We start from the raw sequence: 72089 nt of genomic DNA, 5'->3' as shown, positions 1-72089 counted from the left end.
TTTCGCATGATAAAAATCAAAAGAATGTAATTTACATCACAGAACGTAGTTGTTACATTCTTTGCAGAGCATGAAAAGGCCCTTGTTTCATTTCTTTTCTTCAGTATTTATTTGTGTAGTGATGCCAGCATCCATTCCATCGTTTTTCTTGTTGTTTCGATTTGTTGTGATGTGGTGTGCTTACATCTACAGTCACAAATCGAGGAAATAAATTTGTTGGACCTTCTTTAGATGCTCCTAGATGTGAGAATACTCACACACGAATGAGGTTACTTAAAAAACCGATTTTCAACCAATTGTTACATTTTGCTCAGAAATCTTTGACCCTTCCCGTATTGGATTAACGAGAAAGATAGACAATCAGAATAGTTCCGAGCTGCATCAGTGATTTATGTAGCTAATATGAGACTGCCACAGTACTGCTGAATAAGTTGCAGTAAGAGACATCACAAGTGAAACTTGGTGCTTCACACAGGGCCATACTCACTAAATTCCAAGAACTCATGAGTCAAAACCAGTTAAAAAAACGTGTTAGCTCCAAAATATAATTTGCTTAGTGATCACAACACAAAATTAGAGGAACTTAATGTTTTTTCTGAGAGCTGCCAAGAAACTTTTTCCTCATATACCATCTATAAATGGTTTGTCATACTGATAGACTGTGTATCTTCTACCATACATCATACAACTGCTTGTAGAGCACAGATATGTTTGTAGATGATTGAAAATACCCTTGGTCAAAGATATATTCAGATATCCTATGTAAAGGTCTTGTCATGGTCTCCAGTAGTAAACTCCTGCCACATTACCTCACTTCGCTTATAGTTACCGTTGTACATGTCAATGATCGATTGTTTCATCACAAATACTATTTTCTGATCTCTTGGGAGCAGTTTCGTAAGCACAATGGATCGAGATAACACTTAGTTTATTATATAATGTGGTAGATGGTAAAACTGAATCACAGTAATAACATCATGCCACTAGATTCAAGTAAATCTTCAATGTTGGATGAAATTCCCTTTGTGCAAATTACTGTTCAATATTCTTCTCAGAGCCGGCCGCGGTGGTCTAGCGGTTCTAGGCGCTCAGTCCGGAACCGCGCGACTGCTACGGTCGCAGGTTCGAATCCTGCCTCGGGCATGGATGTGTGTGATGTCCTTAGGTTAGTTAGGTTTAAGTGGTTCTAAGTTCTAGGGGACTGATGACCACAGATGTTAAGTCCCATAGTGCTCAGAGCCATTTGAACCATTTATTCTTCTCAGACACAACCATAAATTTCGGTTCACTACTTGGCGTACTGTCACTGGGAGCTTGGGAACGATCATACCTGGAGACTTCACATTAATGACTGTCGCACTGATGTACACTCAAAAACATGTGAATGGAAAATTCATTGTAGAGTCAAGTGATGCTTAACCATGAATTGCTGCAACTCTCAGAGGTTGTATTTGTATTAGTATCAGTCGAGACGCAGCAACGGTGACCTCATGATTACTTTTGGTATTAACGGAATATCAGTTGCAGAAAGAAGATATGATTGATAGAAGTTTATACATAAGTACCTACAGGTTATCAGGACATGACTCCTAGAAGCTATGAAAAAACAAACACGTATTAATGGTTTTCCATGCTCATGTCACAAATGCTCAACATGGGTAGCACGTGTGACGTGGCAAACGACAGTGAGGTGTGCCGTAAATTGAATTTTCAGACATGAAGTGCGTGGCAAGGTGTGACAAAAGACCAGTTTGTAAATCTGTTCAATACGTTGTGTACCTGCAAGAGAAAAATAGTTGGATGTAACAATACGGAGAGGAAAATATCTCTACATGTCCTGACACGCCTACCCCTACTGCCATTATGTCTCGGCGCATATTTATTATCCAAAGTGAGAGATTTTCTGCCCAAACATACGTGTCATTTTTCTCTATGTTTTGCAATTCATGTGCAGTTTTCTTCTGAAACCCTGGAGGTACTAACGATTAACAGTGTATATGGGAGTATTCTCCAAATAAATGTGTGTCAGACTTGAGATATGACGCTGTTCTCACCCACTCCAGATTACATGGTCATGCCATTATGAACCATGGATAAAACTTTGAAGTACTTGACGCTTTTTACTGATTCCAATGGGTGATCTTCTGGTGTATAGCAAAATGATGTCGGATAATTTCTTCGATCTGTGTTTAATACATCACCTGACATTTATTTATGATATGATCAGCTGCTGTTCTTTGACCCAGGTACTGATTATATGCAACTCTAAAGCTACCACATCATTGAACACGTGTGTCTGTTGTGAATGGCCTCATGTGGCGACAAACCATCTGACAGGCCATTTACATATAGGATGTAACTAAACAATACCGATAAACTTCGAGGAATTGTTGAACGTGTATTGAGCTACAAATTGATGATAGTAACCACTCTCTTGAACGCTCATCGAACGACACTACACAGCATCAAAGCTGCAGCGACCAGTAACGCCTGCTTCTAGGCCACCCATTCAACAGTTAACATAAGGCATGGCCTAGCTACAGGCGTTGGCCACTATAGTTTCGGTGCTCACACTATCGTCACTGGATGACATTTCCAGGATAACTACCATCCTCAGTTTTTTTCCTCAGACACCTTCTACAACCCCTGTAGTTTATAGATACCGTTTTGCTACACCTTGTAGATTGACAGTAGCAGCAACCCTAACACACTGCGTTGAGTTGCTACATTGCTTCTGAAGATGCCTCTACATTAAGAGAGACATCCTGAGATACGTTTGCTCGGAAATATTCAGTCCTATCACGTATGTACTCCAATGTGTCACACGACCGTGGTTTGTTTACTAATCTATGATATGACGCCATACAGAAGGCTCTCCGGACGTCGAGACACACGGCATCAATCTGTGCTCCTGTCCCGCCTCGGTAGCTGCGCGGTCAGCGCGGCGGGTTGCTAACTGAAGAGGCCGGATTCGATTTCCGGCCGGGTCGGATACTTTCTCCGCTTGGGACTGGGTGTTGTACTATCCTTACGTTAGCGTCTTCATAACTGACATTACATTGTGGAGACAGCTGTACGGGTACATCCCTGAAGTCGATAAAGTGAAAAAAAAAAAAAAAAAGGAAATGGCTCCTGGGCCCCCTAGTGACAAACCCATCTGGCACAGATACTTTTTGTCTGTCGGGCGATTTCGGTTGTTCTTCGTGTCAGTGTTGAGAGTCCTACCGCGATCTTTGTTCTTGCTTCTCACCCGGGCGTATCCGGCGCTAGCAGCTAATATGACTTGCGGAACCCTTTTTTTACATGAAATGTGCTGTTTTTGAAGTTATTCGGAGTGCAAGACATATGTCTATTGCTTAATGCTGTTGGTTCAACTGTGTAACTTACACTATCCTTTGTCGGCCTTCTTGATGAATCACTTTCCGCAGACATGATTCTTCCGTTTTATGCTATTGTAGTTAACAAGCTTAGCGTGAAACGTCCTTCCACATGCATAAGTTCTGTACATAAATATCGTAGCTTTGAACCTCTGGGTCTCGGTAAGGGATGATGACATCGAGAAAAGCTTCAAGGTTCCCGAGAACGTCATCTTAAGGGGAGACGGAAGGCAATTTTTATCACTATTCTGCCAATAGTATCTCACCCTTTGAATCGGCACGTTTTTCAAAAGAACTGAAAGTATTTACTGAATGTGTATAACATACATGCCTGCATTTATAAGTAAAATGAACAAAGTAAATCTTATGAAGAAAATTATTTTTTTATTGTTAATTAATAAAATTTCACTTTTTAATACGTTAATTACTATAAAACAATCTCTGTTGGATTGGTGGTTCTCAATTTACTTGTATTAACTTATTACCAACCACAGTTCAGATTGACCAAATTCATATTTCTAATCACATCAGTTTAGAAAATAATGGTACCTGACAGTAAAAAAATCTAGTTTTGAGAAAACTCAATTTAAAGTTCGGTACGCTATTTTAGTATAGTTATTGATGAGAATTACCTAACGCTAATATTTTCCTGCACCATACCGAGCATCATCTGAATCACACTGATCTTATTTTTTTCTTTTCGTCCCTCTTTCTTTATGTCTAGCTTCTTTTGTGCATTTTAAATGATCAGTTTCTGTTTTGCGGATTCTCTCTTACTACATTCACACCAAGAATTTTGTATTATTTCCACTATATTTTATCCTCAATACTTAAACAACATCCAGTTTTCTTGTTACACCGTCACTGAAGCATAAAATAGAGTTATAATATGAAGAAATACTGTGTTCGGTAACCAGATCCAAATGACAGAATTGAGAGATTCATGTAAATTTCGCGTTTTCCCATGAAGGCATTTCCTCAACAAAGTATCTTCACAAAGATCATGAACATTAGTTTAACGTCATTCATTACTGCTGCAGGTAAAGAACGTTTCTGGTCATATACTGAAATTGTCCTGTAGTTGCACAAAGTGTCGCTATCATTCGGGCAAAGGCAGTGCTGAAGAATACCATTTGTGGAAAGCTTCTGGAGAAACCACATTCAGCTTTTTCCGTGTTTTCTAAATTTCCAGTATTTCTTCTTATGGCCGAGCCATAATTTTCTCCGGCGTCCTTTACCACCTATATTCTTCCCATGTTCCAGTACTATTGTTGACTTTTCTTTTAGTAATCTTCTTCAACCTGAATCCAATTCTCTTCCGGACATGCCCAATGCATTCTAATTTAGAAATTGTGACATTAGGACCATAGGGCTTCTATGCACATAGCCAGTAATAATCCTTGCTATCACCGTCCCATGAATACTGTGTATATCTGACATATCTGTTTGCTACTGAATGATTAAAAATCCTGAGAACTCCTGCTACTTCCATCCCACCACCCGGATCAGTATAATTCGTCTGACATTTACGTTCATCCTCTTTCTCAGTTTCACTACCAAACGTTTTACGGTACTTTCTTAAAATCTCAGTACTTGCGTGTATCAAAAGATGTAACATCACTTAGTCGTGTGATTAGGGCCTCCCGTCGGCTAGACCGTTCGCCGGTTGCAAATCTTTCAAACTGACGCCACTTCGGCGACCTGCGCGTCGATGGGGATGAAATTATGATGATTGGGACAACACAACACCCAGTCTCTGAGCGGAAAAAATCTCCGACCCATCCGGGAATCGAATCCCGGCCCTTAGTATTGACAGTCTGTCGCGCTGACCACTCAGCTACCGGGGGCGGACACATCATTCAGTGAAGTGTGGCCACGGTTCTGCCAGCTGACATCGAAACTTGCACAAATATCATCAATTTCGCTGTATCACGTTCCTTCAGTGCTTCTGCAACTGCTTCCTTCATTGAGACGTACAAATTTCAGTAATAGCTCTTCCAATAATTTCATTATAAGTCATAAATTTTTCGGGTGGATTAGGCATGTCAAGTAAAGCACATAAGAATTTTCCTACCTCCATTCCTTTACCAGTAGATCTGAGACCATAAACTAGCCTTATGTTATTCTCATACAGATTATGATTTCCTATTTCTAATGTCATTGTTGTAGCATGTGCACCTAATTTTGTACTATCCAAAGCCAGGTTTGACACTATCTCTTTGCGAAGACAATGATTCTCTCCCAAAGATACGTCACGACGACATATTATGCACACATTTCTTTTTTTTTAATGAAATCACATAGCATGCTAAGTTTCACCACAATATTTCTAAACTAGTGTTCATCTCCACAAGATGACGGGGAGGAAACTCCTTGAAGACACTACAGTCTCTTTCTTGAGAGGCTGATTACGTCTAATATTCTTGGTTCCTTTGACCCACTAATCTCATTTACCTTTACCTATTTATTTGCTCTGAATTTGAATTTAGGCGAGAATTTCTTTATTCGCGGTGTTTTTATGAAAACGTGGTATACCAGAGAAAATATAAATCAATACTTACTTCAGTCTCAACAGACTTCATTGAATACAACCAATGGCGCTCGAAAATAATAACATACACGATCGCAACGATGAGTATCGATAGTAGATACAGGGTAGGAAACCTTTATACGATAAAACGGTAGTAGCAGGTAATAACGCAGAAGGAATAAAAGAAACCTGATCATTAGCTCTGCATGGAGCACAAAAGGAGGCATGGCGTTTAAATGCCAGATTGCACAGAGCGTCAGGGAAACCATCATAACTGACGAAAAAATTGTCGTATTTGTATGAAACAAAAAATTTTACGCAGGAGATAGCGAGCGTTTCAAATACGCACAAATCTAAAAATCTATTTTTTGAGTCCGTTTGCCTTTTGTCCCCTCTTAAAAACATATGGTCAAAATTTCGACAATTTGCCATGAATAGAAATTATGGAAGTGGGCATTCCCACAAGTGGTACTTTAGGTACGAAAAAATCATTGCTTTTCAGGTATATCTTCATAATGGTTACAGATTTTCGAAAATTAGAATATGGCGTTTCTACATGAACGTCTAAAGAACGTACTGTCAACATTTAAGCCATTAGCTCTTGTTATCTATTTAGATCATTGCAGCCCACGGCGAGGAAGACGGGTGCAATCTGTTTTTATTGTTTTCTGCACAATTATAGTAAATTTGACCTTCTTTATCTCGGAAACGGATAACTACATTGGGAAAAGTTTCGAAGTTTCGCGAGGATATCATCTTAAAAACGTATAGTAAAAGTTTCGTTGATTTGGCATGAACAGAAATTATAGAAGTGGCCAACCCCACAAAAGATTCGTTTGGTACCCAAAAATCATGGTTTTTCGAGGTTTTCTCAGGAATTGCTCTTGGAGGAATGGTGCTTTTATAAGCCACCTACGCTCCACCCTAGATCACACGTAATGCGAAAAAATCAACTGATTTGCTCAATTTGCCTGGTCCGTAAGAAGAGCGTAAATTTTCAGATTTAGACCCTGTATTCTTAATATGGGCATACAAACGGCCGCTAGGCAAAGAGCTATCCAAACACTTAACCCCTTATATCTGACACCAATAGGATCCGAGGTATGGCCCACTGATATGTCGCATTTTTGTGCGCGGCTTCATCGAACATGCTGGTACCGTGCATTGTACTACACAGACAGATGTATACAGGTAGAACAGAGTGTACAGAGTGACTTCTGGAGGAGCTCCATGTCCAGAAACCTGGAAACTTTAAATCCGTTACTCAACAATCTACAGAAAACAGGAAGCGTTAAAGCGTCGATGATGTGTAAGGAAGCGAACGCTGAAAACATACGCTACCGCCGACTTACTGGCTTGCGCGACGTATTACAATACACCATACATCAAGACATATTTACTTCATGATTTGATTTATTTATTTATTTGCTTGTTTACAGCACGTACCCTTCTCCGTACAAATAGTAAAACGCCGATAGCCCATGATATTACGTAGTATGATTACTATGAAAAATATATAAATAACGTTTAGATTTGTTTAACAATGGTCCTATGCTTATGCAAGAAATACTACTTGTCACAAATAGATAAAAAGGGTTTACAAACAGATCCCCAGAAACAAAAGCAGCGAAGGACATGTAAGACGAATGATTGGTTGACACGGTCTTCATAAAATACTGTGTAACTTCATACGTTTCTGTTCATTTAACACGAAACACAGATCGTTTAACACTATAAAATTTAGATTTTTGGACGATGAAACATTGGTGTTTTCAGATATTATGACGCCATCCAGATTTATTGACTTCCTTTTCAGTAAACCGAACAAAGTGAATAACGGGTGCTTACGCTGCTGCAGTACCGCCTAGCCTTGGGTAAAACCATTCGATCGTAGGTATACCGAAGTCGGTGAACTGTGTCTAAATCAGTGAATCTAGTATCAAAGCTGATTCGTATATTACTTTACCCGGATTGGTATAAAAATCGTGACGAAAACTAACCATTATTTGGCATGAACCACAGACTGAATTTCTTACGGCCGTTGACGAGAAACCAGATTCGAACAAGGAAACCTGCGAAGATTCTGCCATTGCTAACTCCACTCTGTCGGCGATGATTAAAAGCAGAAATAAAATTACTGTACTGGGTCCTGTATGTTTCAGCTAGAGAGAAAACGTATGAGAACAGCTGAAATCGAACTTGTAGAGATTGTGGTACTTGTTCAGTTCAAGTAAGGTAGGTTTCAGAATATTTCAATGTAAGGACCTTCATTGTCAGAAACAGCCAATAAACTTGGAAAACTAATGGGAACTGAAATAAATGATGACTAACTGACAACCTCAGCTGCTGACAGGTGTTGTTATTATACCTCGATATGGACAGTTGAAAATGTGTGCCCCGACCGGGACTCGAACCTGGGACCTCCTGCTTACATGGCAGGGGATAAGTCCCTGCAGTCGCGCTATTCATCTGTGTCCTCGGTGGCTCAGATGGATAGAGCGTCTGCCATGTAAGCAGGAGGTCCCAGGTTCGAGTCCCGGTCGGGGCACACATTTTCAACTGTCCATATCGAGGTATAATAACAACACCTGTCAGCAGCTGAGGTTGTCAGTTAGTCATCATTTATTTCAGGGAAAAGCTGCACGGTCATCAACAATAACTGTTCTTTCGAGAACAAGTTACTGTCTTTGTATATATAGTTAAAGGCTACCCAGCCATTGACCTTTATCTGTGCTAATGCGCACAGGTTGCCCAAACTCTTACGGGAATCGCCAACGCGTGCGCGAGTAATGAGTGGAGGGGCAAATGTCTATAAGGTACAATACATATGTAGAATTGTGGACAGTTGGGAATGTGAGTCTCACGGGAAGCGTGCAAGGGATAAGTCCCTGCAGTCGCGCTATTCATCTGTGTCCTCGGTGGCTCAGATGGATAGAGCGTCTGCCATGTAAGCAGGAGGTCCCAGGTTCGAGTCCCGGTCGGGGCACACATTTTCAACTGTCCATATCGAGGTATAATAACAACACCTGTCAGCAGCTGAGGTTGTCAGTTAGTCATCATTTATTTCAGGGAAAAGCTGCACGGTCATCAACAATAACTGTTCTTTCGAGAACAAGTTACTGTCGTTGTATATAATGGGAACTGAATTGTCCCGAAATACCGAGTGATCGATAAGTTTCAAAAAACAATATAGCATGAAATATGTTTTGAGCACTGGAAATACTAGGTTATTTTATCACTGTTTGCCAAATAATGCCATACCCTTTAAGGTTCAATAGTGTTAATAGAGATAAAGAATTGCGGCGTCCGCAGAATGTATTGGGAGGGGACCAGAAGGTTTCTAAAAGTGAATTACGATTCTATAGTACCTCTAACACCACAATATACTTTTTACTGCTACTTTATTCCAAATTAATAAATTGTGGAATTATAATAACTCTCTATTTTCCACCAGTGCGTTAGATCCTAATCCGAGTAGCTTAACTGATAGATTTTACCGCCAACTATGAAACGGCACCTCGGTTGTTAGAATGTGACGCGTTATTAATTTCACAAATGCTTGTGTACTTTCCTGTTTTTCACTCGGAATATCTCTTAATATAAGGGCGCGCTGAAAAATAATAACTCCAAACTTTTTATGTGAAAACTCTTAAACGGTTTTGCATAAATCAAATGGTATTAACATTCTGCATCTTCATTCATTATCTCTACATGTTTGCAGCCGTCTGCAGCTAGAGGTCTCCGAATTGCCACGTGGCTGTATGTAACGTAACTATGTCGATTCGTGAGAAACAGTGTGCTGTAATCGAGTTTCGAAAGGGAAGAGTTTGTCTCTACATGGGGCGCCCTCTCCTTCACCCTCACAATGTCAGACCACATACGAGTGCTGTGACATCTGGAACAAACCGACACGTTGGGACGACTGTGAAGGATCACCCTTCGTATAATCCCGACATAGCCGCATCCGATTTTCGTCTCTTGCCAAAAGTTAAAGAACACGATCGAGCACATTACATTGATAATAACGAAGGGGCGCAACGGAGGTGAGGTTGTGCCTCCGACAACAGAGTCAAACATTCTACAGTGACTGTGTGAACAAACTGGTCTGTCATTGGGAGAAAGGTGTTCGTCGGCACGGTCACCATGTTGAGAAATTATTATGTAGACAAGAAGAATAAAGATATAGAATGTTAATAACTGTTGTTATCTTTGAATTTTCGTATAAGAAATTCGGAGGCATTGCTTTTCAGCAAGCACTCTCACAACTGTGTCATGAGGAACTGCATACGCTGTATGTAATGTAGTTAATTATTCAGTTTCCCTGTTTACGTTCTTTACAATCCGCCGAATTAAAAATCTTATTCTGACAGCATCGCAAAACTTCGAACGGTACGTACGGAATGGCTGTAACTACTACGTCTGACAACAGCACCACCGTCAGAGGAGTAAGCAATGGAAGAAATAGAATTAAGAAGAATTTCGCGTCTACAGGAAGACAGGCGACACAATACAGTACTGAACGATCTGGCAAAAGTGTCCGCTCCCGGCGCGAACTAGTGATCCGGGAACAAAGCCAACGTCGTTGTGAGTAAAGCACTGTGTAAACACCATGGACGTAAGCCAGATAGGCAGTGCTCGAAGCAGAGTCTATATCTACAAGTAAATAGCAGCTAGGTGAGATTTGGAGATTTGACAGACCTGGTGCGGCGTGCCAAACAAGACTAGAGTTGCGATAGCTCTCTTAGCTCGACACTGCTATCGGAGCACCCCACGTGACTCTGTGATCGTGTTTCTGGTGGCATCAGACAGACGCTGACTGTAATACCTCGGATCTACTGTCGATATCCTCCGCTGGTGGGGTTATTAGGCTTGTTACAAGAAAAATTGCAAATGTCTCAAGCACTATGTATCTGAACCCACACTTTTTGCCACTACTACTGCAATTACGAATACGGGATACTCTTCAATACACATCAGTTAAGAATACAGTAGTTTCTTTAAAATATATCATATTTGTTGCATAAGAATGAAAAAGGTATCTCTATGGTAAGGCAGTCGCATTGTGGGGGACGGCGGTTCGAACTGCCGTCCGCTGATTTTCTTCCTTCTCCCTGCCCAATTTGAGCTTGTTCTACGTCTCTAATAGCCTTGTCACTGACGGGAAGTTAATTCCTAATTTTTCTTCTTCCCTTCCACATTGATAATGTTGATATTAGTTAAATATAACTGCTCATTCAAGTGTCCCTCATGTATAACTCTGGTAATGTGGATAGCAATTTTATCGCCCTGGGTACCGTACACTAATGCAACGCTTTCCTGTACGGCTGACGTGTACTGGTGTCCCATCGAGTGTATATTACATGCTTTTGTGTACAGTCGATAGCACATTTTGAACCAAGTGTCTAATAGTTTTTGTAGATCCATCATGCCGATGTGGATGCGGGACTGCGGTTGATCGATAACTCGAAAAAAAAGAAAAACGGATATCAGAAGCTGTTATTCTTCCTAAAAATGAGATTATTTAAGCAACCAGTTTCGATGCTTCATTAGCGACATCTTTAGGACCCTATGCGAAAAAGGATTGGAGACATCCAACTATTTTAGCGGAGATGTCCGAGCAGTCTGTAGTAATACGTCGTTGCATATCATCGGGTGTAGTTGGTATGTCCTTATAGCCAGCGTCTTTCAGCATTCTCAACAGAAAGAAGTCTACAGGTGTCAAACCGGATTAGGAGCCGGCCAAGATACAGGTCTTCTGTGGGCTGTCGAATGGTCTGGAAACAATTTGTGAAGACATGCTGTAGTACTTCGTGCACTGCGGGCTGGACAGCCATCATTTTGGTACCACAGGTTCCTCCTACTCTGCAGAGCAACTTCTTCTAGCATCCGTGGAAGAAGGGAAGATGATCGGTCAGGAGGCTGCGATACCTGTGCGTCTATGAGCTGATTGTTTGCTATCCCACACCAAATCCTTACACTCATGGACGCTGATGTTGTATCTGACGAGCCAACTGGCATTTTCAACAGGCCAATAGTACATATTTCCGTGGTTTACCTCACCGTGATAGGATAAATGTTGCTCCATCACTAAACGAGGTACATAATGCATTTGGAGTAGCCTGTCTTAATGCCCATGTACAGAAGTTAATACAATTCTCGTAATCGTTTCCATACAGCTCTTGATGCAGAGAGATGCTATAGGGATGGACTCTACGTCGATGGAGAATGCGTAGGGCGCTTACCTGACTCATGCCACTTCCTCAAGCAATTAAGCGGTAGCTAGCGAGCGGATCAACCGCAACAGCAGCAAGAACATTAATTTACCCTCTTCAGTTGTCACTTGTTTCCTTTCATTATGTTGCCTGGATGCTACACTACGAGTTTAACGTAAGTAGTCGAAGAGGTTGATAAATAATTGCCGAGATGTCTGATAAGGGGGGTAGTACGTCAAACGGGACGACTTGGAGCACGAGAGACAGCACCGGAATTTTTAATTTCCACTGTCTATAATTTTAAAAATAAATTCATAAAACTTTATCAGAATGACCATAAAGGATTCAGGATCTACACTTATAGTGGTGGAAGATAAAAAATATAACAAAATTATTTTTTTACATTTGTATTTCAAATTTTTTCACTTACCATTGGCTGCATTTGTTGCTTTAGGTACACTTTTCTTCATAAGCAAGGGAGATTCTTCGATGAATTTTGCACGGCACACAAAACGTACTTACAAGTATATGAAACTCTAGAATTTTCCAAATGTATTAAAAACTGTGCTAAAAATTGAGGTAATTAACTATAAAATTTGAATTTTTTCGAAACATGAAGTTTAAAATGTAGAAGCGCATTCATTTTTTCATAAATTAAATAATTTCTAGAGTTTCATACACCTGTAAGTATGGTTTGTATGCTGTGCAATTTTCATCGAAGAATCTCTCTTACTTATGAAGAAACGTGTACCTATAGCAACAAACGCAGTCAATAGAAGCGAAAAAATGATGAACTTTAACATGTAAAAAAAATTATTTTGTTATTTTTTGAACTTCCACTGCTATGATTGTGAATTCTGAATCCTTCGTGGTTATGCTGACGAAGTTTTATGAATTTATTCGTAAAAGTATAGACAGTGGAAATTAAAATGTCCTGTTGTGTCTCTCCTGCTCCAAGACGGCCCGTTTGACGTCCTACCCCCCTTAAGATACTTTGCTGCAAACACCGTACATGAACGAAATGCATTCTTCCCAAACTCTCCATACGCCATGAGCAAGTCGACCTTTCTGCATCAGTAAATCCGAGTCTGTGACTAACAATCCATTGTGTGAAAATAGCACATCAATAGCACTTTCCATTTCCGCAATATTTATGGTGCAAGTTTTAGGTGATCCATCATGTCGATGTGGATGCGGGACTGGATATTGTGGATTTTTATGTGTTCGATATGTACACTCCAGACGTTCAACTCTGAAGATCTGTGTTTCGCATAGAGGTCTGAAAATGACGTCAATGAGGCGTTTAAAAAATAAGTTTACTAGGGAAAATTGTGGCTGTTGGTATCATTTTCCTACGAGCAAAAGTGCGGAAAGTTATTGTTCAGGAGGAAAGCTATTGTTCAGGAGCCACTGGAAGAAAGAGATAGCAAATAACGTGGGACTCGCCTAATCTGACCTTGGAAAGACAATCCTCTAAACTAGCAGACTGATCATGCGGTAGGAGTATCTGCGCTGGGTGATGGTGGTACGCGAGCAAACGGCCTCATGGTAACATACACCATGCTGTAGCGTGAGATACGTGCAACGTACTAACCATCGCTCCAGTGCTGGTTTCTGGATTTGTGGAAACGTAGTCCGTAGTACATTCTGCTCAGTGTTTAAACGTTGGCTGCCAACATCATGTTAACTTGTGCGTATAATATCAGTTTCACGCACACGACTGTGAACTGCAGTGAGTACACGGGCATCCGGTAAATGTCGAGTCCATCGATGATGCACAGCGAATGCATTACACGTCATCCCACGACACGTGAGACTCTCGGTGCAGCCACGGGATGCGTAAATTAGGCAGGATATCAGTTCACCCGAGATACATTAATATTTAGAAGGATGCCTAGCTCCCAGGAAAACGTCTATTCTCTTTCCAGCTACAACAATCTGATTTCCGTATTGACAGCCGTTTTTTAGGAACACAGATATTTTAATTTATTTTGCAGGCCGCTTCCTAGCAGAATGTGTAAATTTGCATCCACGCAGATTTGTTGTTGTTATTGTTGTATTTTTCACTCGGAGGGATGAGTTCACGCAGCTTCCTATGTTATTCTACATGCCTCATCACCACTGCATAACTATTGCAATACACTTCCAATTCAGCCCGCCTGCTGCAACTGAACCTTGCCGCCTCTCTGCAGTTTTTGTCCGCCACCGTTCCCACCATTACTAATCTAACTATCCTTTGATGTTTAAGTATGTATCAACAGATGTCTCGCTTTAGTCAAGCTGGGCCAAAATTTTCATTCTTCCACGATTCGATTTATTTACTCCGTCATTAGTTACCTACCGAAGTAATCTTCATCATTTTTCTGTACCTCCACATTTTAAAAGTTTTCGCTTCCTCATTCTCAATACTGTTTATTATCTGCGTTTTACGTTCGTATAAGGCTACATTTTAAACTCATACTTAAATAAAGAAAACCTCGTAACACCAAAAATTTCTCTTTTGCACAAGTTGTTTTTTTTTTTCAATTACAATTCTTAATTTCATATCTCATTTATTGACGTAATGTTTATCCATCGTTCGTTAATTATTCCCGAAACAGCAAAGCTCGTTATCTACTTTCTGCATTATTTTCCAATTTCCTTATAATAATCAGTTCGCCTATATTCGATTACCCTTGTTTTAATTTTGTTGATGTCCATCTTAGAATATTTTTTTTCAAAACAGTCTACATTCGGTTAACCGATGTTGCAAGTCCTTTGCCATCATCGATAGAACTATAATCTCATGAGCAAAAAGCAAATTATGTTTGTTCCCTGAACATTAATCACCTTCCCTGACCCCTAATTGTTTACCTTCACCGCTTCCTCTAGGTATACACTGATTAACGTGGGAAATACACTACAACCAAGCCTCACTTCCATCTCTACCACTGATTTCCTAAACATGTTCTTCAAGCCTGCTGGTAAGACTAGGGTAAATTTGCAGAGATAATAGTAGAAATCCCAGCTAAGGCACTGTCTTGAGTCATAAAATAGCGATGAGGCGCATGTCAGAGCAGCACCTCTGGTAGGGTGGGAAGGAGAGAAGTAAAAACTAGTTTCAAGATCGGCTATGATTGAAACGAACATTCAGTTCTAGAATGATACTAAACAATATAATTCTAACCTACTTTATCCGCACAAACAACTCATGGTTGAAAAGTTTCGAGAATCGCCAGGAATTTGACTCCCACACAATTTTATGTCAGTCAGCGAAAAAATCAGCTATCATTATTGCATCAAAATACTCGAGGACTGAGGAGTAACGTCCGTTACTTATTTGTATATGTGAATTTAGTCGACAAACCCAGTTAATATAGTCTTTCTCTCTCGACACCGTTTGCTTACCGGTACGGAAAAGAGTTACAAAAATGAGGACAGCATTTCATTTATGTAGAGTAGAAACGCGCAAGTATTCATAGAACCGACCTAGGAGGCTTTGTCTCTGTAGGCACTGTTATTCAGAAGGAAGTGGAGACAGAAACATAAAAAATGATGCTGCATTTTTCACCAACCCAATCGGGACTGACAGAGACACGAAATTAAATTTTCTCAGTTAGAGAAGCAACAAGGTCACATGGAGACACATTTACAAAACAGGAGTTTTATCACAAATAGAATGTTCGCGAGCTTCCAGTCTCATATCTTGATTTATAAATCGAACTAAACTTTACATTGTATCGCAACTGTAAAAACTGGAGGTTCGATGTTGTCAGTGGATTTCATTGAGCTTTTGGGACAATTGCTTGCTGTGGAAATCTTTGGCCAAAAACTCTCTTTTGGTAGAAATTATCACAATTTCTTCTCTTCGTTTAAAAACAATAACTACATTGAAAGAACACTTCCAGATCTCCAGGTGTCGTTTTATGTACATTTTATGCTAAACTGTGCCATAAAAATCATGCAAAATTCCTAAAGTTGTTGAAAATGATTAATTTTGTTAGAAGTTCGCTTAACAGCATTTAATTCGGTTCATGAGAGTGACGCGTTACGCTTAGTCACAGCTGAAGGCATGACTTAACGGTGTCAGTTGAAGCGAACGTTCCGCTGTCTGGGTGCTAACAAACGGAATGACTCGTCGGCATCCGCAGTTCGATAATTGCCGGAGGCTGCGAACTCGTCCGCACACAACAGGCGGAGCGATGACTCCGCAACGCAGGGCCCAGCTCTCGCAAGTGCTGAAGTGAGCCTATTGTCTTAATGAGCTGTTGACTCTCCACTTACAATGCTTCCCTAGTTAATCGTGGCCGCACACTCCGTGACATCTGCGTCTATTTGAGGAGCACTCGACGGGCTGAGTAGTGCAGCCGTCTCACGTCCGAGTGTCGCTGCACCTGGGTAGCGGTCGTTTCGTGTTTTCACCTACTGTCTGCAAGGGTGTTACGCCATGGACGGGCGATGTTTAACAGTGTCTTCCAGAACGACGTTTTCACTCTAATTTGAAGCGTACTGTGTAGTGAAACTTCCAAAAAGACTGAACCTGTCTGCTGGATCGGGTATCAACTTAGTAGTTACACCGCAACTCAAAGACTTTAGAAAGACTCTTCGGAATAAGGACCATCACACCTCAGCGGTGGTAAAGATAGCAGTGAATGAAAAATTATTCGTTAGGTGTATGGGGGCCAGTATACAGTTTTAATGTGGCAGAAAGTTTCAAAAAAATAACAAGTTTTCAAGAGAAAATAAGTGATATTTACCCTGTGAGCTCTGAAACAGTGCTGCAGCAGCTACAATAAAGCACAGTACGATGCTAGAACGTCGGTTCACTTTCTAAGAACAATATTATGACGTATAATCTCGTGGCAAAAGTAAGTTACCCCAGCAAGAGAAGACAAACTGTTAAAAAGTGTAAATAATTATAATTTTTGATATATCGTCTGAATGATACCGACGAAGAAGAGATAGGAGAGGTAAAATATCGATATTTTTTGCGTATCAGGTATTCAACATAGTTAAAGAAAAAAAAACTGTGCTAAGTCTGCAACAGGAACCTGTTATTACTTCAGTTTTCTGAGTGAGTAGTCTGTCAGTCTTGATTTGCACGCAAGTTTTATAAAGTACATTTTATCTGTTCTTTTTATTTTTAACTAATACTTTATGAACTGGTTATTTGATTGAAATATATTAATATAGATGTCAGGTAGAAAATAGTTGTTCAAATCTGAAAAATAGTGTTAGGATATATGCATAATTTGATCTGTTTTAAACTACTGCTTGCTATCTTAGTTCAATGGACGTTCAGACGAATGACGTTAAGGAGTCATGTCAGTTGAGATAAAAACGAAAATTATCAGTTCAAGGAGCCGTTCACAATTGAAAAGTTTTAGTTAAAACTACGGCGTGCACACATTTTATTCAATATGTAAATGTCACTACAGATATTCAGATTTATGTTATGACATGCCTGCCGTCATTGACGATGATGTGGCGCCAACGAATAGCGAAATTCTGAATGGCCCGCTGAACTATCGGAACATCGATTCTGTGAATGACTTCCTGACTCGCTGTTCTCACCTCAGTAATGGTTTTAGGGTTATTGCTGTACAATTCGTCTTTAATATAGCCCCACAAAAAGGATTCGCATGTGTTCACATCCGAAGAATATGGCGGCCAATCGAGATCCATGCCAATAGTCTCTGGGTACCCCAGAACCAAAATGCGGTCCCAAAAGTGCTCCTCCAAGACATCAGACACTCTTCTGCTTCGATGGGGTCGAACTCCGTCTTGCATGAACCGCATCCTGTTGAATAAGGGTGACTGTGGATAATGGGGATGAAATCATCTTCCAAAACCTTCAGGTGCCATCAAGGAATATCGCACATATTATTCCGTGTCTGGACACTGCAAACCACACAGTCAACTGTTGAGGATGAAGAGACTTCTCGATCGCAAAATGCGAATTCTCAGTCCCAAAAGTGCGCCAATTTTGCTTATGACGAAGCCATACAAATAAAAATGGGCTTCGTCGCTAAACCATGCTCAAGCGCATACTAATTCCCATCGTGCCCCACGCCAAACATGCAGCTTGAAAGTCCTAACGCAAACCGTTCAGAAGTTATATTGATTTTATTTCATGTTGTTGTGGTCTTCAGTCCAGAGACTGATTTGATGCAGCTCTCCATGCTACTCTTTCCTGTGGAAGCTTCTTCATCTCCCAGTACCTACTGCAACCTACATCCTTCTGAATCTGCTTAGTGTAATCATCTCTTGGTCTCCCTCTACGATTTTTACCCTCCACGCTGCCCTCCAATACTAAATTGCTGCTTCCTTGATGCCTCAGAACATGTCCTACCAACCGATACCTTCTTCTAGCCGGCTCTATTTAGTACCTCCTTATTAGTTATGTGATCTACCCATCTAACCTTCAGCATTCTTCTGTAGCAGCACATTTCGAAAGCTTCTATTCTCTTCTTGTCCAAATTATTTATCGTCCATGTTTCACTTCCATACATGGCTACACTCCATACAAATATTTTCAGAAACGACTTCCTGGCCCTTAAATCTATACTCAATGTTAACAAATTTCTTTTCTTTAGAAACGCTTTCCTTGCCATTGACAGTCTACATTTTATATCCTCTCTACTTCGACCATCATCAGCTATTTTGCTCCCCAAATAGCTAAACTCGTCTCATTTCCTAATCTGATTCCCTCAGCATCACCAGACTTAATTTCGTATAGTTCATTAATTGTCACCCTATACTTCCTATTCAATGAACATTTAGTTATTAGATACGAAATACTTTTCTTGGGAACATGTGCACAAAATATAAACACAGTTTTCAAACTACCAAATCAATCTATAAGAATTATAACCAAAAATCGTATTCGAGCTCATTGTAAAAATCTGTTCAAAACACTGGAGATTTTAACTTTACCATGTGAATACGTTTACCAGTCATTTGTGCTCACCAACAATAACATTGATAATTACTGCACATACATTTCTCCATGACAAAGGTACTAGAACCCTTATGATCTTGTACTTACCAACAAGAATAACCATAAAATTCAAACCTGCATTTCGTACCAAGGAATAAAATTGTCCAAAGAAATTAAAGAGATTTCTAAAACAAACGTATTAATTATAAATGCAGTTAAAATACTAATTAAGAATAGGCTCTATACATTTGAGGTAGTTAAACAATTAGAGTACTGGGTGTGGTAAAAATGTATCACATATCGATAATAACAACAACGATAATAAGACGTATTGTTTCACATATCACCTTTACACAATGTTTTCTCCTATCCTTTTTCTACTTGAAAAACTTAATCCCAAAATCTGTACATCGTGTAATACTACCACCTTCTACCGTGTCTGAGCTCATCATCGTGATGTCAGATGGTGGTGTGCCCAGTGTTGTGTTTGAAACAATATATGTAGTGTGCGTAGTATCTCGAGTGACGGGCGGTGAGAAATGAATGCACACTATAGCACTAACCTTTTACATTATTAAATAACTTTTTTGTAAAACAATATTGTACTCTAGGGATAAACCGAATGAGGTAGGTTATAAACAGAGTGGCCTTGTATTCGGGAGGGTGGAGGCTCCGTTCTTCATCCTGTTATCTAGATTTATGTTTTCTGTGGTTTCCCCGTATTACTAAGGCAAATTCCGGTATGGTTGCTATGAGAAGGCTACGGCCTACTACCTGTCCAATGCTTCTCAAACTAAATCTATATGCAGATGCCTGTATACATGAATTACGTTGTTTTTATTGTTCTTAAACTGTAATATGGAGACATGTCAAATATCTTCGTAGTAGCGATCTACCGATGAATAAAACTGCTACTTCTATTACTAGCACTAATGCTGAACTGGAGTACCAGGTACATTCTTGACATTCTCCCATACTTCTTAAATGTCAGTTCCGAGATTGCTAGCTGAAAGGATTGACAACGCATATGGTAAACTGAACCCAAATATAATCACACGCCCGCTCAGCGATTGGTCGTCGGGTGCAGCGTAGCTACAGCACATGTTGAGGTGCCACTGGAAAGAGAATATTGTTATGTATCAGTTATGAATGACGAATGAGGCTCACGAAGAAGCACTGAACTTCTTCAGTGTTTTCACGAATCACTGTGTTAAGTAACCAGCTCGTGTAGTTCTCGGTTCAAATCTCATTGGACAGTTGCTCCCTTTGTTCCTTCAATGTGATCATGCGGTCTTGTCGTTCCTACGCGCCATGAATATGTGTGCAGTTGCTACGTGCTCCTTGGTAAATACAGGCGCGGAAAATCGGATTGTTTTAAATGCCATCAGGAAACTTTTAGAAAAGGAAAAACCGTCACTATCGATAAGGCATATTTAAAAAATAACATCTGAGTCTGTCACAGAGTGATGTACTTCGGGCAAGTGAGAGACTGTTTGTTTACTCTTAGGACATGTATCTTTGACTTGTTGTATTGTATGTTCTGTGACTATGTAATAAAGTGTTGTCAGAGTGCTAATCGCTGCGCTACTGTGATTCACGACAGAGTCTGCCACATCTTCGAATGAATTCATTTCGTGGGAAGAAAAATAGCTCACTGGTAAACTATCTACTGCCGAAAAATGGCAAAACAAAATTTCAGCGATCGAGGTCATTAGAGCTGGAGCTCAAGCTCGAATTGATTCGGATTGTTTCGGAGGAACCACCGGCATTTTCCTGGATCGATTTAGGGAAATCACAGAAAAGCCAAATCAGGATGACCGGACGCGGGTTTTTACGGTCGCACTCCCCAATGCGAGTCCAGTGTGATAAACACTGCGCCACCTAACTCGGTTACAAGGGTATGATAATGACAGTTGCGTCTGGTAGGAAAATGTGACGATTTTGTGAAAAGTGGTCAACAGTGCTTGCCTTGGAATTAAAAACTTTACGGATACTGTTATAGATCGGCTCTTCATCTCTGAAGCAGATCAAAGTCCCAGTTATGAACAGGAGTAGTCGAATTTTACAAATGAAGGATCTGAGAGATTACCAGGCGACTGACTGACTGTATGTATTGCCTCCTGTGGTTTCAATACTGGATTATACCATGAAATCTCGATAATATAGTTTCATAAAGCAAATTTGCCGCCGTAAAAAATGATTCAAATGATTCTGGGCATCTGAGGTCATCACTCCCCTAGAACTTACAACTACTTAAACCTAAATAACCTAAGAACATAACACACATCCATGCTCGAGGTAGGATTCGAACCTGCGACCGTAGCGGTCGCGCGGTTCCAGACTGAAGCGCCTAGAACCGCTCGGGACGCCGGAGAAACATCCCATGCTAGCGACACGTTTTTCCGCTGCTCGCTCGGTCTCGTAAGTTCCGCTTGATACCTTCTGAAGCTTATTACGGAATATTAGATTATATTATTTCACCAATTATACAGGAAATATGCGTTCTGTTGTTCGGCTGTTGCTACACATTAATGCTACAGCCTACAGCTGTAGCGTAATCCTCACCTGTTGCAGGCACCAGTATTGTGGAGAGCAGCTCGGCTGCATGCTTAATGCGCCTGTAGGGCGATGTACTCGTTTCGTAGCTGCAGTGCAAACGTACCGTAATAATCGTACACCACTGTATTCGACAGGGCGTGATTTCCGTTCCGTGGGAAACAGACACTAATGAGCTAACAACAAACGTGAATGCAATTTTTCCTTCTGTGTTAAATTTACGAGTAACAGATAACAGTGAAAGTTTTTATTTCTGTCAGAGGGTCGCAGAAAGGAACAACGGTGCCCTCATTATCTTGGCTGTTTGCAGTGAGAGAGATATGCAATGTGATCATATTCCTGAAGCATATTTTACTGCGCCTATTTCAGTCTCTGATTCTGACGATGACGCCTCTTCTGAAAGCACAGTGAGCCATCTATAACACTGGTGAACTTCTCTTCCTGATGCATTTTAATCTAAATCCGACAGCGGCGGTACTGCCCTGGCCCGCGCTAATTGCTACTGCCAGGCATGCAGCGGTACTGAGACAGCTGTACTGCTGTATATTCTTCTTGTTTTACTGTCCCAGTTAATTCATATCGATAAAACAAGTATCTGATTAGACTAATTTGGGAGCGCTGTATCGAATTCCTATGTAAAAATTATTTTGTTGCTAATGGGAAACAAACCGACGCTTTCTGTAGAAACTGGGCGTTGCATGAAGACGTGACGAGCAATAATTGTTTGGACTTCCTCCAGCTACACAATGGAAAAACCAAATTGGAAATATCTGCCGAAACACCAGAGAAAATGCGCCTAACGGTTCTTAGCGGAGAGACTCGGTACGTGGGGAAAAGTTATCCATTAGTATATGTATCGACAATATAATAGCCGGCCAGGGTGGCCGAGCGGTTCTAGGCGCTACAGTCTGGAACCGCTCGACCACTACGGTCGCAGGTTCAAGTCCTGCCTCGGGCATGGGTGTGTGTGATGTCCTTAGGTTAGTTAGGTTAAGTAGTTCTAAGTTCTAGGGGACTGATGACCTTAGCAGTTAAGTCCCATAGTGCTCAGAGCAATTTGAACCATTTTGACAATATAATATGAATAGATAAATAATAATATTATTTCACAAATATCGATATTTTCCACACCTAATGGAAGTTGATAAATCCTTACCCCACGGGGTTTCGCAGCTATCATTGAATATATGGAAAGATGACAGTCTGATTTATTAAGTCATCATCGTTTCGGTGCATAAAGGTTTTTCAATATTACTAGTTTCGGCGAATGGTTGCCATCTTCAGACATGCTTAACCCACTAAAAGCCTTAGTACAGGTGTGTAAACGAATACATATAGGCACTCTGCGCGTCAATGAATGTGACTCATATCGTCACTTGACAAAAAGACTCAAATGTGAGCATCTCCCAGTGTTATTTTATAGGGATATAGAAGAGACTGAGTGCAGGAAAATTTCGGGACAGGTGAGGGGAGGGTTAACAGGAGTAGGGGAAAAATCGTGGTCAAAGCAGGCGGATAATAGTGTACTCTATAATTGCTTGTTTTCTGTAGTCAGTCATGTTAATCTGATATTTTAGAAAATAAACATGAGCAAGAACACGAAAGATTAGAGTTATAAAACTTTGAAAATTTCTAACGTGTTTGAAAACACTGAAAAATAAAATACTTACTCACGTATTAGCGACAGTCGTATCTCAAAATCATAAAAAAGTATTTAAACTTTTCTACGATTAATTTAATATTCAAAGCAAATTTGTTAAAATGGATTGTACAAAACCAAATTCTCATGTGAAACGACTTACTTGCGTAAAAATAAAAGACTGACAAAATCATTTTGAAGTACATTTTCTATGAATATGTGTCATTAACGAAAAACATTAAACAGAAAAGTGTCATTGAAAATAAATTGCAAACGTTATCTACTTCATATAAAGAATACAAACAATTGTAATAAAAAGTTAGAATGAAATTATAATTTAATGAAATGACATTAGGCTTAAGATGCGACAGTCGATATACTTTCATTCGCATATATTAAATGACTCATGCTGTTCAAAGTGCCTGACTATATTTGTTTATGTGTTTGTAAGAAGCATTTTAGTGGATTAGGCATATATAAATACGGCAACTGCTTGCCGAAACCGGTAATGGGAATATTTTTACTCGTCTAAACGACCATGACGTAATAAATTATCATGCAAACATTTACAAAAAATGTTTCAAATGGCTCTGAGCACTATGGGACTTAACTGCTTTGCTCATCAGTCCCCTAGAACTTAGAACTACTTAAACCTAACTAACCTAAGGACAGCACACACATCCATGCCCGAAGCAGGATTCGAACCTGCGACCGTAGCGGTCGCGCGGTTCCAGACTGTAGCGCCTAGAACCGCTCTGCCAATCCGGCCGGCAAACATTTACAAAACTCTCATATTTCCAGTTGGCAGTATCTCAGTTTTTAGACAGGCAATCTTTCTGTTTGTTTGTTGCGGCATGTGATCGATGTCTCCTTTATAGTAAAGCTCTTTTCTGGATTCCGAGGGGTAAGAAAACTCCGAGACGGCTACTTAATGGAAGGTGGGCGGATGGCACTACGAAACATGTAGGAGCGACGTGGATGCGTAATGCATGGGAAGTGCAGTGAAGTATTTTATCCAAGGAGGGGGTACCATACGGCTAAATATGATCAAGATGATGATAATTTACATGGTGTTAGCTTCATTTACAAAAATGCTCTTATGTAACTCTGAAGTCATGGATTTGTAATGGTCTCATCTTTTTGTTGACTACTACGCTGACATCAATGTTGCAGAATGGCCTCTTCTACCCCGAGAATGGTGTCTGCGGGAAGCTTCGGGGGTCGAGTGCGGAGTTAAAATGGTGGCACAATAAAAGATTCTTTACTGTTCAATGGTTCTCATGCAGTAGGTCGACTTCTACGGCCTAGATGCTGACCATGGATAACAGCAATGAGTGGGCCCACTGACGCAGCGGAATGATCAGACAGTGTACCAGACGCGAAGCGGCCTTCTTGATGCGAGACTGTGACTGCTTCGTAACACAACGAGCTTACAACAGTGCTGGCCTACTCAGCTCAAGGCCCAAAGCGGTTGCCAGGTGGGTGAAGACGCCCCGAGTCGATCCCACAAGGGCTCTCTATGGTTGGCTGGAGAGTCAGGAGATGATAAATAATGAGATGCCAGATCGGAGGCAGGGATCACCAGCTCTAGGTGGCGGCTTATAGACCAACGGGTTGATCTAGTTGATGGTGCTGTGTGTTGAGGCTGCAGATGCTTGGCTACACATCTCACTGATAACTGACGTAGAGACTTTACAGACAAATGCACGTCGTCGATGGAATGAAGCTGCTGACTAGACTGGGACATATACCAGGAGCGTGAGATAAGAAACGCAACACTTTCTCTTCTCAAAGGGGTTGGTTTTATTCAGTATTTCAAACGGCACATTATTCCCCACTCTTCTGGGTACAAAATCCTATTTCTCAACGTAATATCAGTTAAGGGCTACGGCATTACGCAACCTTACAGTGACGGCCTGTATACCCGCATGGTAAGGGTTCAAATGGCTCTGAGCACTATGGGACTCAACTGCTGAGGTCATTAGTCCCCTAGAACTTAGAACTAGTTAAACCTAACTAACCTAAGGACATCACAAACATCCATGCCCGAGGCAGGATTCGAACCTGCGACCGTAGCGCCGCATGGTAAGACTCTACTGGTCGACGTTGTAGTCAAAGTCTTCCTGCATTAAATCCTTCCCATCATCCACGTACTGCTTCCCGAGGAATGCATCCTTCGTTGGGCCAAACAGATGGAAGTCGGAAGCTGCGAGACCCGGGCTATAGGATAGATAAGGACCTTTGAGCACCGCAACTGGTGGAGAGAGTGTCAGCACTACGTGTAGAGACGTCCAGTTGTGCAGCGAGGTGTTTGGTTGTGATCCGTCGATCACCATGTAGGACAGTGTCCGCACGTTCCGACTGCAGGAGTCACAGCTGGGTGCCTCTGACCGGCAAGCGGGAGATCGGACAGGTTAGCGCGACCTTGTTCCGATGATGACAGGCGTCTCGCATAACGACTCACTCTGCTTTTGGTCACTAGCAGATCTCCGTAGACAATCTGCAAGTGCCTATGAATATATTTTGTGCCAAACGAAATTCATTGTAGCTCTCAGAATGGAACGCACCTCCGTTACAAACATCGTTTTGAAGGCAACGTTTAGCACCGACACCTAAACGAACTTCATAATACTGTACAGGCGAAGCGAGAATAGTCCTCAGTGTCCCACATCAATTTCCTCATTTTTTGTACCAAGATTGGCAGTCTGAAATAATGTCTAACTTTACTTATGGAATGGCCCTCTTTCTGGCCGTGTGTTCTGAAAGTGGCCGAGTTCCTATCACATAATTACCTGCGAAACGTTGCTTTTGCTATAGCATGCAGCAATCCATCCCATTGCTGCAACAGACCTCTGCGTGCAGGAGTGTCATGCCTGCATTACTGCAATGCCCAAGTGCAAAACTACGCTGGCCCGCATACACCTTACCTTGCTCCTGTGATCTTCCTGAGACAGGATGCTACAACAGTTTATATTACTAAAGCTCTGTCCCGGAACCCAGAACCCCAGACCAGTTACAGTATAGTGGATGTTTCTTGTAAACGTTGAACGAACATTAAAATTAAAATTCTGTCGTAATGTACTCATTAAGAGGTATAATCCAATGTTAAAAGTTTAAACAGGAAGATAAATATTACAGTTAGGACCTGTGCATTAGTGTTGAGGCGGAGGTATAATCCAACGTTAAAAGTTTAAACAGAAAGACAAATATTACAGTGAGGGCCTGTGTATTTGTGTTGAGGCAGCGTAACTGATGCAAACGCACGGACTTCATGGATCCAGCACTTGAGAATGGGAGAACCTAGGGGCTTCTTAAGAAATGTACATATACAGGGTGATCAAAAAGTCAGTATAAATTTGAAAACTGAATAAATCATGGAATAATGTAGATAGAGAGGTAAAAATTGACACACATGCTTGGAATGACATAGGGTTTTATTAGAACTAAAAAAATACAAAAGTTCAAAAAATGTCCGACAGATGGGGCTTCATCTGATCAGAATAGCAGTAATTAGCATAAGAAAGTAAGACAAAGCAAAGAGTATGTTCTTTACAGGAAATGCTCAATATGTCCACCGTCATTCCTCAACAATAGCTGTAGTTGAGGAATAATGTTGTGAGGAGCACTGTAAAGCACGTCTGGAGTTATGGTGAGGCACTGGCGTCGGATGTTGTCTTTCAGCATCCCTAGAGATGTCGGTCGATCACGATACACTTGCGACTTCAGGTAACCCCAAAGCCAATAATCGCACGGACTGAGGTCTGGGGACCTGGGAGGCCAAGCATGACGAAAGTGGCGGCTGAGCACACGATCATCACCAAACGACTCGCGGAAGAGATCTTTCACGCGTCTAACAATGCTTTGTTTTTTTTTTGTTCTAATAAAACCACATGACATTCCAAGCATGTGTGTCAATTTTTACCTCTCTATCTACATTATTCCGTGGTTTATTAAGTTTTCAAATTTATACTGACTTTTTGATCACCCGGTACTTTCAAACCGTTACTAATCATTGACTTGGTGACACCCCGCCGCACCTCCCCCCCATATCCACCCCCCCCCCCCATCCACCAACACCACTACACAGTGCCAAAAGAAAAATGTTCATCACTTGCTACATTTTCACCGTTCACGTGAACTTCAGCATCAGGTATAACGCTATAATTTAGTACTTATTAACTACTATCTGTATTCGCAACAGAATTTGCAGGTAGTATCCACATATACCAATGAAAGTACTTACAAAATTATATCATTGTACGGCACATAACTCAGGAGATGTGACGCCATAAACATTTAGTTCCTTCACAAAGGGAAACCCAGGAGTATTTCCCCAATTTAATTCTCATGTCATTGATGTTGAGAAACAGCTGCAATAGTTCAAACCTAACAAAGACCGATGGAATGGCTATCAGGTTCTATACCCAATTAGCAGCTGAATTAGTCCCTCTATTAACTATAATCTATCGTAGGTTCCTCAAAGAAAAAGTCCTGCCCAGTAGCTAGAGGAAACAACAGGTCATACGTGTCTACAAGAAGGGCAACAGGAGCGATCCACAAAACTATCGTGAGATATCCATGACACCGAATTGTTGTAGCACCTTCGAACATATTCTCACCTCAAAAATAATGAGATATCTCGAAATGAACGACCTTCTCCATGCCAACCAGCAAGGATTTCGAAAACAGATTATGTGAAACCCACCTCGCACTGTTCTCGTGTTGAAAGCGGTGAATCAGTGCAGTCTGATAGATGGAATATTTCTCGACTTTCGAAAAGGATTTCACTTAGTGCCACTGCGTATTATCTAAAGTACGACCATATGGGGTTTTAGACAAAAGACGTGGCTGGACTGAGGATTTATTTTTAGGGAGGGCGCAGCATGTTATCCTGGATAAAGAGTCATCGACAGACATAAAAGTAACTTCAGATACATCCCATGGGAGGGTGTTGTGTCCATTCCTGTTCATGACTCATCCCTAACAGGCCATGAAGCCCCAACGGTACAGACCGGCCGCCGTGTCATCCTCAGCCCACAGGCGTCACTGGGTGCGGATATGGAGGGGCATGTGGTTAGCACACCGCTCTCCCGGCCGTATGTCAGTTTCCGAAAGCAGAGCCGCTACTTCTCAATCAAGTAGCTCCTGAGTTTGTCTCACAGGGGCTGAGTGCACCACGCTTGCCAACAGCGCTCGGTAGACCGCATGGTCAGCCATCCAAGTACTAGCCCAGCCCGACAGCGCTTAACTTCGTTGATCTGACGGGATCCGGTGTTACCATTCCTGTTCATGGTGTATGTTTATGATCTTATGGGGAGTATTAATAGTAACCTCAGACGTTTCGTGGATGATGCATTTGTCTACAACAAAGTGCACTCTGAATGAAGCTGTAAAAATGTTCAGTCACAACTCGATAAGACTTCACAGTGGTGCAGTGTATGGCAACCTGCCTTAAATGTTCAGATAGGTAAAACTGTGCACTTCACAGAACGAAAAAGCATGTATTCTATGAATATAATAGCAATGAGTCACAGCTGGAATATGTAAACCCATACAAATACCTGGGTGTAACGGTTAACAGGGAAATAAAGTGGAATGAACGCATTGACTCAGTCATGATTAAAGAATGTAACAGACTTCAGTTTATTGGTGGAATACTAGGAAAATGCAGTTAGCCTACAGGGGAGACTGCTTGCAGATCACTCGTGTGACCAACCCTAGAATATTGCTCAAGTATGTGGGGCCTGTGCTAAAGAGGACTAGCAGGGCATATTGAAAGTACACAGGAACGGCAGCACGAAGGGTCACGGGTTTGTTTGTCCCGCGGTAGAGCGTCACTGAGATGCTGAAAGAACTCAACTGACAGACTCTTGAACGTAGACGAGAATGATCACGAGAAAGACTACCAAGAAAGTTTCAAGAAACGTCCTTAGATGAATCTAGGAACCTACTACAACCCACTACATATCGCTTCCACGAGAATCATGAGGATCGGATTAGTTTAGTTACATCACGCATCGAAGCATTTAAATAATCATTTTTCCCGCGACCTATACGATAATTTAAAGGGGAAACATACCTAATAACTGATACAGCGCTACGCACCCTCTGCTGCGCACTTCAATACGGTTCGCATTGTATGAATGTAGATGTAGCTGCGTGAAAAAGCTTGTGTAGTGAAACTTCAGCAACAGGCATGACGTTATAATTTATTACTTCTTTACTATTAACTGTATTCAGAAACATACTTTTCAGATATTATCCACATAAATCACTGAACGCACCAAAATTATATCATTGTACGACACACAATTCCAGAGAAATTACGCCATGAACATTGAGACGCAATGAGAACTAGCTTTTACTAAAAATGCAGCTAAAATTATTCAGTTTATATTCATACAGTGATTAATAATAAGACCACTTGGTGATTTCCCAGAAAGTTTAAACGTAATTTAAAACCTGTCGTAAACGTCTTCTCGCTCACGTGCTTAAATATTTATTTAACAGGTTAACTCATTTGTAGCGTACTCAGACGTTTGAAGTTGTTTTAGACATGGCAGTTCGAGTCTTTTACTGGTAAGCACTATTACTTTACAGACTGTTCTCTAGAATTCATTTGATTTCCGCGTATTTGACCGTGTAAAGTTCGTTGCTTCTTTTTAGTGTTGCTTTTGGTTGGACTGACGCATCGTTGGAGTACTAAAAAAGACGACAAATATTGTGTAGAGATTCAATCGCGGGATTTAAGATCACCTTGTGGTATATATGCAGATTCCAGAAAATTACAAAAAAAATTGATCAGAAGAAAAGTTTCTTCATCTTTCATAAGAGTTTATTGGCATTGCCAGGAACTGACTTTCAGTGAAGAAGGCAGTCTTAACAAAAATTATAGTTATTCGTGCTGTTGACGGTGGATTTTTTTCACTGCGAGTGTGCCAACAACTTGCAAACACACACTGAATTTATTAAATCACATATCACCATTGTCGTGTTCAACTGAGAAGACAGAACAGTGGTCTGACAACCCTCTATAAAACAGTACGTGGAAAGTGCAATTGCCGTATACAGGTAAATAAGAATTTTTGCAGCCAAGATCGTGTGTTGAAATAATTTTATTCCTTCAGTGACTGGTTCTGAAAGGCGTAGCTGCCACCTTCGGGTCTTCTGTAGACAATGTTACTATGCATGAATCGTACAACCATAATGATAACATACTACATTTATAAGACACATATGCCACATTGGCTATCCTAGTACATAGAACACAGTAATTAAAAAGTACATAGCACCAACAGTGTGCCCCGGGGTGGAGCCGTTGTTGCTACGGCCCATCAAGGAAGACTCAGTAATTTTATTTCCAGACGATCCGAAGATGAAAGCCAGATCTTTCGAAACTGGTCGTTGAGGAATTACAAATATTTGATCACTGAATCTCGGCTGCAGAAATTCTTGTTTATCAATAAAGATCAGATCGTATCCAGCGACATGTGCAACTTATACTATATATAGGGTCCGTCAATTGATGCATCTACTTAGGTAAAATGCTATGTGATGGGAGAGACTCCCACAATCTGCATACAGACTCACTATTGCCGCCAAAGTATGTGTGAAGGTCACTCTTCAATAATTGTGACTGTCTTCGGGGCTGCTACGAGTCCACACAACCTCGAATGACGACGTAAAAGTTACGTGGCTTCAGTTAAAAGAACTGAAGAAACAGCACTTTTACTCTAAATTTATTCTTGGCTACAAAGTGTTAGAAAATTCAGGAAGTTCTTTAGTGATGATGATGTTTGGTTTGTGGAGCGTTCAACAGCGCGGTCATCAGCACTCATATAAAGTCCCAATTTTTACACAGTCCAGTTATTTTACGCACTCCAATCTAACAACTGGCGCGAATGATGATGATGAAATGATGAGGACACACAAATACTCAGTCCCCGAACAGAGAAAATACCCAACCCGGCCGGGAATCGAACCCGGGATCCCGTGGTCCAGAGGCAGCAGCGCTAACCACTAGACCACGATGTGCGGACAGTACTGTAGTGCGCAGCTACGTGCATTCAGTTCGTTAAGTCGTTTCAAATCCCACCTTATTTCACATTCACTACCCAAATGCACAATGAAGGTGAGGTACGTTATATAGCACTATAGTGATTAGATTGTTTTATTATAACGCACATGGAATTTCTTACACAAAATGGATAGGAAGGGTTATTTGCAATCTTGGATTTTCTTCAGCCAGTTATCAGCCGTATTGGATTTAGGAGAATAGTGTGTGTGTGTGTGTGTGTGTGTGTGTGTGTGTGTGTGTGTGTGTGTGTGTGTGTGTGCACGCGCTCGTACGGGCGCGCACACGCGCTTGCATGTGTGGCAGGGACGGTCATTCTATAAATTTCATAAAGAATGTAACTCAAAAATGAACAAAATCTCTGTGAATTACCAAATAAAGTATAATGAATGGCTTCACACAGCATGATTGTATTTTCCCTCTTTCGTCTGTAATACCAGTTTCAGGAATAGATCGGGTTATGGGGCTCATGTCACGCCCCCTCTGGTGACCATTTTACTATAACCGTTTATACGTTTAGGAATAATTGTTTCCAAAATTTCTAGATAAATTTGGTGTACAGAGTATAATGGGTGTCTCTAAAATCACCAGTAACTATAGAAAATTACAAGCTATACGCAATTCAGTATACGTTTCAGTGTATGTATGAGTACTAATCCACGGCTAACAAAGACCAGAAAACGTTCATGCAGATTAGAAGTACCTATCACAGAATGACCGTAACTGATTCCAACAAGGGAATCGGCACAGTTTGAAAATCCACTAGCTGAACAGTCAAACCACAGGAAGTTAAGTAACTCAAAACATAATAGCAAAGATCCTCCACTGAGTAAAAAACAAAAACCATTCCCGAACTTAAGCGATGTGACTCGAAACAACAGCAGACTCGTCAGTCACACAAACAGACTTAGCCATGGCTACCAAATATGTGTTCACAATCGTAGTACTCAGTGGAACATTGATACTGGGGAATGCACACTAAGATTTTAGATCGTGTAAATTACGACGTTGTCAAAATTGTTCGAATTTGTTGCTATTAAAGCTCTCAAGTCAGATGCATGTACGTTCAAATTTTAAACGAATGGTATTAAGATGATCTGAAATACTATTTCTGGTAAGTTACGCTAAAACGATGTGCTAAACATTGGTGTAAGCAAATTATTATTTTGTCTTAAATATTTTATATATTTTACTTTTATAATTGTTAAAATTCTATTTTTGCTCATGAAAGTTGGTTGTGGTGGAGACAAAAACGAATCGTGGATGCCCCACAGTCAAAACCGACCCGTTGGTCCATGTCTGACTAATTTCTCTTCGTTGGTAGGGGAAACGTCTACTACAAACGCGTGGACGTAAAGTTCTAGAACAGCTATTCCTTCAAGTAAGAGTTTCACACCAAGAGAGGGCACAACCCACTAATTTGACAGAGCGGAGGCGTCTCACAAGTTTCAGATCGATGTGACGATGGTGGCGCTGTTCCTAACAATGTGCCCCTTATGTGATCTCGCTTGCTCCAGAACTTGCGTGGACCCCCAAACAGTGTAGATCTTACTCGCAATATTCGAAATTCTGTAATCGTATCGGTGTCAACCCGACCACATCAGCTTGTCCCGAGTAGCGACAGGGTGCAGCTTCCTCAAAATTTTCGCGCGGTTGCCAACTCGTACCACTCTTAGACTGAACATCGGTCACTCTTACAAAGTAACTAGAGGGTAGGATGCAGCATTGAACATAAAATAATATGTAATTTGTAAGTGTGCGCAAAGCGAGTGACAATAGAGCATGAACCTTTCTGGAAGATTAAAAATGTGGTATGCCAGACCAACACTCGAAACCTGGGACTCGGTAGAGTACTTGGCCGCGAAAGACAAATGTCTAGCTTCGTGTCCCATTCCGGTAGATAGTTTTAATCTGCCAGGAACCTTCAAATCAGCGCACGCTCCACAGCAGAGTAAATAATTCATTTCGATTAAATAATATTGTTGAGTGGAGCCTCAGTTTCAAATCTCTGCTTTCAATTTTTGAATCCTTCATCGCTACATTCGCCATTAACAACACACGAAATTTTCCAGCGACTTTGCGTTGCATGCGTCGGTGTTCGAGTTGAATAAAGCCATACAACAAATGTGAATGTCCAAAATTTCATCCTTGATCGATCTAACCATTTTTTCTGTCACGTACTACTTCTTTTATCTCTGAAGATTATTTGAAATAGATCCTGATGAACCACAACATTATGACGGCTCACATGAGATATAATGCCACCTGGTGGCGTTGCGACCACGTGAGGCCGGAAGGGCAGTCACAGGGTGATTCTGTGATGGTGTTACAAATTTTCAGGGATTATCGAGAAGGATCATTGGTAAATATGAGGTAAGACCCTGGACCGGCAATGACCGAGTCGAAAGTTAAAAGCGAAAATCGTTTTTATACTTCCGACAGTGGACCTTTTTTACTGCAAACTGTTTGCTTTCAATAATTTTGTGAGGAGGCGGTATGTACCAAAACAAGAAAAAAGTCTAATAATCTTTACTGTTGTGAAAGACATTTCTTCTGAACAAGAGCTCATGCCTCTTAAAGTGTGCGTTTTAGAACCTATGTTTAGTAGGCAGTTTTTTATTGTTTTGTTCCACACTTTCTCCAAAAATATGCAAAGCAAAGTGCTCACAGACAAGAGGCCCACTGTCAGAGGAACCAACACGATTTTCGCTGATAGCCGTCGACTCGGTCATTTCCGAACCGGGGTGTCTTACCTCAGACTTATACATGTAACACCAGCACAGAATCTCTCTGTATAATCGGAGCAAAGACGAATGGCGAATCATTCTACCAACGATACGGGCGACAAATGGGGAAATTCCCTGGCATAAACCACTTTGAGAAAGGGCAGATTGTTGCGGTCAGGCCCCTGCGGGAACTGGAAACGGTGAAGCAGATTGGCCGTTCGCCTACTACTGTCTTAAGCATCTATAGAAAGTGATAGAAGGACAGTAAAACAACATGTGGCTGACTGTCATACAGCACTGGCTTTCATGGACAGTGTCTTTGATGACTTTTGTTTTATGGGCTTTAGGCCGTTGTACAACGTAAATTTCTGTGCCTAGCGTTTCCTGTCCTAATGTCAGAGAACCATCAGAGGCTGTATGGACTCATCTACCACTCTGAAGCTTATACAAGTTCATTTACACGTATTCACACAAAGGTTGGTTCGTGGCGTTATCAGACCATTGTATAATGACAGCGGAGATTCGCAGACATATGTTATGGACCTGGTAGAAGGGAAGAGTTGCCCCTGTTTATTTAGCTCTAAGAACCACACGTTGTCTACTTTCATCCATCCTTCTTTTCTGTCAGTGTTGTTATTAACACCATAGTCCCTAAGATACGAATTTGTGGCTCTCTGGTCCCATTTCATGACCTGCTACCGTCGATTTATCTATGTTTCCAGTACTGATGCACCTTTCGTGATGGCTTGAGCACTGTGTCAATACCGTGTCTAGTTAGCACTCTGCTGATGCGATGTGTAAATTTTTTTCTTTTTTTTACGATTGGAAGGAAATCAACACAGAGGTACTCAAACACGTTTGTGCAACACGGCGGGTTTCATTCAAATCATCATGTTACACTGCCAGCAGTCCTCATAGTAAATCCCTGCAGAGATGAGCCAATATCACGAATTAAGAAGTGTCTTATATGTGTGGGGATTTGGTATGACGAATGTTGGCTGTGTAACCTGATAATGTATCCGGTCGTGATATAATAAACGTATATCAATACTACTGCAGTGGTTTCTTACTAATATTAACAAGAATCGGTTGTGCAGCCGATGATGGCTAAGAAGCTCCCCTTATTGTGCTTTTCTTGTTTTGTTTCACTAGAAGCTCGAGATCTTTCAGGTTGTAGTGCCCTATTTATGTCTTTGACAAAGTATCCGTTTCTTCTTAAATTATTTGTCATTCCTCCAAGTATTGTGGTACGCAGGTTCCTTTAGCCCGGTCCATCAATGTTCTGATCGCTCGTCTCTTCTGCTTGGCATGGTAGTAGGCATTTTTGTGTAGGAATCTACCCCTGTGTGGACATTCTATAGACATTGCGTGCTAAAGCTCCATCATGTTTTCGAACGACTTGGACATTCCACTCGTAAAAGCCGTCACATATCTTCTTTTGAAATCCAGTGATGAATACAGGCCTCGCCGCTGTGGCCGAGCGGCTCTAGGCGCTTCAATCTGGAACCGCGCGACCGCTACCATCGCAGGTTCGAATCCTGCCTCGGGCATGGATGTGTGTGATGTTCTTAGGTTAGTTAGGTTTAAGTAGTTCTAAGTCTAGGGGACTGATGACCTCAGATGTTAAGTCCCATAGTGCTTAGAGCCATTTGAACCATTTGAACCAAATAAACATTACAGATTTCCCTAAGTATTACACTCTGTAACTATATGCACCCAAGCGACTCCTGCATGTTTCCTAGTATCATATTACCACCTTCCATTAGTAGCCATCTCGTCTCTCGGAATCCAGAAAAGTACGATTATCAAATCAATGAGCGCGGGCTCATAGTAGCTCGATCATGGATCAATGGAAACGTGTCGCCTGTTCATATCAACAACGTTTATTGTTAAAACAGATCGATATTGGTATCTGGATGTGCCGATACCCAGGCAAACGGCTGCTCGAAATATGTACCGCGGGATGTACACAGGCCGATGGGGCTCGTTTTATGCTATGTGGACTTCAAATGGTTCAAATGGCTCTGAGCACTATGGGACTTAACATCTATGGTCATCAGTCCCCTAGAACTTAGAACTACTTAAACCTAACTAACCTAAGGACATCACACAACACCCAGTCATCACAAGGCAGAGAATATGTGGGCTTCATTGAGATCTGTGATAGCATTGGAGGGCATTATGACAGCTATGGACTAGCATCCCTCTCCGCTTTATATCTTGCCCGACAGCGATGGCATCTTCCAGCAGGTTAACTGCCCATTTCACATGGCCAGAGCTGTGCTACAGTCGTTTTAGGAGCATGACAGATAACTCACGTTGACGTCTTGGCCACCAAATTCTCCTGATCTCAACCCGGTGGAATACATCTGGGAGGATACCAGATACCAGCTATGCGACCACAATCCACCGGCCTGTAATTTACGCGGATTGCGTGACCTCTGTGTAGACTTCTCGTGACACATACCTCCGAGAAACTACCACGGAATTCCCGAATCTATGCTAAACACAATTTCTGGTGCATTACTTTAACCTTCATATCTTTAAGAATGTCCTAGAGTAAATGTCCTAGAGTAACTTTTATACTGTGCTATTTCGTAGCACACTTGGTCTCAGTGAAACATTTTGACTCTAAGATGATCTGATGTGACTTTACGCTGACTGGTGGCTTACGAAACCACTAACTATACTACATATGAAGCTTCTGTGTTTTAAAGTACATACGAGGAATATTACGTATATTATATGCAGTCCTGATGAACACAGCATCTGACCTACCTCATTTCATTATTATGTTGCTGTATAAACTTTGTAAGAAATCTCAATATTTTGACTCTCCAATGCAAAGCACTTACACAACCACTGAACTGAATAATGTTAGAAATAATCACTTGGATCGATGAGTTACAATGTACAATCCCATTCCACTGATGCGAGCTGAAATAAAATTAATTGAATAGATCTTACGTGTGTAGTGGAAGAGTGTTACTCGCCAGCATAAAACACAGTTTACAGTCGGATCACGTTGGTTGCAATGCGATTCCATACTAGTCTATTTTAAAACTTTTAAACAGCGTATGGGATGTGGAGGCTCAACGTCAAATAATCTGAAAATTAACTGCACTCCTAGTTTGTATTCATTAGCAGAAGTTAGATGATGGACATACCTGAATATATACGTTTACGGCTTGTTGTTGTTGTTGTTGTTGTGGTCTTCAGTCCTGAGACTGGTTTCATGCAGCTCTCCATGCTACTCTATCCTGTGCAAGCTTCTTCATCTCCCAGTACCTACTGCAACCTACATCCTTCTGAATCTGCTTAGTGTATTCATCTCTTGGTCTCCCCCTACGATTTTTACCCTCCACGCTGCCCTCCAATACTAAATTGGTGATCCCTTGATGCCTCAGAACATGTCCTACCAACCGATCCCTTCTTCTGGTCAAGTTGTGCCACAAACTCCTCTTCTCCCCAATCCTATTCAGTACCTCCTCATTAGTTATGTGATCTACCCATCTAATCTTCAGCATTCTTCTGTAGCACCACATTTCGAAAGCTTCTATTCTCTTCTTGTCCAAACTATTTACCGTCCATGTTTCACTTCCATACATAGCTACACTCCATACAAATACTTTCAGAAATGACTTCCTGACACTTAAATCTATACTCGATGTTAACAAATTTCTCTTCTTCAGAAACGCTTTCCTTGCCATTGCCGGTCTACATTTTATATCCTCTCTACTTCGACCATCATCAGTTATTTTGCTCCCCAAATAGCATAACTCTTTTACTACTTTAAGTGTCTCATTTCCTAATCTAATACCCTCAACATCACCCGACTTAATTCGACTACATTCCATTATCCTCGTTTCGCTTTTGTTGATGTTCATCTTATATCCTCCCTTCAAGACACCATCCATTCCGTTCAACTGCCCTTCCAAGTCCTTTGCTGTCTCTGACAGAATTACAATGTCATCGGCAAACCTCAAAGTTTTTATTTCTTCTCCATGGATTTTAATACCTACTCCGAACGTTTCTTTTGTTTCCTTTACTGCTTGCTCAATATACAGATTGAATAACATCGGGGAGAGGCTACAACCCTGTCTTACTCCCTTCCCAACCATTGCTTCCCATTCATGTCCCTCGACTCTTATAACTGCCATCTGGTTTCTGTACAAATTGTAAATAGCCTTTCGCTCCCTGATTTTACCCCTGCCACCTTTAGAATTTGAAAGAGAGTATTCCAGTTAACATTGTCAAAAGCTTTCTCTAAGTTTACAAATGCTAGAAACGTAGGTTTGCCTTTCCTTAATCTTTCTTCTAAGATAAGTCGTAAGGTCAGTATTGCCTCACGTGTTCCAGTATTTCTACGGAATCCAAACTGATCTTCCCCGAGGACGGCTTCTACTAGTTTTTCCATTCGTCTGTAAAGAATTCGCGTTAGTATTTTGCAGCCGTGACTTATTAAACTGATAGTTCGGTAATTTTCACATCTGTCAACACCTGCTTTCTTTGGGATTGGAATTTTTATATTCTTCTTGAAGTCTGAGGGTATTTCGCCTGTTTCATACATCTTGCTCACCAGATGGTAGAGTTTTGTCAGGACTGGCTCTCCCAAGGCCGCCAGTAGTTCCAATGGAATGTTGTCTACTCCGGGGGCCTTGTTTCGAATCAGGTCTTTCAGTACTCTGTCAAACTCTTCACGCAGTATCGTATCTCCCATTTCATCTTCATCTACATCCTCTTCCATTTCCATAATATTGTCCTCAAGTACATCGCCCTTGTATACACCCTCTATATACTGCTTCCACCTTTCTGCTTTCCCTTCTTTGCTTAGAACTGGGTTTCCATCTGAGCTCTTGATGTTCATACAAGTGGTTCTCTTATCTCCAAAGGTCTCTTTAATTTTCCTGTAGGCAGTATCTATCTTACCCCTAGTAAGATAAGCGTCTACATCCTTACATTTGTCCTCTAGCCATCCCTGCTTAGCCATTTTGCACTTCCTGTCGATCTCATTTTTGAGACGTTTGTATTCCTTTTTGCCTGCTTCATTTGCTGCATTTTTATATTGTCTCCTTTCATCAATTAAATTCAATATTTCTTTTGTTACCCAAGGATTTCTACTAGCCCTCGTCTTTTTACCTATTTAATCCTCTGACGCCTTCACTACTTCATCCCTCAAAGCTACCCATTCTTCTTCTACTGTATTTCTTTCCCCCATTCCTGTCAATTGTTCCCTTATGCTCTCCCTGAAACTCTGTACAACCTCTGGTTCTTTCAGTTTATCCAGGTCCCATCTCCTTAAATTCCCACCTTTTTGCAGTTTCTTCAGTTTTAATCTACAGGTCATAACCAATAGATTGTGGTCAGAGTCCACATCTGCCCCTGGAAATGTCTTACAATTTAAAACCTGGTTCCTAAATCTCTGTCTTACCATTATATAATCTATCTGATACCTTTTAGTATCTCCAGGGTTCTTCCATGTATACAACCTTCTTTCATGATTCGTAAACCAAGTGTTAGCTATGATTAAGTTGTGCTCTGTGCAAAATTCTACCAGGCGGCTTCCTCTTTCATTTCTTACTCCCAATCCATATTCACCTACTACGTTTCCTTCTCTCCCTTTTCCTACACTCGAATTCCAGTCACCCATGACTATTAAATTTTCGTCTCCCTTCACTATCTGAATAATTTCTTTTATTTCATCATACATTTCTTCAATTTCTTCGTCATCTGCAGAGCTAGTTGGCATATAAACTTGTACTACTGTAGTAGGTGTGGGCTTCGTATCTATTGTGGCCTCAATAATGCGTTCACTAAGCTGTTTGTAGTAGCTTACCCGCGTTCCTATTTCCCTATTCATTATTAAACCTACTCCTGCATTACCCCTATTTGACTTTGTGTTTATAACCCTGTAGTCACCTGACCAGAAGTCTTGTTCCTCCTGCCACCGAACTTCACTAATTCCCAATATATCTAACTTTAACCTATCCATTTTCCTTTTCAAATTTTCTAACCTACCTGCCCGATTAAGGGACCTGACATTCCACGCTCCTATCCGTAGAACGCCAGTTTTCTTTCTCCTGATAACGACATCCTCTTGAGTAGTCCCCGCCCGGAGATCCGAATGGGGGACTATTTTACCTCCGGAATATTTTACCCAAGAGGACGCCATCATCATTTAATCATACAGTAAAGCTGCATCCCCTCGGGAAAAATTACGGCCGTAGTTTCCCCTTGCTTTCAGCCGTTCGCAGTACCAGCACAGCAAGGCCGTTTTGGTTATTGTTACAAGGCCAGATCAGTCAATCATCCAGACTGTTGCCCTTGCAACTACTGAAAAGGCTGCTGCCCCTCTTCAGGAACCACACGTGTGTCTGGCCTCTCAACAGATACCCCTCCGTTGTGGTTGTACCTACGGTACGGCTATCTGTATCGCTGAGGCACGCAAGCCTCCCCACCAACGGCAAGGTCCATGGTTCATGGGGTTCATGAGGGGGGGGGGGGGGGGGTTTACGACATATTGAAGCAATAATACAGTAACAGTCAAGCAATTCAGGTCACGAAATTTACAACCCAAACCTGAAAATGTTCCCTAAATGCGACATCTCATTTTCTGCAAAGGCTGCGCACGCATTCTGAAATTGGGTCACCAATACGCACATCTGCTTCAACCAACGCTCGACATCCAAGTCTCTCCGTCTCACGTGGAGTACTTGACGATAACATAATCTTCGGACTCCAGAGAACCTCCTTCATACATGTACTCAGGAAAAGTGTTATCTGTGGCCAGTATCACCTACAAAACAGGCACTATGAAACGTCCCCTTACAAAAATTATACAAGACTGTGCTTAAACTGACACACAATATTTTTTAGCGCAACGCAATCTGACTTTCAAAAATCCCTACAAAAGAATGGCCCTGACTACCATTAACCTATACCTTTCACAAATCACTTACCTCACAAAAATCTTCGTTACTCGAACTACTGCAATACAGCGAGCGCCACTACTGCCAGCTAAATAAAAGATTCAAACTACTGAAGGCACTAACTACTGATAGGCATAGTTAGCAAATGAAAGATTTTAATAGAGAACAAACAATGTATTTACTTTAATAATGTTGAAAACTCATAATATACATAGCAGTTCATGACATCCAGTTTTAAAAATTTCAAAACTCCGCCATCTCTCTCCCCACATCCACCACTGCTGGCGGCTCACCTCCAACTGCGCAACGCTACGCGCTGTTCACATCCAGCTGCCGCTGCCCAACACTACAATGGCAGACAACAATGCAAACTAGCCACAGACTGCACACAGCACAGCCAGTGATTTTCATACAGAGCGCTACGTAACGTTGCCAATAAGAAAACATAAACATCCTACTTACACCACGTCTCTTAATGTAACAACGTCTCATACCGCAACAACCTTTTACACAAAATGAAAATCGACTGTAAAATGTGTCCAGCCTACTTGTGAGTAACCATATTAGCAGGTGTTAACAATGGTCGTTAAAAAAATTATATTCATTCGAAAGTAGCCACAGTTTTTTATAACAGAGAGACAAATAATGGTCATGTTATCCAACATTACTTCCGCCTTAAAACGAGACTTTTAAAGCATTCTGTGTTAGTGCAAAAATATTAGTATTAATCGTAATTTTATACTTACTTTTCCATACTATCTCTAACCATTTTAATGTATTTAACATAAAAATAAAAATACTTAAACGGATCAGTGCTGGGTCAAGTAATTAGCAAAACACTCTCGCAAGGACTAAGAATCTGAACCCACTGTATTACAGGGGTTTTACAAGTTCATTTCAACAATATTTACTATCACTAATTCAGGTTCTGAATCTGCAATTTCAAACAAGTGAACCTTGAAAACATCGTAACAATGACTGTTATCCTCCAAAACCGAAAATTTTGTCACCTACTAAGTGTTTACTCTTTGGTTGCGGAATGTTGTTTTTAGTTTGATTGTGACCGTTAAGATATTCAAACATACGGTTTTACTTAGGTAACATTTAAAAAGTCCTCTTCGATTCCGGCATAATTAGATATCTCTGAAAAACAAAACTTTCTAGTACCCTCAAATGCCCTTGTGGAGTTGGTCTAGTGGTTAATCGACACCAAGCACACTCAGCAGAATCATCTCTTCATGTCTCTGTGTCTTCAAGCCCAAAACACTGTAACGTTCTCCACAGTTAGTTTCTACTCTTTTGTGCTCCATTAAACACCGCACTAATTACGTACTGTGAGATCGCTGAAATATAATCACGATGAATGGGTAAATAAAATACTTCAGGTGGTCCAGGACACAGTCTTCGTGCGGAGCGATATGGTTTTCGATGTCCATTTTTCCTTTACTGACGACTGTGTATGACAGCGTAACTCGTTTCAGCACGGTGAAAGATCACTAGTGATAATCCTCAGGTTTTAAATGAACCACTGAGCGAGTTAGATTGTGAAGAACTGAGCAGAAGTAGAAATCATGTCTGATCTACAGTGGACCCGTCTTCATATAGATTGTCGGTTAAAATACTTGGACCACTCTGTAGGCAAAGATAGGCTGATATTTAACGTCCCACTAGGGTCGGAGACACGATAAAGTATTAGCTTAGGTGAAGTATTTTTTGGGAAGGAAAAGAATATCTAAGAATGTTTTCAACAACAAATCAAATTTTAGAGAACAGTTGGAAGCATAAAATACGACGGCTCAACGCGCGTTTGAACTTTTCTTACGAATACACGTGCAGCCTCTTTATCACTGGACAATGATACTTGATCTCAAAGTCACATTTTGCATTTTCACGTGAGTTTCGCATTAGTGATGCGTCTATTCAGTTCTCTCGAAAACTGGTTAGACCAGACTAAAATTCTAGAAATCAGTTCGGATATATTCTCCTTGACAACTCAAGCGCACTACATCTAATCACGACTAACATCACTCATGATGCAATCAAACTGATTTTGGATACTATCGTGGTACTCTTTTCCCACGGTGCCCTAAAATAAATTGATCCTCACCTGAGTCTTCATCCAGGGAACATGACAAAAGTCTTCATCATTTTTGTTCTGCTAAGATACTAATCCAGATACTGATCCTTTCCGAAGACGAGGAAGAAGTAGAGAAAAAATTACTGGTACGAAAATTTCCGACCTACTACTTATTAAATTTTCAGCTTCGTAAGACAGTATTCTCAAATTCAAATGGCTCTGAGCACCATGGGACTTAACTTCTGAGGTCATCAGTCCCCTAGAACTTAGAACTACTTAAACCTAACTAACCTAAGGACATCACACACATCCATGCCCGAGGCGGGATTCGAACCTGCGACCGTAGCGGTATACACAAACTCCAACAAAGTTTGGTATTAACCCATTACGTATCTTTGTTCTTTACCAACATGGTCTTCAAATTGTTCATGACGTTCCGATTGTCTTCGCTTGTACGGAGGTTACGTCTATAAACGGTCCATAATCTCACTTTAATTTGCAATTTCATTATAATCTGGCTTTGAAGCGCCGCCTTTAGATACTGACGAGTAATATTTGACGTATTTCTTTTGTGTGTGTGTGTGTGTGTGTGTGTGTGTGTGTGTGTGTGTGCGTGTGTGCGGATGTGTGTGTCTGTGTGTGCATATCAGTGTCGGTATGAATGCTAGCTTTTCTCTCTTCAGTTACAGTGTATGAGTATTTGACGCTATTAGTGCTATTTCAAATGCATTTAGATTGTCTTGTACAACTAACACCTTTCTGAAATTAGCAACGCGCAGGGTTGCTTTCAGTTCCTGATACTGGTGAAACAGTTATTCAAGCAGAGGTTGTACAGGCAAGTCATTGCTTACTATGGCAAGTGAGTGAATCGTATAGTATAACACTAGGTTTATTCAACAAAATCGTTACAAATGGTCTGTCGAAGAATATAAATTATTATAACTAAGTTACAATGCAGTGGTGTCGTATACAACCAACACTTTTTTTAAATCAGTTACACTCAAAGTTGCTTTCAGTTCTTCAAATTACTGTAACTTCTTCAGCAGTGAGTATATCGCACAATATAAAAGTAGGTTCATTATAAAATAAATCAATACAAAAGTTTTGCCGAAGCATGTACTAAATTACTAATGACAGTTGTTATTAAGTCGCAATGCGGTGGTGGTACTATTGGCCAATTTGCCCTTTCGTCTTCAATTTCATAGACTTGCCTTCAAGAAGAAGTTCACTAGTCTTAGGCGATACATAGAAGAACTCTTCTAGCGTTGTTTGGTGGTTATCATGCAGCATTATTCATAACGCAGCAGTAAGAAAAAGCGGTGAGGATGGATTTCAAAGTATTTATAGCGTGCGTATCGTGATCACACCACTTCATTTGAGACAAAGGGACCATGCATCTGTAAATGCAGGGATATTCACGACGCCTACGGGGTTTCAGAGGACGACTGGACGAATACTACAATACATACACAAAACAGACGTATCAGTGGATGGAGGATCTCTCCAAGCTTTTAAGTAACGTTGGAGATGTTCAGTATGAGCATTGTTTGTGACTCGTAAAACGTAAAAACAGGCGGAAGAGCACGTACGTGCAATTCACTGAAGTCACAATCGCTGCTGTCTGGGAAGGCACAACGCCAGCAGCCCGCTTTGGAGGTCTGTTCACTAGTCTGCCTACCTGCAGGAGCGAGCTAAGTCAATGCGACGTTACGAAGCAGCAGATTTGTCTACATCAGTGGTCATCAAACTGCGGCCACAGTCAAGTATTTGTGCGGCCCGCGGTTCCCAGTCGTGTTTTATAAAATACTCGTATGCATATAGCAATTAACATCTGAATTCAGGAACATGAACTAACGTTAAGACCTTCATAAGAGTATAGTTTTCCTCGTTAGTAACAAATAAAACTGCATACAGAGACGATAAGTTTTAAGAGATGTTTCATTTAAGTTGACGCTGATGAATTCGGCTAAGCTGAGCCCTTACCATAGGGGCTGAAGGGTAAGTAGCTTCGTTCCTCCGGAGTTGCATGACGTGCGAGAGGGAATGTTCTGTTTCTCTTCCATTACTGACAACTCACGTGTGTGCACGATTCGTTCTGATCAATATGAAAGTAATATGTCATGACTGTACGTTACAGACGGTCCTCAACAAATACGGTATAAGTTTGTAGCAAGGAATGTGGAATTAAATTAAGGATTTTGTCTTACAATACAATGGGTAGCAGAAAACGGACATTCAAAACATGTAGCAAACATTTGTGATCGTGCCACATATTGCATAATGCATTTAAATACGTATAAGTTCAATTACTGTTATTAACCCGTTAATCATCCGCTCACACAGACAAAACAGCAATACTTCGTCCGGTAATTATAGTGTTAAAACTTAAGAGCCGCTATGACGGCAGAAATCTGGAACAGAGACCAAGTCACACGAAGTGTTCCGAATTGTGGCGATTTTTAACGGTTAGTACTTTGGAGATGAGCGGCCAGATTATCGCGCCCTTCCGTAAATTGTCCATTGGAGGTTCATAACACATTAATTTATCTAGGGTACCAATTAATAACTACCTCGTTACATATGCGCCCCGAGGTGAAGCGCCACGATGTCAGCATTTACTCTTGGGCAAAAAAGTTTCGGGTCCACTGGTCTTCATCTTCTGACACGTCTGCTTCCTAGTGGTGCGCTTTACGACTGCTCTGTAGTTCGTATCACGAATCAAGACTTTTAGCGATGTTGTATCCAGTTAAACGTGTATGTTTTATTGTGTCTTGTAGGTTTCGAGTAATCGGCATCTGAATCCCCCGGAGGTACTTTAAATCTGTAACTATGTGAAAGCCCTGTACTGGCAAGAAAGGAACTCGAGGAATAGATACTGACAAATGTGGAGTGGTGCGGGTACAATACAGCGACCTCGTGTGCGCTGGTTCCTGGACGTCTTCGCTGACGGCACGGCTCGCCAATAGCCACTGCTGTTGGCTGGGTCGTAACGCGGCGCATCACCAGTGGTTTCTTCTGCTGCGGTAGCGGCGCTCGGCGCGCATCCGCCGGCGGTTCCGCTGCTGCGCCCGGTAGCGGAACAGCGGCCGGAAGGCCATGGACGCCGCGGCATCCATGTCGTCGCCGCCGGCCGCGTACTCGTCTTCCACGCCGGTAGGTGCCGCTGCGTCCGTGTCATCGCCGTCGTAGGTGTAATAATAGGCGTCGTCTTCCTCTCCGTTTACAGCGTGCTGGTCAGGTCCGCTGGTCTGTGGTTCTGCACTCGGTGAGACATCTGTTCCAAGTGTTGCGTTCGTTGTGGCTGGTGTATTCTGGGCCGGAGCGGCAGCAGTGTTGCTGAGGAATGCAGCGAGCATCTGGCAAACAGAAAAGTTGTTATTAGATTCTGTACTTCTTAGCCTAACGAAGATCAACACAACCAAATGGAACAAGGAAAGAAACGTATTTCTTTTTATAACGGTACTTTGCGGGCAGGCGTGTCAATTAGCATCATATCTATTAAAATCGGGGAAGAATTGAAAAGGGGAAAGTAATACGAAACTTTAATAACTGCACAGTATTACTAAGAAGCAATATAACGAAAAGTAATAAAAAGCAAATTAGCAAAGACCAAGCGGGACAGAAAGATATGGGGGCGCGTTTGTTTTTTAATACATATAAAAGCACATGTAACACATTATTGAGCTCTCTACCTTCAGTTATCGCGATCGCGGTAGTCGATGAAAAAGTGGTACGCGATTGCGAAATTCGTTAAGGAGATTATTTAAAGACTCTTCAAGCACGTTTATAATACATTACGTGTGACGAAGTGATCAGAGGCGTTTATTGTCGGGCGTTTATTGTCGGGTGAATTGAAAATTATTCCGACAACATAATTCGAACTTTGTGTTAGCTGGTAAAAATACTCTTTGGAAACTATTATGGTTGTGGAACCCACGAAAGTTGTACGCAACGGAAGGCTATAGTTTACGTAATTCCGCATTTTTTAAAATTGTGAAACGCGTGTGCGCGGAACATTAAGAGAATCTTATCCTTGGACGGTTGCGGGGGTAACTGATACAAATAACGCGCCAGCATAAAAATATTCCGCTTATTAACAACCAGATATTAATTAACGGGGACCTAAAATACTAAAAACAGTGCATACACCGTTAAATTGAACCCTGCGTGTAAGAGACAATGACATCGAACAATTCGAGAGCGAAGAATAGACATTTAAGTGCCGAATCGATAGCCTGGGTAGTGTCGATATTTGGACATTATATGACATGCGTTATTCAGAACACGATATCGACCATTTTAATACTGGAAAGAACGATAGGATCATCACCCCCCATCCCGATTCATATTTCATATTTAGTTAGCGAGAAGAAAAGTGATGATAAACAAACTACATTTCAATTTTATCCACGATTTTGGCTTCATTACGTAGTCTTGACTACATGATAACGAATACCTGTGGAATTTGTATGCAACGTATCGTCATAATATTTAGCCAACCAATATTGTGGGACACCAAAAATGTAAATACATGAAATTGTTCTTACAGCGGATGTATAATGCGTGAGTGCGACGAACTGTATTGAGAAACTGAACATCAATTACGTACTTGCATGTTTATCTGCGAAAATGGTACTTGTCGGTACATCAACATAGAGTTAGAAAAGAATCGCTGGAACATTGAAAACTATTCATTAATTGAACATCTAAATACGAATAATGCTGGTATCACCAGAACGTGTTCTTTCTCCTCACCCCCGTGGCAGTAATTGAATTAAGAGTCAGCCGGGAATAACATTTAAATCAGTTGACGACCATTGAGCTAGCGTCACAAATTTTCAAACGTCCACTGCCATGTATGAAGGTGAGTGAAGCTACGAGGGTTAACTTCGATCGAGGGGTGTCGTAGTGATCGTATTGAATAACATTGAACGGTCACATTATCCAATGAATCAGGAAACTGACGACATTGAACGGAAGAAAAAAATAATGAAACAAACTCCATCCCTTAAGTTGACCTTTCTTACTTTTTTTTTTCTTTCCTCTCCTACATTACCGGTGCTTCAGCACTGTGACTCAACATGAAGATACTCGATTATACAGCTAAAGAAGATTCTGATATAGGAGAAACGACATGATCGCCGGAAGATTAAAAATAGTTAGGCATGAAGAAAATGTAATTTATTTTTATTTGTACGAGGCGTATTTTTTTAAGTAAGTACCGTTTTGAAATTAAGAAAAGACGTGCTAAGATATGTCAATAATTTTATTTTTACATGAAAACCTGTACCTTAATCTACTTTTCTACATAATTTCCGTCAATAAGGGGGCACTTTTCATAAAGTTGTGCCAGTTTTTGAATACCCTCCCCATAGAAGTCTTCCGCCTGACTTGTTAACCACTGCATCACCACTGTTTTGACTTCGTCATCATCTTGAAGACGCTGACCGCCCAGGTGTTTCTTCAAGTGCAGGAACAGATGGCAGTCACTGGGCGCAAGATCGGGCCTGTACGGAGAATGATCTAGAGTTTTCCATCGGAAAGATGTGATGAGATCTTTGGTCTTATTCGCCACATGAGGACGGGCATTGTCTTGCAGCAAAACGATGTCCTTGCTAAACTTCCATGGACTGTTGCTTTGATTCTGGTGTGACGTAGTCCACCCATGTTTCATCGCTCGTAGCAATTTGGTTTAAGAAATCATCACTGTCGTTGTGGTGCCACTCAAGGAAAGTCAATGCACTGTCTAAACGTTTGGTTTTGTGCACATTTCTCTCATCTTATTGTCCACTTCCTGCACCAAATTTTCATTAATGACCGAAGGGCGCCCACTCCGTTGGTCATCATGCACATTTGTGCGGTCATCTTTAAATGCTCTCACCCACTTTCTTACCATTCAATCACTCATAGTGTTTTCTTCGTAAACTGCGCAGATCTCATGATGAATATCGATCGCTTTTAGGCCTTTAGCACTAAGAAATCTTATAACAGCCCGTACTTCACAGTCGGTGGGACTCAACGATTGTCAGAGGCATCTTAAACACTCAATACACAACGTAAACAAGGAAGAATCAGACTGGAATGGCGTCATTGCGTAGATTAAGGTACAGGCTTTCATGTAAAAATAAAATTATTGAGATATCTTAGCAGGTCTTTTTTTTAATTTCAAAACGGTACTTACTTAAAAAACACGCCTCGTATTTTGGAGCGTCATTTCTCAAAAATGCTGTTATAACCAGTCTTGACTTCGTACCGCGTAATCCTCAGATGATCTTTTTAAAAGGAAAGGAAAAGATAACAGTAAAATAGTGAGAAACTTTAATCATCATTTGGCTTTGAACCACAAGCCATAGCCATGATTGCAGACTAAGTTACTGGAATTCAGGTCCTCCTGTTACGCAAACACTTGTTCTTAAAACCAAGATATGTTGCAGCATCTTTATGTTACCAGCAGTGGGTTCTTTTATTCAGTTCTGTGAAATGCAAACGTGGTTTAAGTAATAACTATTGCAAGGAAACTGGACCTAAAAGCAGTTTATGTTATTTGGTGATATTACCATATTTTCTACATTGTTGGGTTCTGTAGAAATTTCTTTACATTAGTGTGTGTGAACAGCGTACCTTCTGCTACTTATAATGATACTGTGAGTCTGACTGATGAGATAACAAATCAGCGTATCTATATATGAAGTTTTGTTATTCGAAACGACTGCGTGCTGTTCAGATGACCAATTGTCCAAGGTCTAAACGTTGACATGAGTGACATGTGTGACATATAAGCATAATCCCGACAGACCGTGCAAAATTGGCTGTAGTTCCTTGCCTCAAGAGCGAGTGGTAACGAAATTTGTTCAGGATAATAGTGTGACGAGAGAAGTAGGCATAGATCCGTCCAGGAGATCTATGTGACGATAGGATTGTCTGATTGTCTCTGACGAGTACATAGATGAGAACAGCTGAAATTTTAGAAGAGGTGAAAACGGGGAGGTTGTCATGACGAACCATTGCCATCAAATCAATGCATGCTGGGTTAAGACCTCAAGCTGCGATACATCGTTTGCCGCTGACATCATCCCACAGGCAACAGAGATTTAAATGGCGTAGTGCCAGATCCAATTGGGTGGTGTTTCGCGATGAACCTCGCTTTAGTTTAAGGTCGGAGGTCGTCGCCTTAACGCCAGTGTGTCCGCTGACGACATAGCGCCTCACAGAACAATGATTCTCCAGACCGCTACCTCTGAATCTCCTGCAGTCATGGTGCTGAGAAGTATCTGATATGACAACAGTACTGATTTCGTAATTATTTAGTTGAGACTGAAAGCTTGCAGGCATGTTCCGAGAACTGTAACCCTCGTGGTCACAATTTTCACTACCAGAGTGCCAAATAGCATATTGCCGTAAGATAATGCAAAACCCGACTCTGCTGATCGAACCAAAATCCAAGGAATGTACGGATCCTCGTCTGACGTCCTTGGTAACCCCTCTTTCACCTAGGGAGCTTGTCTGGCACATGATCGTGAAACGTTTATTTTCATACCGGCCTCCGTCGAGCAGCCTTCGTCTTCTGACAACACGTGTTCCATGCGTGGTAAGAAATTTCTGAAGATGACATTAGGAGACTCTCTCCATCAGTGGCACAAAGAATACAAGCCATACTGATGTTTATGAAGGAGATCAGTTCAGATTGTAATTACAGTTTAATTATTTAATATCCCTTATGTTATTAACGGCTACACAAAGTTTGACAAATATCGGACCGGTGCTTCACGATACAACACTTCCCATTATCGTCGATGTAGAATGGACGTTTCTTGTATGACTAGTGGGGCTGGCTGAAAGGTAACGTACGCGCAAGAAATGGTATACGAGGAAGATTTTTCCATATAGCTTTATACATAAACGTGATACAAAGTGTAGTTCTGTAGGACTGCAAATCAAAATCTCTTATCGTTCATTGCAACACAGCTAATAGATATAATGTGTACTGGGCTAAGCTGCTAATGGTATATCATATCACTAATAACTTGACGATCTCCTGAAGAGACACAAACAAAATTACACAACAATCTATTTCGAAATTTTTCTTTCTCATTATCCGTCTGATAGGTATGATGTACGTGTGGAAAAAGATCACGTGGGATATGATTCGTTAGTCCAGTTGACATACTCCTCCTAGAGAATTATCTTTATTATTTTTCTTGTTACTGCCTTATTTTCTTCCTGTTCCTAACGAACAACGGGCGGGTGTCGACTATGTTAGTGTCAGTTAACAGTTTTTAGTTCCGACATGATACGTTGTACGCCTCGGATCTTTGTGTTACGAGCTGTGTGCACCTCCAGATGTTTAACGCATTTAAAACATTTATCCGTTATTGATGTGGAACATGCGACTACGATGAATATGTGTTTTCAAAAATAATTGCAACCAGCAAACAACTTGTTGCAGTTAGTTTTGAAAAACCTTTAACATCATTTGTTTTGCATTGAACTACGCAATCTTCGTTCTATCTCCATATCAAGTACATTTTTAAATCCATAAATAATGTGATATTTGGTGCTTGTAAAACTGAACGTGATATTTCGTTAATACACGGGAAATGTTTTGTGAAGCGGCGAAAGGAAACACAGTACGTTGATTAATTGTGCCCGAACAAAATAACTGTTCGCCTTTCGCCTAAGACTTATTACTCGAAGCTAAGTATATCCAAGACATCTGATGTATTGAAACTAATCTTACCGTCAAATTGTGTGTTAATGGTGTCAAGAGAGGTAGAACACCTGCTAACTGTTACGTAGAAAAGCTAGGTTGCAAAATCAAAGTGGCTTATCTGGTGCATAACGCCCAGTCCTAAAAAATGGTTGCCTCTCTAACGGCTTCTAGGGGCAACAAAAAATTGATTTTCAACTTTTCATATTGTTACGGACTAAATTTAAAAATTTAAAATGCTTTCATAATCTAGCCATTAAGAGGTACACTCTCACGCTAAAAGTTTAACCCACAAAGACAAATATTTCAGCCAGAAACAAAGTATATGATTTGAGGCAGCGTAACTAATCGCGCCCAGCTACCAAGAAATTTTTCTTCGAGTATTTGAGAATAAGAGCAGGTAGTGATTCCAAACAAACAGCCGGCCGCTGTGGTCGAGCGGTTCTAGGCGCTTCAGTCTGAAAACGCGCGACCGTTCCGGTCGTGGGTTTGAATCCTGCCTTGGTCATGGATGTGTGTGATGTCCTTAGGTTAGTTAGATTTAAGTAGTTCTACGTTCTAGGGGACTGATGACCTCAGATGTTAAGTCCCATAGTGCTCAGAGCCATTTGAACCATTTGAACCAAATAAACATTACAGATTTGTTTAAGCCTTTACGAAACATTTTCTCACTGAAATCCTCCGCAAAATGACGGAGGGAAGAAAAGTTTGTCACTTATTATACTTCCCCTGGTCATGCAGTAAAACTGAAGCATCAGGCACTACGTTTTTACTTACCACTTCTTTAGTACAAACTATTCACAACACATTTTGCAGAACACTCACAATCTACAATTTAATTAAAAGCACTCCGTCTTCAGGCCACGAGTGGCCTACCGGGACCATCCGACCGCCGTGTCATTCTCAGAGGAGGATGCGGATAGGAGGGGCGTGGCGTCAGCACACCGCTATCCCGATCGAGTAGCTCCTGAATTGGCATCACGAGGCTGAGTGCACCCCGTAAAATCACAACAGCGCACTGCGGCTGGATGTTCACCCATCCAAGTGCCGGCCACGCCCAACAGCGCTTAACTTCGGTGATCCCACGGGAACCGGTGAATCCACTGCGGCAAGGCCGTTGCACAATTTAATTAGCATCTGTGAAACTGTTTTTCTTAGAATGCTTAAATATATCAGTGACGGTATCCTTGAAATAGCCCTAACGACAACGTAAGTATCGCAGGAACCGGAACTGTTTTTGGCAGATCTCACGTACCGTCGGAGAGACATTGGAAAACTGCGGAGACAGTTTGCAAAAAATCGCAAGAAATTAGCGGAAGGAGTCACTCACGAGTTCCACTGTATTACCAGTAGTCCAACTAGCATAACGACCGTCTAAGGAATAAAAATCAATGGGGTACAATGTTCGAGCGGCTCCTCATAAGCCACACATTTCTACAGTCAGTACTAAGCAGCGCTTGAGGTGAAGTAAAGAGCGGACGCCTGGAAACATGTAATTTGGAATGATGAATTACGTTGTAGTCAGTGAGAAACCAACAGAAGGAATTTGGAAATTTGTGGTAAGTTCCTATTGGGCCAACAAGCTGAGGTCATCGGTCCCTAGGCTTACACACTACTTAATCTAACTTCAACTAACTTACGCTAAGGACAACACACGCACACTCACACCCATGCCCGAGGGAGGACTCGAACCTTCGATGGGGAGAGCCGCGCGAACCGTGGCAAGGCGCCTTCGACCGTGCGGCTGCCCAATGCGGCTCACCAGATGGGTTTGACTTTAGCGAGTGCCTAGAAACTTTACCTGTCATCATGCGTAGCGATAGTTTTGATGTAAAGAGGACGTGGTGTTACGGTAACAGTGTTCTCTGTTATTGGGCTTAAGAAAACACTAAATGTGGAAGGTTATAAATGCATTTAACAGCATTGTACACTGCCTACTGCAGAGAAACAGTTCGGAGACGATGATTGCTCGTGTCAGCATTACGATGCCCCCTGCCATAAAGCATGGTGTGTGAGGCAATGGTTTGTGGACAATAACATTTTGAAATGGATTAGTCTGCCCAGAGTCCAAACTTCAGTTCAGTGGAACACGTCAGGGATGAGACCCTGTGTCCAGCATCACTACATTCACTGATTTCAGCTTTTGAGGAAGAATGGGCTGCCATTCCTCTATAGTCCTTCAGAAAACTCACGGAAGCTGTCCCCAGCAGAATTCAAGTGATCCAAAAGGTGAAGAGTGGACCCCCCCATGTTAATGTCTACTAGCAGGTGTCCGGAGAGTTTTGATCAGATAATGTACGAGGGGTGTTCAATAAGTAGTGCAACATATCATTTTTCCTCAAAGAAGGTTGGTTTTCTTCAGGATTCCAATAACCACACTATTCTCCACTCCTTTGGCTATAAAAACCTCATTTTTCAACGTAATCTCCTTTCAATGCTATGACCTTGCGCCACCTAACTGGGAGGGTGTATGTCCGCATACTACTGGTCGAGAGCCAGTGTCTTCCTTCATCAGTAATTTCTCCATCACCAACCTCCTGCTTCCTGCGGGGTGCATACTTCATCGGGCCAAAGAGCTGGAAATAGGAAGATGTCAGATCTGAGCTGTGAAGCGGATGAGGACGATCAGTCCAATGAAGTTCGTGAGCTCCTCTCGGGTGCGCAAAACTTGTGTGAGGCCTTACAATGTCTTATAGAAGGAGAAGTTTGTTTGCAATTTTGTGGCGACAAACACGCTGAAGTTGTGAATTAAAAAAAAAAAAACTGTTCGGATATCTGTGAATTCCTAAGGGACCAAACTGCTGAAGTCATAGGTCCCTAGACTTGCACACTACTTAAACTAACCCATGCCCGAGGGAGGACTCGAACCTCCGGCGGGAGGAGCGGTGCAATCCGTGACATGATGCCTCAGACCGAGCGACCACTCTGCGCGCTAGTCGTGACTTCAGTTTTCTGAGGGCAGGACAGTCAATCTGAGAGCTGATCATTCCACCATGTGGGAGGACATCAGTCAGAATCACCGCTTCAGACTTCGAGAAGACCGTCGGCATGACTTTGCCGGCTTAGGGTGCGGCTCTGAACTTTCTCTTCGGAAGAGGGGTGGTGTGGTGCCACACTGTGAATTGCCGTTTTGTTTCCGATTCGAAGTGACGAATCAATGTTTCATCGTCTGTGACGATGTTCTAAAAACAAATTGTCCCGATCAATGCGCAGGTAATTCCGCACAGAGACTCCTTCGTTGCTCGTTTTGTCTTCCGTTACGCATCAAGGAACCCAGCGGACGCACCCATTTGAGTACCCCAACTGGTGGACGAGTGTGTCAGCACTACCCACAGAGACGTCCAGTTGTGCGGCGAGTTGTTTGACTGTGATCCGCCGATCACACCAAATGAGAGTGTCCACACGTTCAAACATTGCACAGATGTGTGCAATCGGACAGCTCAAGGGACATCGGAAGGGTTTGTGCGAACATGTTTCGATGATGACAGACGCCTCGCTCAACGACTCATCGTGCTTTTTTCCACTGATAGGACTCCGTAGACATTCTGCTAGCGCCTATGAATATCTGCGATGCTCCGGTTTTCTGCCAGGAGAAACTTAATGACAGCTCTCTGCTTGGAACGCACCTCCGCTAAAGAGACCACTTTGAAGGCTATCACTTATCAGAACTTCACGAAACTACAGGGGCTCAAGCGGGAGTATTCCACGATTTCCCACAGTAGATTCCGTATTCGTTTAACCGCAACTGGCCTAGAAAAAATGTGTAACATTAATTACTGAACGCCTCTCGTATTTAGCTATCAATACAATTTTTCCTATTCATTACCTTCTCATGTGCATGACGTCTAAATCAATTGAGGGAAGGCAATCGCGATTAAAACTTCACCACTTTCTGTTGAGGCACATGATCACTTAAATTACTAGCCTAAGAAGAGACATAACATATACAGGGTGATTCAAATGGCTCTAAGCACTATGGGACTTAACATCTGAGGTCATCAGTCCCCTAGACTTAGAACTCCTTAAAACTAACTAACCTAAGGACATCACACACATCCATGTCCGAGGCAGGATTCGAACCTGCGACCGTAGCGGTCGCCCGGCTCCAGACTGTAGCGCCTAGAACCGCTCGGCCACTCGGGCCGGCCTATTGTAAGGGGCCACAACGGCCGGGTATACAGGGTGATTATAATTAAAGTTACACTTTCAAAACGCTGTAGAAATAACAACACTGATCAGAATGACGTCAAATTGTAACGGAATATTATGGGCGAAGGGGGAAAATTTATGGCAGAAGAAAAAAATAGTGGGAGAATTGATAAGTAGATGGCACTGTATGTGTCAGAATACGTAAATGAAAACACCTGTCACGCACACGACCCATTGAAATTGGTGTAAACACCCCGGGTACACGGCTTTTCCCCGTTTCGCGTCTGCGACGTTCGCCGTGACTGGCTCAATGCAGGATCGCGCTCTGCTTGCAAAGCTGTGTTACAAGAATGATGACTGTGCTCACGTCGCTCTGCAGAAGTGCCGGACACTGAAGGGTTTGAAAAAAAGACGTTGGTCCGATGACTTCCGTGGGTCTGGAGAAAATGGCTCGCAAATTCGAAAAGACGGGTTCTTTTGGTATGCAATCTGGTAGAGGGAGGAAACGAATTGATAAAACGTTAGCAGAAGCAGTGGCCACAGCAATGCAGGAGGAGACGAGTAGTGGTGTGCAAACATGTAGTGCACGGAGAATTGCCCGAACATTGGAAATGCCCGTGAGCACGGTCCGTAAAATGCTACGAAACATCCTTCTTTGTATCCATTCAAAATTACCCTTGTGCACAAGTTGCTTCCTATTGACCTGCCATAAAGAGAGATCTTTGCTTTAGGATTTCTTGCCTGCATGGAAATGGACAATGATTGGCCGTGGAAGATTTTGTGGAAAGACGAAGCCCACTTCCATCTGACAGGATATGTCAATACACAAAATTATCGAGTAATGCAACGAAAAATCAACACGCAAATCAACCAGTGCCACTTCATCCTGAAAAGGTCACTGTGTGGTGCGGGTTTACGGCATCATTTATCATAGGGCCATATTTTTTCGAAGAGACAAGTGCGTCCGGTCCTGTTACCTGTACCAACACCGGTAAGTGCTACGAGTGTCTTTTGCGCAACCACATCATTCCAGCTCTCCAACAGCGTGGATATGTGGATGGGATTATTTTTATGCAAGATGGCGCACCTCCGCACATTGCAAATCCAGTTGAGCAGCTGCTGAAGGCCATTATGCTAGAATTATCAGCTGCCAATTCCCTACAGCCTGACCGTCCCGATCACCTTATCTTAATCCGTGTGACTTCTGGCCGTGGGACTATCTGAAAGATGTTGTGTTCAGTGTTCCGATTGCAAACATAGCTGCTGAAGGCTCGCTTTGTGGAATACATTCTGAACGTGACCAGAGAAACAAAAATGGCTCTGAGCACTATGGGACTCAACTTCTCAGGTCATTAGTCCCCTAGAACTTAGAACTAGTTAAACCTAACTAACCTAAGGACATCACACACATCCATGCCCGAGACAGGATTCGAACCTGCGACCGTAGCGGTCTCGCGGTTCCAGACTGCAGCGCCTAGAACCGCACGACCACTTCGGCCGGCACCAGAGAAACACTTCGATCAGTTGTGGAACCGATTTTTTCCAACCGATGTGATACGACCTTGCCGTGATGGATGCGATTACGTAACAGTATCACACCTGTACACCCATGCACACTGATTATTACAGTTTGTTTAACGTCAAACGTACACCTTAGGCATTGTTGTATGATTCATTTGTCATTTGTAGTCGACTACTATTAAATTATGTTGTTTACAGCGCCATCTATTGCTACATTTTGAAACTATTTTTTTTCTTCTGCCATACGTTCCCTGCCCCCCCCCTCCCCCTCCCCTTTTCCGATAATATTCCTTTGCAATTTGACGTCATTCTGACTAGTGGTGTTATTTCTACAGCAGTTTGAAAGTTTAACTTTAGTTATAATCACCTTGTGTATCTTAATCTTCTTTTGACAATGAAAAGTTAAGGTTTGTTCTAGCACTACCCGGTTTTTCCAGTGTATGAAATGCCTTGAATTAAGCACGTGTAAAGTCTACCCACAACTTCTCGCTACATGGATTCAGCACTTGAAAATACACAGGGTCATATCTCAAAGGATAAACAATCGATCCAAGAACAAAGTGTTGATTTGAAGATGAGGTTGTATGCTGGAAATAATTCCATGCTCTAAATGAGTCCCGAAAATTAAAAAAGTAAGAATTGGAGAACTGGAAAACAACAGAAAATTACCCGAATTTCTTCATATTCTGCTATGTATAGGGGTAACAGATAGGCAGGTTTGTAAAAAATGGGTGATTAACGTTTATAGCAGTCAATTTAGAAGAGAATTGCGCAAAAAATACCGGGTCCTGGCTCCAAAACAATATGCTGTAATAAAGTGAACGTAAGCGCCCTTAGATAACTCAGGCTGACTCTTTATTATACATAATTATAGCCTCTTTGAGGAAATCAATTTCGGTTTTGGAGAAATTCACCAACATGGGAGGCAATACAAACTCGACGAATTATCTTGGAAGACAGGTGGAAGAGATTAAAAACTACGTTCATAGCATTGGTAGATATAAAAAAGGTTTGTCACATTGTTGACTGGAATATACTGTCACGGATAAAACGCAGGAAACGGAAGTTTACCTACATCTTGTTCTAAAAGCAGAATACTTCGAAGAAATTCCAAGCCTGCAGGCATTTTTCGTCGTCTCCGTTCCACGATATTTCGATAGGGCACCCGTCACTCATTCTCAGGTGAATGATGCAAGACGTCATCCGCTCACCCATCTACAGCGCGCTGTGACTATTCCTTGCATTCGTCAAAGTCGTGTTTCCAAACGGACCATACTTCCCGGCGGCAGCGCCCCCGCTGGTGGAACAGCGGAACTCAGCAGTACCAACAAGGGGACCATAGGTGCAGCCGTTTTAGAGAAAATCGAGTTTCCTTCTTTTAGACCTGCGTATATACTAACGCGTGGTCGCTAGCAGACACGGTGTCCGTAGACAGCTGATTACGTGTTATGAGGGCAAGGTACCTGCTTTGAGTGTCACTGCCGGTGCTTTTTATTATTATTACTCCCACGTAACTCTAACAACAGAGATATGATGACTGTCCAAAATATCAGTATTAATGATTCAGTTATTATTTGTACAATGTTTGTCCTGAAGAACATGAAATATTTAATTTTGTAAGGTCATCGGAATCAGATCATTATAGTATTTTTAATTGACATTATTGCACCTACATTTGTGACACGTATGAACACTACACGAATAAGGATGATACTTATCATAGAAAAATGTAAAGCAACAATTATTGTGGCATACATCACACGAAATGAACGCCGAATTTTTCCATGAGCGTGGTTTTTTAAATTTTTTTGCTGCAAAGCACGGGTATCACAGAATTTCGCGGCGTAGCACACCTATCTTATCATATCACCGAATACTGATGCAGATAACTGGTGATGTACGAATTTTGTGCAGTCTTCTCTTGAAGTTATCTCTCTATTGTATTCGACGATGTACAAGCAATTTTACAGTCGATTTATATGTATTTTCCCCTGTATGTAAAAGGCGCAGGGCTGCATCAACAATGTACTTTTTGGAGGAATTATTTTAATACTGCACTTTGGCAGGCCCTCTCCATGCCGAAAAATTTTAGTCGTACAAAACCAGTTTCGTTTGCCCCTCCTACGCATTAAGGAGAAAAAAAACTGTTCCTCTCTCACTTATGGCTTCAAGACGTCAATTAAATTTCCTGCATAGTGCTGTTGTGAGTTTGCCGGACTTTGAAGACGTTATCATAACGTTTTTGTATTTGTGTACGTAATCTTCATCTGATTTTCACATTATTTGTCCAAATGAGGCTGTGGTATCTTGCAAGCAAACGAAGACCGTTGGTAGTCATTTTCCAAGTAAGGTGACAACATATTGTGCAGTGTACGAATGTGTCACCTTATGCACATCCTTTCGCAGCACAAGATCCACCTTTGTTCCGCGTTCGACTAGAGTTCTGTCATAAGCTGACTGATTGGTACCCTAGAACAAACAGTAACAAATTAGCTTTGTGTGGTCAATACAAATAGTACTGAGCGTATGGCATCGTTGGCCCCCCGTTCGGGGAAGTTCGGCCGCCAAGTAAAAGTCTTATTTCATTATTTTACTTTAAACCTAATAGCTTGGGTATATGTAAGATTCGGAGGAAATAACTCAAAATGTCTTATATAAATCTCATCCGTAGGTGGAAAATTCTCACATTGCGTATACATTCAACAAAGTATCTGTCATATCATATCGTGTCTCGATATTTTACTCATCTGATGATGGTAATCCTATACGAAGGAATGTTCGATACGAGTCGTCGACTTTGACCAGCGACAGTAAACATGCGACAAAGATCATAAAAAGTATGGCGACTATAACGTGATGTTGCTGGCAATTTTTCCAAATGGGTTAAGGTATAGATAGATAACTTTGTCTCCGCAACCAACTTTTCCCCCTTTGGTGTATTTCGATTTGTCATGCGTAGCAACAACCGCTATGCACCATTATTGTTAAATGTAAATACATGTGTAAAATTGTTGAAGGTTCGATCTTAGAGTGAAATTCGTGAACAATTTCATCTCGATGTTGGTGTCATGCGCCGTAACTTATGCTCACGTAATAGTCAGTACATCCCAATGAGAGACTGTGGCACATTATTTAGTGTACAATGGTGTGCCACGCTGTACTAATAGTCACAGTGTTTTGTGGATGGGTTTTGCATTCCAGAGACGATGTGCATAAAAGCTTGTGCGTTGTGCTCAGAGGTAGTATTATTTCTGGCTATAACTGATAAACGCTAACACCTGATGGTTATTTCGTATTGTGCTTGGCTACTATCCAGTATGAAATGCATAAAGATCAATAACGCAACTACCTTGCACAAATGTAACAGAAGTGTTGCCATTACAGTTTGCTAAGACCTACATGTTAGATGTCAAGCATTACCTATAGTGAAAGCTATACTTCATTGACAAGGTACTTTGTGAAATCCAGCCATCCAGAATAACAATCGGTCCTTCACTAATACTAGCAGGACGGTAATCTTAATTAGTGGGTGAAAAACACTATCACCTGAGAATCACAAAGGTTGTTGCTATTTCAAAAGAGATATTTAAGACATAGGGAAGAAAAGCTAAGAAATTTGCTGGCGTGCCCTCCTCTTTAGTCAATTCCTTGTTCCTGGTTTTAATAATGCCCTCTTTAAGTTACCGAATAGAGTATACATTATCCAAGGAAGCTGTCTTCACGCAAGCTCTCTGCCTCTAACACTGTGTGTGCACCCTCCATATTGAAGTTTTTTAAGCTCACTGACAGTTTGGACGGGTGATGACAATTCGACGATTGTAAATACAAGTCCATGTGTAGACTTACAATAAACTGAATGTCCCAGAGAGGCATCGTTGTTATGTCTAATCAAAACATCCAGTTAAGGCAGACAATCATCATTTTCTAAATTCATAGTGAACCAGATGTTGCAATTAATGGAGATGTGACCTAGCACGCCGAAGAAGAACGCTGCACTGAACATCAAAATTGCATTAAAGAAACAATGGAGATAAGCATACGGAAAATCTGATGAACCGTGACAGCGGCTACCAGCTGGGTAACGCTTGGAACCGTTATCTCCTCCACGATGTGCTGAAATCGGAGATTACAGAGTGCGCGTCGAGTGGCAACGCTGACAATGGACGGTACGTACTTGCCCTCAGCGATTTGATTCATGTTGATAAGGTGTGTGGGTCACGGCTAGGACTTCAACACATGTAGAAACGAAGGAGCAACTCTCACTCGTTTTAGAGAAATGTAGTTTGAAAGTTTTACGCATGCAGGTGTGCGGTCGCTAGCAGACACGCAAGCGTGAAACTTTCAAACCACATTTCTCTAAAACGAGTGAGAGTAGCTCCTTCGCTTTTATTTACGTTCAATTCCTGTGCGGTCGCTAGCAGACATGGAGTCCGTAGCCAACAGAGTAACGACTGGGTTTCGTAAGCTAGAGGACTCTGGATCCAATCCCTCTGCTGCTTTTTTTCTCTTTTTAATGTTTTTTCCCTTCATAATTCTAATAGTAGGTTTATTATGATTGTACAAATTATCAGTATCTAAGGACTCATTTATTGTTAATATAATCTTCACCTTAAAATTCTTTTTCTATAACATCTTGGAAGTAGTTTATCATTATTATTGTATTCCTGCACGTAGGTCTCAATACACCATGAGCCCATTTTCCTTCATGGGTATAGGTATGGTACAACTCAACGCATGAACCCATTTTCCCGTTAACCCTGCAGTTAGTTTTGATCCACCAGAAACAGCTGCATGTGCACAAACAACTTTCGGTTGGTTGAGGGAGAAAGGGAACAGCGTTTACAAACACGAGGAATGCTTCATTCGAATGTTAGTCCCGAGTCAGTTACCTGTCAACGTTCCAAGATGTCTGATTTTACGTAAATGTATTGATGTGATCTCTACATCGACAACAAGAGTACGTGAACCTGATTGTGAGGTCGAATCGCTTTACAGCGAAGTTTCAACAGTATGATTAAAAAGGGCACTTGTGTACAGTGAACAGCTCCTGCTCCAAAACAATCTCATCGTTTCGAAACCTTCTGCATTAATAACACACGAACACATGGAAATGGGAAAAGAACTATTTTACAGAGTTTTCAAAACTATACCGGAGAAAAAACTCGTGGTACAAGACGGACCAACTGCCCACGAATACGTCAATGAAAAGGGTGTTTGATGAGACTGAAGAAGTCTCTTCATCTTCATCAGAGAATTACAATTCCATACAGAAGCAGTCGCAAATGGACGGCGAACATTTTTCCGCGATATTACAAAATTAGTGGTCGTCAGTGTAGCGATAGGGCATCCAGGAGAGAGTTTGGCCATTCTTCGTACAAAGGGAACTTCACCCTCAAAAGCATGAAAAGTTTGAAAACATTGGAATAACATATAAAACAAGGTGGAATACGGCACGAACAGCTTAAAAAGTTGGTTCGTGGACCTTATGATTTTTTTCATAGAAACTCGAGAATGTAATCAGAAAGTGACGACGAGAAATCTGCATCAGTGGGCTCTCGCTGCTGCTAGCCAATATCCTGATTTAAATTTTAAAGCTTCTGACACATGGGCCGTACTCTTCAAACGAAGAAACCGGATTCGTCAGAGAAAAATCACCAGATATGTATCCACGAGGGAAAGCGCTTCACTGCAGCAACTACATGATGCAGCAGCAAATTTCCGAATACATAGGGGAGTCTTCGTACCAAAATACGACAAGGATTTTGTTATTAATACTAATCAGACAGGTATTACAGATAAAAATACACGATTAATTTACATAAGTTGCAATAGTGTGCCCGCCTGCTTAGCTCGGTGGAAACGTGCTTGCCTCCGATGCAAGTGGGCCCGGGTTCGATTCCCGGCCAGGTTAGAGATTTTTTTCCGCTCGTGGACTGGGTGTTGTGTTATCCTCATGACCGGTGCGCAAGTCGCCCAATGTGGCATTGTGACTAGTAGTACAGCGTGGCACACCATTCTACACTAAATAACGTGCCAGAGTCTCTCATTGAGATGTACGGACTGCTGAGTGAGCATAAGTTACTGTGTATGACACCAACATCAAGATGAAATTGTTCATGACTCAAAATAACACTGTTTCTTCGAATTTCACTCTAAGATCGAACCTTCAACAATTTTACACATGTATTTACATTTAACAGCAATGGTGCATAACGGTTGTTGCTACGCATGACAAATCGAAATACGCCAAAGGAGGAAAACTTGGTTGCGGTGATAAATTTATCTGTACCTTAACCCATCTGGAAAAATTGTCAATAACATCACGTTATAGTCGTCATACTTTTTATAATCTTTGACGCATGTTTCCTGTCACTGGTCAAAGTCGACGACTCGTATCGAACATTCCTTGGTATAGGATTACGATCATCATATGAGTAAAATATCGAGACACGATATGATATGGAGTTAATACCGTAGAGATAATTTTTGTGCCTTCGTAACCTTACATTTATGATAAAAATGCTAGATAAATTCCATTGTGTGCGAGATTTTTGGCAAAAATTTTGTTGAGTGCATACGCAATGCGAGAGTTTTCCAACTGCGGATGAGATTTATATATGGCATTTTGAGTTATATCCTCCGAATCGTACAGATATCCAAGCTATGAAGTTTAAAGTAAAATAATCAAAATAGGAAACTTCATTGCAATTACCTATTACTTGCATAATGGTTGTGGGCTATCTATGTTTTTGTTTCCCTAACGGTGAACATAGATTAAAAAGATTGTACTAGGAAGAAACAATAGCAGAATCTCGTCCAGAAAAATATTTCAAAGTACGATAAATAGCGAAAGCCTCTTGTTGTAGCCACAAATTCAAAGTATTCGAGAAGCTTTCGCTTCGAGGTGTTACAAGAGCCATTCTACACTCCTGGAAATGGAAAAAAGAACACATTGACACCGGTGTGTCAGACCCACCATACTTGCTCCGGACACTGCGAGAGGGCTGTACGAGCAATGATCACACGCACGGCACAGCGGACACACCAGGAACCGCGGTGTTGGCCGTCGAATGGCACTAGCTGCGCAGCATTTGTGCACCGCCGCCGTCAGTGTCAGCCAGTTTGCCGTGGCATACGGAGCTCCATCGCAGTCTTTAACACTGGTAGCATGCCGCGACAGCGTGGACGTGAACCATATGTGCAGTTGACGGACTTTGAGCGAGGGCGTATAGTGGGCATGCGGGAGGCCGGGTGGACGTACCGCCGAATTGCTCAACACGTGGGGCGTGAGGTCTCCACAGTACATCGATGTTGTCGCCAGTGGTCGGCGGAAGGTGCACGTGCCCGTCGACCTGGGACCGGACCGCAGCGACGCACGGATGCACGCCAAGACCGTAGGATCCTACGCAGTGCCGTAGGGGACCGCACCGCCACTTCCCAGCAAATTAGGGACACTGTTGCTCCTGGGGTATCGGCGAGGACCATTCGCAACCGTCTCCATGAAGCTGGGCTACGGTCCCGCACACCGTTAGGCCGTCTTCCGCTCGCGCCCCAACATCGTGCAGCCCGCCTCCAGTGGTGTCGCGACAGGCGTGAATGGAGGGACGAATGGAGACGTGTCGTCTTCAGCGATGAGAGTCGCTTCTGCCTTGGTGCCAATGATGGTCGTATGCGTGTTTGGCGCCGTGCAGGTGAGCGCCACAATCAGGACTGCATACGACCGAGACACACAGGGCCAACACCCGGCATCATGGTGTGGGGAGCGATCTCCTACACTGGCCGTACACCACTGGTGATCGTCGAGGGGACACTGAATAGTGCACGGTACATCCAAACCGTCATCGAACCCATCGTTCTACCATTCCTAGACCGGCAAGGGAACTTGCTGTTCCAACAGGACAATGCACGTCCGCATGTATCCCGTGCCACCCAACGTGCTCTAGAAGGTGTAAGTCAACTACCCTGGCCAGCAAGATCTCCGGATCTGTCCCCCATTGAGCATGTTTGGGACTGGATGAAGCGTCGTCTCAAGCGGTCTGCACGTCCAGCACGAACGCTGGTCCAACTGAGGCGCCAAGTGGAAATGGCATGGCAAGCCGTTCCACAGGACTACATCCAGCATCTCTACGATCGTCTCCATGGGAGAATAGCAGCCTGCATTGCTGCGAAAGGTGGATATACACTGTACTAGTGCCGACATTGTGCATGCTCTGTTGCCTGTGTCTATGTGCCTGTGGTTCTGTCAGTGTGATCATGTGATGTATCTGACCCCAGGAATGTGTCAATAAAGTTTCCCCTTCCTGGGACAATGAATTCACGGTGTTCTTATTTCAATTTCCAGGAGTGTATATTGCCACCATAACATATTACATTACAAGAGACACTAAGATATCCGATAAAGTGCAGTTAAAATGTATAAAACGGTGAAGAATATCTCTTTTTCCTATAAGAAAAGTAAATAGCGCTCTCTGAGCTGTAACTGGTCGCAGACAGGTGAAATACCCTTGCGTTTATCTCTTTAAAGCTTTAAGGTAAGTTCATTCTAGCTATAGGATGCTAACTGCTAAAATGCCTACGAATTGCGTGTACAAAATTAACCGTGATTTTGTAGGGAATGTTCCTATACTAGTAACATTCAAAAAATGCAAGACACTTCCGAGTAAACCCCACGACGCACCATAGTGGTGTGACTTTGGAGATATACGTTTGTGGCAAATTTTCTGTTTTGTGCATCTCAATGCTCACTTCACAGATATTCCTGTTATGTGGTACTAACAACGGTAATAACATTTTCGAAGCGTCAGCTCCAGACACAAACAATACTACACTGAAAGACATTAACGTAACTGTAACACCCGAGTGTACGTGCGAAGTATATGACAAAGTGAGATGAAGAAGCATTTTTAAGATAACTCTTAACAATTGTTATACATTTTCGGATTCTCATTTAATAACTTCTCGCAGCTGAAATTTAAGCACCAATCAATATAGAAATTAATTTTTTTGCAAAAGTGTAATGTGTAATTAGAATCAAAACAATTCAACAGAAGATACTGCAATGATTCGGATGAGCTAATTGTTAGTGTATTGTTTTAAAGTTGCCCCGTTATGTTATAACGTATTGGTGGGTAAGTAATATCCCACATCCGCAAGTATGTGTATTATTGTTCGAGATGCTATCCAGTGAAGATACTGCAATGATTCGAATGAGCTAACTGTTAGTGTATTGTTTTAAAGCTGCCCCGTTATGTTATAACGTATTGGTGGGTAAGTGATATTCAACATTCGCAATTGAGAGTTTGTGTATTATCGTTAGAGATGCTATTCAAGCTAAGAATTCGCTGTGTAAGTAAATCTCACACCTACTCCTGAAATCATAAACGTGTTACAATAATGTTAATGTTCCCTGGATGGTACACACTGTGTGCAACAGTAATACTCGACATGTGTTTTATACGTAAACCTTTGTACGTATATGTTGGAAACGTTATGTGCTTTCCCAAATTGTTTCCTAAATGAAGGCGTTCGGTAGAGTAATTTACTCTTGGATTCGAGCAACGCTAAAGCTACATATCCGTGGAGAGCTAATTAATTTACTGGAACACGTTGCAGTGCAATTAAACGCACTTTGATTTCGATACACAGTATCGACGTAGAATTCGGAGAACACAGTTTAAGTTTTCAACGCAATACCGTAGGCATTGTGTTTCGTTGCCCCAAATCGAGGGACAACACATCATTTACAGACTCTTTCTGATCAACATTTGCATTGAGACGTACGTTTCTGTTTGTGGCTTGACTGGCTCACTTATGTAAAGAAACAAGGAAATTTTCTCTTGTAATTAGTCCACTTCAAATTTGAACACTTTATGTTGCAATTTTTCTTCAGTCAAACCCCCAAGACTTGAACCTGTTTTAACTTTACCTACAACTTTACACGGTAGCGTAATAGTATGGAAGTAGGTATTGGAGCTGTGTCCTATATTACCGATCGCTGGTATTTGTTACAGACATCTACGAGTAGGTCGTGGCTTTTAGAGACATTTGCACATATAGGAAAATTCTGTGCTCAGAATTTCACCACAGACAGCGGCAAACACAAAAACGCACAGATCAAAGATGATACTAATCGCAGATATGAGGAATTTTGTAGCAAAGAGACAAGAACACTTAGTTTCAAGAGCGCGAAATCCACGATGGTCCAGTTTCCACCATGAATAGACCCATGAAGCGAAACAATGAAGTTAATTATGTTTTCAAGCTTCGTCGACAACGAAGCGATTTCTTACGGATCACCGATTCGAATGGACAAAGATGGCAAAAATCCACCAAGAGGTTTTCAAGGGAATCAGCCGAAGCGGTCGAGAAGAGACTGTGAGAGACCTAAAATGAATAAGATATAATGCATTAACGGTTTCATCCCCGGAAGTCGAAGCTGAAACCGTGACAGACTTGTCTCCCGCAGACGGTGCTTTTCCGTTTTCGAAGCACGCATTACTAATTCCATAAATGGTGTGGGACTACCTTACCCAGCAGACTCTTTTGTAGTGTACCACGGATCCTATCAAGAATGAGAGATCTGAAAGGAGGCTGACGACGGAACGGAAGAAATGAAACCAGGTCAATATAAAGTCAAGGAGACTTTTACAGAATTTGTATATGAGAGAGAATTTAGAAGACGTTGAAAATCCATCATCGGACAGTACTTACCAGAAACACCAGAGATGCCATTCTGTTACCGCCTTGATGCAGACTGTGTAGCGACAGGCGAGATTAGCGGTATTTAAGACTTGGCGAGCGACTGTACACCTCAGGGGAATTCCCCGAAACACCTATCAACCCATGGCTAAGATCTTTGGAAGTTGTCCGGGGAACAGCCAGTGCCAAGTGACACGTCGTCACTTCATGGAACACATGCCTGTGGCGCGGCCACTGACGAAATCCTCAGTGCTGACCACCGCTTCCGGGTTAAATTCCGTCGTGTTCGTTGTCCGGTTGGTTTTCGAAACGCACCCATAATACCGTTTCATTCTTCTACGTGAATTGTAAATTAGGCGTAGTGATCATGATAATTTATTGGGTGAATTCTCCCAGTCCATACGTGGCATAACAGCAAATCAGTGTTTAACAGTATTGGTTAAAAACAGTCTTGGTAGCAATGTCAGTGTATTTTTTTATTTTTTGTATTTATTTTTCAACGACGCGTTTCGCCTTATTTAGGCATCTCCAGGTTATCTTTTCTAGATGGGCGCGATAGGCACCAGGATCTGCTCCTGTGAACGGGAATGCATTATGGGCGCGAGAGGCACCAAGATCTGCATAACGCATTCCCGTTCACAGGAGCAGATCTTGGTGCCTCTCGCGCCCATCTAGAAAAGATAACCTGAAGATACCTAAATAAGGCGAAACGCGTCGGTGAAAAATAAAAAAAATAAAAATAAAAAAAACTGCAACCAAGACTGTGTTTAACCCGTACTATTGGGTGAATCATATGGATCTAGATAATTGGGCGACTGTTTTTCTGTATGTGTTCAAATGGCCCCAAATTCCCTTTTAGTGAAATAATAGACAAATTATGTCGTTTACAGCTAAGTGCAAGTAATTTATTCCCTTTGTGCTAATTTGTTACCTTTGTGCGAGGAAACCTGAAGTGGTGGACGGGGATGGGCGGGTACAATAGGCTGAAAGCCAGAAAAGTGTTTGGCTTGTTGCTCATTGTCACCATTGACAATCATTTGTTCATAGAAGAGGCAGTGAGAGAAATACATTATTGTGAGGATGGCTTTATTTGGGCAGAAAATGTACGTGGTAATATTTGCTGACGACATAGCATCATCACCGAAAGTGAAGAAGAATTGAGATGAGTACTTAATGAATTGCGATATATGGTATGTTATGCCTGTAAAATGCTCATAAACCGAAAGGAAACTGATATATCGGTGTGTACAGCAGATGGACACGGTGAATTTCTGAATGCTGAACTTCAATAATATGCTCTCAAAGCGGTGGGTAGGTTCACTATCTCGGTAGTACAACAATCAAAAAAGGGAGGCACATCGTACAGTCGTAATATCTCTGGAGTCAGCATTACATTATGCACATATTTTCTACATTAAGCTGAAATGTCACGTGATCTCGGGACTACTCTGTTTGTTTAAGGCCAATTCACATTTCCCGTCACGTCACGTCAGCACATTCCACAATGCATTTCAAATGACTGTATCCTCTCAGGCCATCAACGAACCGTCAGGTTACGTCAAAGTTTCTCGGAAAGAAAGTTTGGCGGTATTGTCGTCTCCTAAAATCGTTAAGTTAATCAATGTTTGCCGCGCTCGCTCGTGTTATAGTAGTTGATTTCATGCTTTTGTTTTTTCATAATCTTTATTTTATTTTTATACTTATTTTCGGGGCAATTTTCAATAGTACCATGACAACTTGGACAGTGTTTTCATTGAGTGTTCTTCCAAAAGTGGAGACAGAGACAGATATTTGAAAGCGAAAACTTATTTAGGTTTACTATAACAGAATAGAGCTGACTCCCACAATGTATATAAATGAGAAACTAAGTTGACGGAGCAGTTTTCATTACATAAGATTTTAAGTGTAAGGTCAGCCTTAATGAAGGAGAATAATACAATTCTTTAAGACGTTATTAGTTACATAAGGAAAACAAACTGATAAGGTAAATAGGTTCCATTTACTCCTGTTGTAGCCATTGTTTGATGTATTTGTATGTACATATTTTCTGTAGGAAATAAATTCCGATGATTTGAAGTGTTTTCTCACTCCTCAGATCTTTACCAAACAAAAATGATCAAGAACATACGTTGTAAATTGTTTTAGATCAAAACCAGTCTCGGTTGCGAAAGTCAATGACGCGTTTCGCCCTTTTGGGGCATCAGGCATCTTTTTGCGTTGAGAGCTGTAGAACGTCTGTCTGTTGTATCAAATATTTTAGCTCATGCCGCGTAAAGCAAAGCTTCCAAAGCTCGTCATATATGCCTGACATACATGTGACAAGTAAAGACAAACTAAAGATTTCGTAATTTGCATTAAAGAAAAATTTTGTTACAATACACTCATTTGACTACTTGTTTGCAGTACCATACATCGTGCAGGCGGCAAAGCCCTCACTGTGATACTGCGCAACATTTGTAGCACTACCCTTTGTAAGGATACGAAAGGTGGTCAGTGAAGAAGACAGAGGCGCAACGATCAAAGCCTTTGAAATTTTGTGCTTGAGGACTGGACTAATAGGGTAAGAAATGAACGTTTCCTGCAACGTATCACCTAGAAAATAATAAGTAATAAAGAACATACAGATTCTAAGCTTTTGAATTACGACGTCAGCCATAGCTGAAACCTAGTTGAATGACCGTAGGTAGGAATTCATCACAGTGGAAAACTAAGTCTAAGGCAGGTAAGACACAGTAGCAAGTGAAGGGTAGCTGGAAGTGAAAAGACTAGAGGACTGCATCAAAGGGACATTAGCGTTGGTGATCGAAATCACATTGCTACATCGTTTGCCAATAGGTTTGAATCCAGTTGTCGTGGTTTAAAGAGATTTGATTGCCGTCGCTCGTCTCACCGCGTGTCACTGCAAGTATTGATCAGACGCTCCTGTGAGAAAGCTAAATTCCTCTTATTGTACAAACAGTAAAATGAAATTTGCCACATCCAATGCTTTCCGTTGAAATCAAACCATTAGGAACTGTGTGGCATGTTATCGAGTGCAGCTTTGTGTCCGTACTGTTCGTCTGAGATGTGGGAGAGAACCGATGTCGTATTCCTCATTGGGAGCTGTAAAGTAGCGCTACATGCAAGGAACAGAAAATGTATGTTCTAGTTGTGTGTGGCGACATATGAATCGCAGCTCCTGCAGGTGAATTGAGAAGTGCATTCTGGACGTGAGTGAAAGCACTCTGCCGATGTAGTTCGTAACGCTAAAGGTTACTTAAGGACGAATTCATCGAACTGACGAGAAATTATTGCTTCAGCAGAGGCACAAATGTTATTGTAAAATTTGCTACATCAGAAAATCATTTCGCGCTATTAGTGAAAAGGAGTAAAGCGAAGAGAGGTGTATTCAGCAGGGACATAAAGTGTAAAGTTCTACACTCATGCTAATAAATTAAGGATAATGGTGAAACAACTCTCTGGTGTGCAGTTCGCGGATTTAAATTACCTCGGGGTATGACCATGCCTTGCATTTGACCTGCGGTCGTCGCACGGTGGCGCTGGCAGCAGTCCACATACTCGGACGTGTGTTGGTGCATGTCAGATTACGGTGCAGCGAGTAAATGTGCAGACTTTTTCAGACGTACTGATGGTGACTGTATGTTGAAAATGGCTCAAAGAACACATATTGATGACGTTATGAGGGGTAGAATACTAGGGTGACTGGAGGCTGGTCAAATAGAGCAGGTCGTAGCCCGGGCCCGCCGTGTGCCACAAAGTATGATCTCAAGATTATGGCAACGATTCCAGCAGACAGGAAACAGTGTACAACACCACAAGAAGACCGATATCTCACCATCAGTGCCCGCAGACGGCGACGGAGTACTGCAGGTAGCCTTGCTCGGGACCCTACCGCAGCCACTGGAACAGTTGTCTCCAGACACACAGTCTACAGCAGACGACTGAACAGACATGTTTCATTCGCCCACAGACCTG

At 41.6% G+C, this 72089-nt stretch overlaps 1 protein-coding gene across 1 annotated transcript; it reads right to left on the bottom strand.

Annotated features, from left to right (window-relative positions):
* Positions 1-43932: 43932 nt before the first annotated feature.
* LOC126259686 (uncharacterized) lies at positions 43933-68232 on the bottom strand. The gene is made up of 2 exons (XM_049956644.1): positions 68127-68232; positions 43933-46395 (listed from the first exon to the last, which is right to left on the bottom strand). Exons 1-2 carry the CDS (start codon positions 68145-68147, stop codon positions 46039-46041), a joined length of 378 nt encoding a protein of 125 aa, XP_049812601.1. The 5' UTR covers positions 68148-68232; the 3' UTR covers positions 43933-46038.
* Positions 68233-72089: the final 3857 nt, after the last annotated feature.

Source organism: Schistocerca nitens, chromosome 5, assembly GCF_023898315.1.
Source record: "Schistocerca nitens isolate TAMUIC-IGC-003100 chromosome 5, iqSchNite1.1, whole genome shotgun sequence".
Classification (NCBI taxonomy): Eukaryota; Metazoa; Arthropoda; class Insecta; order Orthoptera; family Acrididae; genus Schistocerca; species Schistocerca nitens.
Note: the sequence above shows the minus strand (reverse complement) of the source record. Positions and strands in the feature narration are given on the sequence as shown.

Bases quoted from the DNA above. Each gene is read 5' to 3' on its own strand.
- LOC126259686 (XM_049956644.1), bottom strand. From the start codon at position 68,147: ATGGCATCTCTGGTGTTTCTG. The intron at 46,396-68,126 runs GTAAGTACTGTC...TCTGTTTGCCAG, and splicing joins TGGCATCTCTGGTGTTTCTG to ATGCTCGCTGCATTCCTCAG.